At 39.5% G+C, this 72,089-nt stretch overlaps 3 protein-coding genes and 1 long non-coding RNA gene across 5 annotated transcripts in view; 2 read left to right on the forward strand and 2 right to left on the reverse strand.

Annotated features, from left to right (window-relative positions):
* The window catches only part of LOC123961240 (amine sulfotransferase-like), a 2,738-nt gene extending 1,238 nt beyond the window's left edge, over window positions 1-1,500 (forward strand). The window contains exons 3-6 of the mRNA XM_046036438.1: window positions 143-269; window positions 866-960; window positions 1,124-1,300; window positions 1,379-1,500. Coding sequence (XP_045892394.1) covers window positions 143-269; window positions 866-960; window positions 1,124-1,300; window positions 1,379-1,483 — 504 coding nt within the window. The 3' untranslated portion in view covers window positions 1,484-1,500. The remainder of the gene's footprint in view (window positions 1-142; window positions 270-865; window positions 961-1,123; window positions 1,301-1,378) is intronic.
* A 9,636-nt stretch (window positions 1,501-11,136) lies between these two features.
* eif3d (eukaryotic translation initiation factor 3, subunit D) lies at window positions 11,137-18,058 on the reverse strand. 2 transcript variants are annotated; one of them, XM_046042934.1, is made up of 16 exons: window positions 17,934-18,058; window positions 16,885-17,010; window positions 16,753-16,798; window positions 16,382-16,518; window positions 16,178-16,263; window positions 15,949-16,021; window positions 15,591-15,706; window positions 15,347-15,479; window positions 15,105-15,252; window positions 14,011-14,141; window positions 13,765-13,850; window positions 13,381-13,510; window positions 12,660-12,802; window positions 12,336-12,528; window positions 12,159-12,252; window positions 11,137-11,240 (listed from the first exon to the last, which is right to left on the reverse strand). In XM_046042934.1, the coding sequence occupies exons 2-16, from the start codon at window positions 17,005-17,007 to the stop codon at window positions 11,227-11,229; spliced, it is 1,653 nt and encodes a 550-aa protein (XP_045898890.1). In that variant the 5' UTR covers window positions 17,008-17,010; window positions 17,934-18,058; the 3' UTR covers window positions 11,137-11,226. The 2 variants fall into 2 exon arrangements, with proteins under 2 accessions (XP_045898890.1, XP_045898884.1); XM_046042928.1 differs by having other exon boundaries at window positions 15,591-15,712.
* Window positions 18,059-22,659: 4,601 nt separating this feature from the next.
* Window positions 22,660-27,130, forward strand: LOC123967455. Its single transcript, XR_006824241.1, has 4 exons — window positions 22,660-22,825; window positions 25,183-25,318; window positions 25,965-26,011; window positions 26,928-27,130. It is a non-coding gene; the product is annotated as an uncharacterized LOC123967455 (long non-coding RNA).
* A 1,091-nt stretch (window positions 27,131-28,221) lies between these two features.
* On the reverse strand, window positions 28,222-54,768 carry sstr3 (somatostatin receptor 3). The gene is made up of 2 exons (XM_046036720.1): window positions 54,353-54,768; window positions 28,222-30,624 (listed from the first exon to the last, which is right to left on the reverse strand). Exon 2 carries the CDS (start codon window positions 30,565-30,567, stop codon window positions 29,110-29,112), a length of 1,458 nt encoding a protein of 485 aa, XP_045892676.1. The 5' UTR covers window positions 30,568-30,624; window positions 54,353-54,768; the 3' UTR covers window positions 28,222-29,109.
* Window positions 54,769-72,089: the final 17,321 nt, after the last annotated feature.

Consider the following 72,089-nt stretch of genomic DNA (forward strand, 5'->3'; position numbering starts at 1 on the left):
GGGAGGATTGGCCTTCCGTAATTTTTATGTGCCTACAAAGTAAGGTATCATAGTGAATTGTTTGAATTGAGTTTGGCATGGAGGAGATAACAGTATGTAGTGGTTTTATCTCTGGGCTGATTGTTGTTTGTTTTTATGTCAGATTATCTATGTGATGCGCAACCCAAAGGACAACATCGTCTCCTTTTACCACTTCACTGAAGTCTTCAGCAGCATGGAGACTCCCAAGAACTTTGACCACTTTTTTGAGGAGTATTTGATGGGCAACGGTGAGGTGTCTCAGAGTCTGGATGATGGCGACCAGATAAGAGTGCAGTGCTGCGTATACGTTTTAAATGATAACCATCTGATCTTGAAGAATTTACAGAAATATTAGAAAAAATTTTGAATGTTATGTTAAAAAGTCTGGATTGTGCGTTTGTGTTGACAGAACCTGCAGACACATAATTTGATCATTAACATTTTCATGTATAATTTAATATTGACAATATTAGCAGCACTTTAGATATGCAGTTCATTTGACACCTCTCAGCCTCCATACATGAGCTAAATGCTAATATGCTAAGGTTTAGCAGGTGTAATGTTCAAGACATTCAACAAAATCATTAGGATAAATCACCTGGGCACCATGGACATCTGAATCAAATTCTGTGTCAGTCCATCTGGTAGATAAGTTTAATTAATTAAATAATTGTCTTTTTCTTCAATTTCTTGGCACTTATCCAATCACATCTCACATCCAATAGATGTTGAGATCTTTCAGTCCAGACCATGTATTTGCATGCTACTGGGATACATATATTCAAAAGATGCTTGATTTTTAAATAAATTGTTAAATTAAGGGATACATTATACCTTTATACAGTTTTAGGATCATCCTGGTTCGACCACATCAGGGTGTGGCATTCAAAGAGAGACGAGTACAACATCCTCTTTCTGACCTACGAAGACATGGTTTTGGTAAGATGGGTTTTTGGTGTGAGGAAGGGACATTTTTTACATCCATTTCATACCATGAATTTAAAATGCCACTTTCATTTGAAAATAAAACTAATAATAATAATAATAAATTCTTTGTCAGAGCTTAAACTTGTTCTCTTTTGGGTTTCTGTTTCTCTTTTAGGACTTGAAGGCGGCAGTTACTAAGATCTGCATTTTCTTAGGGAAGAACCTGAGTGAAGCAGCCATTGAGCAAGTTGTAGAGAAATCTACATTCAAGAACATGAAGAAAGACTCAAAAGCAAACTACGATTTTCTGTTAAAAGAGATGCTGAAGGGAGACTTCATGCGCAAAGGTAATGTAACATAACTGCAGCTCGTGTGCAGAAACATCTAAACAGATATCAGCTCTAGTTCTTGTTTTGTCATTACAGGTAAGATCGGTGACTGGAAGAACACCTTTACGGTCGCTCAGAGTGAAAGAGTGGATCAACTCCTTCAGGAGAGACTTGGTGACCTGTCTCTGAAGTTCATCTGGGAATAAGCAGAGCAGCCGCACCAACAGGCAGTAACAGATCTAAAATTATCTGTTTGTCTAATACCATTGATGTTAAGTTTTATTGTCATAATTTCTGGTTTGTAACACAGCCTCCATCACAGGCTTTCGACATATAGTAACATATTTAGTGCTCTGGCTTTTTAACTCTTCAGCCACTAAATGCTTTTAGTCATTTATCCATTTGCTGTATTATCTTTTTGCTTTACAACTTTACTTTTATCATTCTTTAAAACTTAAGTCATTCATTTTTTATATTTTTCCTTCCAGTTTCTACTCTTGGTGAATTGACTACAGATAATTTCTTTGCCTCTGCTGTGAGTTTTCCAAATCTCAAAAACTTTAGGTACACATAATTATTTTTATCTCACTATTTATCCTCAAACTATGTGTATTACATTAGTGTATATGTCCTGTCTCGGTCCTCATCTTGTGGGTCTTCGGATCCACCTTCTACATCTCCCCCTCCCAAGAGTGTATTTGACCATATAACACTTCAGAGATGTTTTATAGAAGAGACACAGCACTCAATCACATCCTCAGTACAACTCTATGGGGAAAACCCTTACCGCCAAAGATGGTGGTTTACCCGCCTTTTCCGCTAGCAAGCCAATCGTCTGCTTTTAATAGCCAAAGTGGGAAACACATTTCAGCCAATCGTGTAGTTCCACTGATGTAAGGGTCTGTTATACTTGTACATGCGTAGTACAAGTATAACAGACCACCATGCAGACCACCATGTACTACCACGATTGCATACCACTATGCATAGAAGAAGGATAACCGGTCGGGAAAAACGCTGTTTAACCCTTATTTTGCAAGTATATCCAGCTGCAGCTCGCAGACGTGACGGAAGTTGAACTTCCAAATATGGTTTGTCCCAGAAGACACCGCACACAAAACATTATGAAATTACAGTCGAATGCAAAAGTTTAGACAGCGACACCCCTGACAATTTCCATGATTTTCATTTATAAATAACTGGGTGTTTGGATCAGCAATTTAATTTTGAGCTATCAAATAACTGAAAGACAGTAATGGAGCATTCCTCCTAGCAAAACATCTCCAGTTCAGTTAGGTTTGATTGTTGCCGAGCATGCCTGCTTCAAATCACCCCACAGATTTTCAATGATATTCAGGTCTGGGGACTCGGGTGGTCACTCCAGAACATTGTACTTGTTCCTCTGCATAAATGTCCAAATTTTGGCTAGCTTGTCCAAATGTGCATTTGCATACCTCAAGCGAATCTGTTTGTGGCGTGGGTGCGCTGAATTGTTGAACGATGCACAGTGACACCATCTGCAGCAAGATGATGTTGTAGGTCTTTGGAGGTGGTCTGTTGGCTGTTTGGCCTATCCAATATTTTACTTGGTCTGCAACTTCTGGCCTTAACAAGAACTGTGCCTGTGGTCTTCCATTTCCTCATTATGTTCCTCACAGTGGACACTGACAGCTTAAATCTCTGCGATAGTTTTTTAGCCTTCCCCTAGACCGTAATCTTGAACAATCTTTGTTTTCAGGTCATTTGACAGTTGTTTTGAGGCCCCCATGCTGCAACTCTTCAGAGGAGATTCAAAGAGAACAAAAACTTGCAATTGGCCACCTTAAATACCTTTTCTCATGATTGGATGCACCTGTCTATGAAGTTCAAGGCTTAATGAGCTCACCAAACCAATTTTGTGTTCCAATTAATCAGTGCTAGTAGTTACAGGAATTCAAATCAACAAAATGGCAAGGGTGCCCAAATTTATGCACCTGTCTAATTTCGTTTTGATACATATTACACATTTTCTGTTCATCTAATGAACCTCATTTCACTACCGAAATATTACTGTCTCCTTCAGTTATCTGATAGATCAAAATGAAATTGTTGATCCAAACACCCAATTATTTATAAAGGAAAATCATAGAAAGGGGTGCCTAAACTTTTTCATACGACTGTAATCTTGGCCCACGTACAAAGCGCTTTCTTGAGAGACCAAAAACAGAACTTTAATTATAATTCTGAGAAGTTTGAGGCGAGAAATCAACTGTAGATATTGTATATTCTTGTTTTACGAAAATTGATAGCAAATGGAAAAATCTGCTCAAACGTTTTCGGAGTTGAGAAGCTCCGCAAGTTCCGACGGGTGTCAATATTATATAGCTGCAGTACCGAAGGCTGCACAGCAACACAACGAAGGTTAACCCTGTCTGCTAGCACAGCCGATGTGCGCAGCTGTAGGATTAACCAGTCAACATGCATACAATCAATAACTTTATGGTTTAGACACACACACGTGATGGTTAGGGTAAGAGTAATAGGCTTCGGGGGGTGTCATTTAAGAGCACTTTGGAACAAATAAAAACAAACAGTAGTATGAAAGGGGACTCTCATTGCAGGAATTATAGTATTTGTATACTATACTATATAAACTATAGTACAGTAAATATGAACACATAAAGCGTTGACACTACGTTTTGTGCGCGGTGGCTTCTGGGATGAACCATATATGGAAGTTCAACTAATGTCACGTTTGTCTGTGGGCTGCAGCTGGACCCTTCTCTTATTTTGGCGCAAAGTCGTCTCTGAAGTTAGTCTGACAACAAACAGCCGCACCAACAATTCATTGGCACTGCGTCTGTATGTTTTACTCCTACAACGGTATCTGCTAATGTGTAAAATGATATGCATCTCAAAATGCTTTCTGACCCATGCTTGAACTGAACATACATGAGCAGAGAACAAAAATAAATAAATTAAGACTAGAATAAATAGCAACTAAAATACAAACCTTAAAATAACATAAGAACAGGCAGCTCAGATAAAATCAGGATATGCTTTCTGATAAAAGTGTGTTTTAAAAAGAGATTTAAAAGAAGACACTGACTCTGAGAGCCTTACTTACTCGGGCAGGTCTTGTTTTCTCGCTTTCCTATATGTAAGATGAAGGCTTGCTGCGTCCCTGAAGTCCACTCCACACTTCAGTTCTTTTCATCACTTTTCAGTTTTCTATAAGTAAATAAAACAGGATCAATACGGAGGCTGTTCAAACATGTTCTCTAAGTTAAAAGAAAACTGTGCAAACACCAGAAAATCACTTTTTACATCCGTTCATTTGATGTTCGGAGAGTTATGTTTCCTGATAACGTGCAGGGACATTTTAATTTTGAAGTTTTTAATGAAAGTGAATTAGGGCTAGGTGATAAGGCCAAAATAAATAAATCTTGATTTTTGTTTCAGTTGATTCACTATTTCTACAAAATGCAACAAGACTAAAACATGATTGAAATATAATATTTTAAATAGTTGAGCATTAATAATAAAATATCTGCACAACCTGCAAGGCTGTCATCATTATACACATTTGAAAAATACAAGCTAACCCATACAGCTATGCTAGAACAGACATCCACTCTCATAAATCAGTTTCATCTAAAATTGAGCAGAAAAGTCAACACACCATTTAATCTCCTACTGTTTGTGTTTCTTGTTATCAGCCTGATATCAGTTTCTATTATGTTTTAAAGCCCCTTTCTTGGCAGTCTTTGGTTATTGAGTTTCTTGATAGCCATTGTGGTGGCTTCTTCCCTCGTGAAAATGCAAGATCAAGATGCAAGAAATAAACATCACTTAGACTAATGTTACGACCCCCCTGTTGGTCTAGGGGTGTGGGGGCCATAAACATATAGGCACAACTGGTAGATCTTAAACAAGGTAACGTTTATTGGTAACATGAGATGTAGACAGGTAACAAAAAGAACAAAAGGAGGGTGGACGAGGGTGCTGCGAAAATAACAAACCAAGTTAAAATAAAAAGGAGGCCTACACCTATCTACCGTTTTAAACAGGGTTGAATCTTACTACAAAAAAAAAAAACACAAAGAGCACAGCACCCACTCCATCTGGTGAAACTAACAAAATAGCAAACAGAACAATAAGTGAACTTCTCCACTGCACTCAAATGTGGAGCTAACATTCAAAGGTATGCAAATGTTTACCTAAACACAATGTACAGCTAATAGGCACTGAAGGTGGATAGTTCCACTACACACAAAGTACAACAGACAGGCTATGCAGTCAATACCAGCGGCACACAAGTCAACAGGCGGTGACAAGCTGCCTGGAGCAACAGCTGGACTCTCCTTATGAGCCGGAGGTAATTAACGTGGTGATGAGCCATTGGTTGAGTGGAAAACAGAGGAACCAATGGGCGGTACAGATGTCAGCACCCCAGAAACCAGGAAGTAGGCGGGTCTTCATTCCCCAGGGACACAGCCTACTTGGTAGAGGTGAGACAGGGAAAAGAGGAAACACAAGGGTGACAGCGACAGCCGTGACACTAATTAAAGGTTATATATTAAATTATTCACAAAATATTTAAAATTATATGAGTTACAAGGCTTAAAAACAATAAAATGCCATGACAATAAAGTTTGTTAGAAATTAATGAATCCAAATCATAAAAGATATTAGACTAATATTCTGTCTAGAAGTATTGAGCTTTTTGGAGAAAAGGTCAAATTATAATATTACCAGATGGACCGACGGCGTCATCTACTCCCCTGCAGGTAGAGAGAAAGTCTGACTCCCTGTTCTCAGCCATCAGTAATATACTTTGGTAAAACTCATGGACTGCGCGCACACACAAACAGCTCAGTGTCAATTTTTGGCTCAAATTTGAGTTTTTATCAGTGGTTTTCAAAACATAGTACTTTCTATTCATTCTGGGTTCTGGCTTTTTCCTTATCTCCAAGGTATTATATAAACTGTTTGGACTGGCTGGACGCCTGGATTTTTATGGACTTTCATGGAAATATCCTTCTTTTGTTAAACATTTGTTTCTCAGCCAACCTCACTCAGGTCAGAACAGCATGTGTAATCTGTAAATTTCACATTTCATAATTCCCACTCAAACTGAATTTTTTCATTGAAAATCCATGTTTGCCTGTCTATAACTAAAAATAAAATAAAAAACACTGATGATCGACATTAAGGAAATAATGTGAAGGCCTCACATCAGTATTTTTAACTGGTTTTCTCAGTGTCTCTACATGATATTTCATGAAGTACTTACACAACATGCTCAGACTCCAGAGGGTTTTCAGAATAAACAAAAAAACACTTTGCTATATTCCAAGCTTCCTGTTGGTGTCAGTGTGCATCGGCATCACCATGTCATTTTTTTCTGGGGCTTTAGAACAGAGGCTACTCGCAATAATGTTACTACATATTGTTTGAAGTTCACGTAACATGACCACCTCATCGGGATGTTTCCATATGAAGTGGCTCTGAGCTGCATTTTATCAGAGATGCTAAAGTTAACATTTGTGTGTTGTGATATGTGGGGAGGTTTCCTTCTGATCAGAAGTGTTTTCAGTTTTGGGTTTCCACCTCTGATGAAGAGCAGCGCGCTCGTCTCATCCATATAGTCCCAGACGGGCTCTGTGTCTGTCAGATGGTCTAAAGAGGGTAGCCTGCTACCATGTCAGCAGAGCAATAACGCAGGGTAATGCACAGCAGGTAGATTTTGTTAAAATATTTTGACTTCATTCTCATCAGATTGCAATTTTATTCTCATAATATTATGACTTATCTCAAAATATTATTCTTCAAATGTCAGAGAAAATGTGGGAGAGATTCTAAGTGTGCAGTTTTAAACATGAGCAGAAAAGCTGTTGAAACACAGGAGCTATTAAAATCCCCCCCCCCAAAATTAATATTATCAGTGTTAATTATTATTAGTAATTGTAATTATGTAATGAACATGTATTTATATGGCCTATGATATTCAATAATTAAAATGTAGCTCAATGATTTATAGGTAAAGTAGGTGAAGTATGAGGGGTAAAAACATGAGATTTCTGGGCTGGGCTAAGCCCCCTGTCAGGATGTGTGGTTGAGGTTGGTGGACCCAAATGCAGGACACAGAGCGGAGCAGGTACAGTTCAAAGGGTTTAATTCCAACAAAAAGAGTGAGCACACTTACAGACAGTGGCCAAAACAAATCCAAATGAAGGTATGGGGAAACACAGATCCAAACTACAGGCAGGCAAGTTTACAGGCAGATATCCAGGACAGAACGAAAAAAAAAAAAGAAAAAAAAAAATCACAAAACAGAGCATTAAGCTACAAACTACATAAGACAGAGCAACAGCATATCACCCATTGTATGAACCCACCCATTTTTCGCCTGCCTGGAATAGCTTCACAAATGAAGAATGCAAAAGTTTGGTGATGTCGATGGGTCGCAGGCTTGAGGCAGTTATTGCAAGCTAGGGTTATGCCACCAAATATTAAATGTTACTTACTTTAAGATTATTTGTTTGTTATTTGTCTGGGTTGTTGCCCCTCTACGACCTCCTCCACGTCTCCTGATGTACTGGCCTGTCCCCTGGTAGCGCCTCCGTGCTCTGGACACTACGCTGACAGACACAGCAAACTTTCTTGCCACAGCTCGCATTGATGTGCCGTCCTGGATGAGCTGCACTACCTGAGCTACTTGTGTGGGTTGTAGACTCCGTCTCGTGCTACCACTAGAGTGAAAGCACCGCCTGCATTCAAAAGTGACCAAAACATCAGCCAGGAAGCATAGGAACTGAGAAGTGGTCTGTGGTCACTACCTGCAGAACCACTCCTTTATTGGGGGGGGTCTTGCTAATCGCCTATAATTTCCACCTGTTGTCTATTCCATTTGCACAACAGCATGTGAAATTGATTGTCAGTCAGAGTTGCTTCCTAAGTGGACAGTTTGATTTCACAGGAGTGTGATTGATTTGGAGTTACATTGTGTTGTTTAAGTGTTCCCTTCATTTTTCTGAGCAGTGTATTTAGTTATAACGTTACACTGGTTTGTGAGTCTGCAGGGTGTGTTGACTTACAGTAGTTTAAGCTGTCATTGATTGCATTGTACATTATGGTTGTGCTCTGTACTTTAAAAACAGGTTACGGCTTTATTGTTGACCATGTAACTTTACAGTATTATTTAGTTAACTTTACACTGAGTTTGAAACTCAACAGGGTTTGTTGACTTACAGTAGTTTATAAGCTGTCATTAATTGTAGACGCATTGTACATTAAGCTACATGGTTGTACAGACAGATTTATTGCTGATTATGCAACGTCACAGTTTTATTGACTTACAGTATTTAATAAGCTGTCATTAATTGCATTGCACATTACATGGTTGTGCTCTGTAAATGAAAAACAGGTTAACAGTATTCCTTATAGCTATGAAGTTTCATTAGCAACCTGGATTGAACGCAGCAGGTGATACAACATTCGTAATAACCACGAGACACTTGAGACTTGACTTGGACTTGTGAGCATCTCTGGCAAAACATTGTATGTGCAATAAACAATCACACAGTTGGATAACATAACGCATAATCCATGCATTCCAAGTTCGTGTGCTGTGTGACATGTTGACGGGCATGCAATTAATTATTTTTAATTTCCTTTGCCAGAGCCTCTCATACGGCCTGCTAGCAACACTGTTCGACTGGCCGATTGTGTTTTTGCAAAATATATAGTGTGTGTTCTTGAAAGGTCTGTGTTCTTGTGAACTGTGAAATGTGAAGGCCGCAGCCTGAGAGCAACAAGATTGCACCCTAAAGTTCACTGTATCTTTCAATAAACATCTTAAACTTTTGCTCTGGTTAATTGACATGTCACATATCTGTCCACTAGTGTGAGAGATTTGTAATACCAGATGCAACCATTAAGAATAATTATTTTTTGATAAAATTTTGTTGTTGTTTGCAAGCTAGATTAAATCAGTTTGAACTCAAACTGAGCAGAAAGGTCCACACACCAATTAATCTCCTACCGTTTGTGTTTCTTGATATCAGCCTGATTTCTGCAGACAGTTTCTATAATGTTTTAAAGCTGGACTGGATTGAGTGCTTCCTACATTAAAAGTAAAACAAAGACAACAGTATTAAGTTTAACTTTAACCTATTCTGTCAAACTTTGACCAACCCTTAACCGCACACAAAGCTTGTTTTTCTGTTCTTTGTTTATCTTTCTGGGGTCACAATGTTCCCATTCTAAAGTTCCTGGCACTAGACAAATGCACACACAACTTTTGTCTGTTAGCTAACATCCATGCATGTTCCCATAAATGGAAATGTTGTGCAAAAACCATAAACTATTTTTAAAGCTATTAAGTAGTACACTAAATGTCCAGTTTCCTAAACATTTAGCTGGCTTAAATTTCATCACCATCAACAAGCATTCATGGGGGGTATTGTCGCAGCCAAAATATATAGGCCTACCTATATACACCATTCGAATTCATCCTCTGTGAACCATGAATGTCTGTGCCAATCCATCCAGTAAATGTTGATATATTTCACAGAATAAGTGAAACCTTTGACCTGCTGGTGGTGCGACAATAACAGTCTACAGTTTATATTCTGGGAACCCTAAATATCTGTACAAAATCAAAAACACTGATGATCGACATTAAGGAAATAATGTGAAGGCCTTCAGCATTTTTAACTGGTTTTCTCAGTGTCTCTACATGATCTTTCATGAAGTACTTAAAACAACATGCTCAGACTCCAGAGGGTTTTCAGAATAAACAAAACACCAACACTTTGCTATATTCCAAGCTTCCTGTTAGTGTCAGTGTGCATCAGCGTCACCAGGTCATTTTTCTGGGGCTTTAGCCCCAAATGTTTTGACTGTAGCCCCGAATGTAACTCAACAACAAAAATATTCTCCATATTAACATGCAATAATCTTCATAACGCAGGTCTTCAAAGAACAGAGGCTACTCGCAATAATATTGCTACAAATTGTACTGAAGTTCACATAACGTGACCTCCCCACTGATTCTGCCCATCTGCAGTGGTTTTGGATCTGGACCTGGTCTAATGTGGTCTACATACGAAAAAAACCCCAGTGAAATTGCCCCTTTTTTCATTTTCACAAATAAAATAAAAGTTTTTTCAAATCTCAAAAGGTGTTTCAGACAGTGTTAAGACTTTGCCTAAAATGCATAACAGCTTCCACAACAGTAAGAGGTGCAACAAACAAAGAATCAGTCGCTCAGCAACGTAAGTCAACTTTCCCCTTAACTGCCGAATCGGAAGCTAACTTCAGCGTCGTCTCCAGTACAGTACATTAGTTTGTATGACCAATATTGCCTTGGCTAAATTTCAGCTAACTTATTACATTAGCTCAGCTCATGAGTCACGCATGCAGCTGTGTGCAATCAGGAATAAATATACTGTATATTAATTTATGTTTAAGAAAAGCACCCCAGAAAAAAGGCACTTTTTATGCCTGTCTGCAGAGAGTTTCTTTTAAGTTTTAAGTTCAGCTGGGAATAAGCAGAGCAGCCGCACCAACCATTCATTGGCCGGGAAAAACTGCAAATATGTGAGCAGAAAATTAATAAATGCAGTTGGCCAATCTGCTGTCTTTACTGAATGTGAAGAATAGTGGAAACTTTGACCTGCTGGTGGGGCGACAGGAAAAATAAGAGGATCACCTAAGTCAGCAGGCTCCGTCCTCAGGGGACCATAAATATCTGTTCAAAATGTTTTACAAAGTACATAACTACAGTTCAAAGTTGCTTTCTGACCCATCTTTGGACTTCTGTTCTGGGAAAACCTGAAAATATGTGAGCAGAAAACACTAATAAAAGCAGTTGGTCATTCTATTGTCTTTATTGAATGTCAAAAGAAATTCATTTGTGTTTCTATACGTAAGGTGAAGGCTTGCTGGGTCACTGGAGTCGGCTTCAGTTCTCTTCATCTAGAATGAGAAGAGGAGAAAAGAACAGTTTCCTATCAGTAAATAAAACAGCATCACTATGGAGGTGTTTCTAAAACACAAAGGTTGTAAGTTAATAGAAAACTGATAAACCTGTTTCTTGGAACAGATGCTTAAATTTATGCTCATACCAGGAAGAATACTTTCAAGAGTGCAGGGAAATTTTCATTTCCAAGCTTTTAATTGAAGTGAATTAGGACTGGGTGACACGGCCCAAAAATATATTTTGATTCCGTTCAAGTTGATTCACGATTTCTACAAAATGACTAAAAATAATATATTTCAATCATGTTTTATGTGCAAGATAGTTGAGCATTAAAAATAAAAATACCTGCACCACCTGCAATTAACAAATACAAGCTAATTAATACAACTATATACAGTTATTGCTAAAACAGACATCCACGTGTTAAAAGTATAAATAAATCACGTGCAATCAATCATCAATGTTTTTTGAGCCTGATAGCTTCAGACTGCTGTTAGCTAAGCAGAGATGATATGCACCAACGACAAACAGCTCAGATGCGAGTGTTGGCCAGAGCGCCACCTGGAGTCCTGACAAACTGCGGCAGGTGTGCTTTTAGTGCAACACAGTCGTGACTCAAGACAGCTAATATAGGCAGCTATCATTACTTGTAGACTGAAAATAAACTTTGTTGTGTACGTTGTATTAACAGTTTTTACGATGTATACATTTTACAAATTGAATCAATTCATTATCTTGCGCGGCCCAAAAGTGAAAAATAGCGATTTCCCAGCCATCAACGGCCATCTTTAAAAACAGCAGCATTGTGTTTGGTGTTACTGAAACTCTACAGAATCACAAACCATCAGGCTGCAGCCAACGCTCACACTGTAAATGTACATTATATTAAAGTAGCAGTAACAACTGAATCTCACCTTCTTCCTCTTCGTCCTCTTCATCTTCCTCCTCTTCCTCCTCTTCATCAGAGCTGAAGGTCCCATCGGGCAGGCTGTACACCCGAATCACTTGCTGTTGACAGAAAACACAGAATATCAGCGCCTCCACCTTTAAAACAAGGAGTATTTATGAATCAAAGGTTATCGACGGCTCACCTTGTTGGGGTCCTTGAGGATGAGGTACTTGCCCTCGTCCAGCTTGCGGCAGATATCGATGACACAGCGGAGGATGCCCCAGGCGTTCTCCATACTCAGGTTGATCTGGCTGGCGAACTCGTTGGGTTTGAACTGCTGGGTGCCCAGGATGACGTGACGAGCAGAGTCCTTTGCGTGGTATCGAGACACATACCTGAAAAACACAGTGATGTCCAAGCTTCTTAAACACATGCTGCTAAAGCTAAATGCTACGATAATGATCTTGCTTCCATCTTCTGTAATCTTCCACATACTCTCATAAGATCACTTGTGTGCGTTCCTCACCCCAGTTTCAGGTACTCTGATCCAGCCAGCATGGCGCAGCAGGTCCAGCGGGCCAGTTTGTAGCTGTTGTTCTTCAGCTCAGTGGCCAAGACGGCTCCTCTCTGAGAGTCCAGCTTCTGACGCCAGTCCACCCCGTTACAATGCTGATCGTGATAAAACGAAGCAACAAAAGCGGTTTAATGTAATAGTAACAACTCAAGTGACACTAAAAAGGTAAAGGGTCCGTAGTTTTGGAAATAAAATTCACTTTCCTGACAGACATGACTCTTAAAGAGTGTATAAACTTGAAATATATATTTGTACAGGCCAAATACATGGCATGATAACCGTGGATTATCTACCATGGGGTATACTGTGAAACAGCTGCAACCCTAGGCCTAAATATCTTTTTTGGACTGCCACATTATAATAGGAACTGAAATTCAGTACCAGTCTTCTGTTTGTGAAAAGACAAACATAGTCTGGCACAGGTTGCTGCTACCATGTTTGTGTTTTTAAGGGCCATAAAAATCAAGATTACTTGCTGAGGTCTTGACTCCCTCTTGTGGAAGCAAACAGAACAACAGAAGCATTTGGGCCACTGGATATTTAGCTTTAGAAACAGACTTGTTGTTAAGTTCAGTCAATATAACTATTTAATAAAAGACAGCAAGAAATAAAAAAAAACATTTGAACGCTGAAGATGAAACCACTAAACCAGTTTCCTCATGCTGGCTCTTACCCTGGAGTCCCACTCGTTGAGGGTCTTGATGTTAATGAAGGACACTTCTCCGTTGGCACCGGTCATCACTCCATCGTGCTCACAGCGGACAATCAGATCAATGTCTTCCCCGAGCTTCCAGTGACGGTATCTAAAATAAAAAACACAAGCAATCAGCCTGAGAGGAACCAGCTTGTACATCCAGTGACAGCAGCGTGTAGCAGAGTTTCATTAACGCTACAACAGCTCATCTGATAATAACTAAATATTCCACAAACAAGTAGCTGCAGTCTCTTACTAAAGTACTTTATGCTTTGCACAGGATTACAGATACAAGTTTGATTTAAGTTACTGGATCTGACTATGAGGTGGCAGTAAACAAACCAGCAGGGTTCAGTGCCTCACCTGTAGGCTACAGATGCCACCTCGTTCTTGTCAATATCCTCCTCCACAAATGGGTTGGGGGCAGGAAACTTGTGACGCTCGCCACCCTGAATAAAAGAAAGATGTCTGTTAGATGTCTGTCAGTTAAACATGATGCAACAGCCACTAGCTGGTTAGCTTAGCAGAAAGACTGGGAATAGAGGGGAACAGCTAGCCTGGCTAGAGGTAGGGGGTGTAGGGGTTTATATTTTGTGCGTGTGTTCTCACCATGCGTAAACACTGCTGGCTGAAGTTGTGGTTGATGTATGTGGCCTCCATCGCCAGGTTACGAGGAGAGTTGAAGGAGTTGCCCTCATCCTGCGGTGGCTCGTTGGCGGTCTCGCTCACGGTAAGCAAATCTGAGAGGAGCAGGAACAGATGCTACAGCGTTCGGTGTTGAAGCAGCACAACAGTGAGGTAAAATGTGATGAGACATTATAATCAGGGGCCATTTTCACAAAAATGTGTCGATCTAATAAGTCGCACTTCAGAGATACCCAGATCTCGATCGAGATGTTGTGGCTTCACTTTTGGGGAGCTGTCACGTCGTCCATTTTTACTTACACTCTATGCTTCAGACCGATGTCTAAACTCATAAGAAAATATGAAACAGCCCAGTTCTTGATAGGGTTGGGTACCGAGAGCCGCTTCTATGTTGGACTACGCGGACCTATCGTCACGTCATTTGTTTCGCAGCAAGTCCAACAAAGCATGAAGAAGAGAGTCGTTCTGTTTCCATTCTTGGAGCATGGCGGACGGCAGCCAACGCTCCAAAGTTTGGCTTACGGGAAACGAATGATGTCTACAAATGATTCCAATATATATTTTTCTTACATGCGAGTCCCCGGAGTCGCCCCTTTAGTACAGAGACTCCTTTCACTTTAACCATGAAGGGGAAGATAAACAAAGAGGAAGAAGGTCACCGAGCGCTCACAAGATTCGAAGTGAAGGTGTTTGAAACAGAACCGAAATAGGACGATAACCGGATTCGATAAAGAGAACCAGAATCAACAAAACTGAAACGATAACCCTAGTTCTTGACCATCTTAAGTAGGACTAAATTTCTTGTGAATTCTGGGTAAACTAAATAACAAAGCTGAACTGAGCAACCATGTCAAAATGTTTGAGCTCTGGATTCATCAGCTACAAGAACATTTTACAGGGAAAGTTCAGCAAAGAGCGTTAAACACAAATTATAAGCCATGTATTCTTCTTTTCTTTTTTGTCATTTGGTGAAGCGGGCTTCACTGATTGTTACCCTGCAGAACAAGATCTATCTGTGAAAGCAGCCGCTGGTGTCAGCAGTTCTGTCAAAGCCTCACCAAAGTCAGAGTTGTCTCTCTTGTCAAAGAACAGCTTGTTGCCGACTCTCTGCACGATGATGTCCCAGGAGTTGACTGAGCGCGTGCAGCACATCAAAGTGGCCAAGATGGCATCGGTGGCAAACACGTTACCCTGAGTCTTAGCCAGCTGGAAAGACAGCAGAAAAACCATGGCATTAAAACCACAAACTTCAGATTGTTTATGTTAAGTGGAAGAGCTGATTATGTAAATGACGGCGTACCTTGCGGATGACAGGATCGTCAGTGGTGGTGACCGTGTGGAAGATCCTCTTGATGCTTTTAAGCTGCTTCTCATTGCGGGTGGTGATCCGGTCAAAAGCCTTATCATAGTACTCCAAAGCGCCGCAGCACTCACTGGAGGAGAAACAGGAAGTGAGGGTGGAAAAAGTGCATCACCTTCTCCATCCCCCCGCCAACGAAACAAGTTTAACGACTGCTGGAAAAGAGCAGGTCGGTTCCACTTACATGTCAACGGGGTCAGCCACCTCCATGTATCTCATCTTCATCAGTCTGGGGAAGTCCATCTCCTCCTTCACCTCCCAGTCGCTCCTCACCTCCACCGAGGAATCTCTGGGCTTCAGCTGGGCCTTAAAGAAAATGGACAGGGGGAGAGGGCGGGAGAGGGGGAGGGAAGGGGAGGGCGTATGAGTGGAAGAAAGGAAAAACATCCAAGTTAACAAAAAAACTCAATATAAGAGTCGACCACACAGAGACTTTCTTCACTCACAGAATACATTCCTTCTGATAACGGTTAAATCGATCGATTAATCTACTAATCATCGCAGCTGTAATCCAGTAATTAAGTCGGTTAAGCGACGAGTACCTGAGATTTCTGATCCCACTTCTGACGGACACCAAACTGCTTTTGGAACTTCTTCTGCAGGCGCATACGATCCCTGAAAAGACAAAAAACCTGAGGTTGAACTAGAGTCTTTACGACCACAAAATGTGCAGATGGGATCTCGTGCTGGGATCCTTCAAGAAGAAAAACTAGACAGACAATCAGCTGAAACAGGACGTTTCCTTAAGGCAGCGCTGTGACAGAATCTCACCTCTCCTTTTGCTTGGCGCTCTTAGGTAGCGTCTGCATGTTGAACTGAGTCATGTTCCTGCGGTCCTTGTCCCGGCGCAGATTCCTCTGTTAAAACAAGCATCATCGTGTTATGGGACAAGCTGAAATATAATACGCAAAACTCACATTTTGAGGGACACATCTGAGGCGCAGGGTGACATTCAGGGGCTTTTGTCTGTCGTACCTGAGCAAACCTCATGCGGTTCCTCTGGTAGGCCGTCTTCTGCGTCTTGGCGGTGTCGACCAGCTGGAAGCTCGTCTCGTCCTCCTCATGGAAGTAGGCGTACTGACTACCACCTCCGAACTGAGAGGAATACTTATCTGAAGATAAAATAAATACATTATTTCATAAGAAATGATTCTGAAACAATCAGTCTCTTTAATTTTACCAACTAATCGTGATTAAAATATTAACACTTACATTGAATCACCACACACACTTTAACAAGTAAAAAAATAAATACTACATAATATTTTAGGTTAGAGATAAATCTGAGTGGGCAGCCTCAATAAAATGTACACATGAGGAATATTTTGTATAAATATATTACTCACTTGTGTATCTCTTGTCTTGATAAGTCGCTCCAGTCCAGTCAGCAACCTGACAAGAGAGAAAACGCACAACGTGAAGGTTACGTGAATGCCTCAGGAGATAACTTTATAAACATGTAATGTCAGAAAACAAACCTTTCCAAGACGATCTCCTTTGCTGAAAGGCTGGTAGGGCATGTCTTTAAACTTCTCTGGGACCGCACACGGACCCCATCCGGACGGATTGTCCTGGATCACGGGGGCGTTGAACTTGGCCATGGCCTGAAGTCAAGAGGGGGAAAGACAGACTTCTGTGACCAAACAAGTCGTCTGAAAGAACGTCCATACAACCAGATAACCACCGTAAAAGCAAGGTATTTTCTTTAACTGCGGAGGTTGCACCTGTCCCAGACATGCACAGGGTCTCAGCCAATGAGCAGCACAGATTTCTCCAGCAATGCACTAAAATAAATAGGCACTGGTCAGCTTGCGCAGTGGGCTAGTCATCATTGACCCCTGAGCATGCAACAACAAGTTGGTACAAACTTTTAGAAATGGGAGAATTAGAGTAACTTTGTGGATTTATTAGATGCCCAATTGGCCCTTATTGATCCGTGAGAGTAAAGGAGCAGATGGGTATGTATCGATTAAAAGGGAAGTCAAAGAATCAAATCTCACGAATAAGAAAATAAGTTTTGTTTTACTCCTTATTGATGAGCTTTTTAAACATACTGGCAGGCGTGACATCGACCCTTCATGATCACCTTTATTACGCCCTAAGAAGACTTTGTTATAGTTGTACATTTTCAAACAGCATCTTTCATCGAGCATCAGCTGACATCTGGCACCACTGGCTAACATTAGCTTAGAGTTAGCGTCACATGCTAACAGACGTTGCTGAAGAGTCTCGACTGCGTCATAAAATGGATTTACAAGAACCAATAAATGTTATATCAAGGAAGAAGAACCAGACATTCATCTGGATCAAGGTCTGGATCGGGGATTTTGTGCGGGTCTGGCTCAGTTAGCTAACGGTGGCTAACTAGCTAAAGCTAGTCATCTTGCCAGGTGGCCGCGCTAGCAATGCTAAGCTAACTGGGAGGCAGGCTACGTACAGTTAAACAAGACCCGCTGCGGTTTATCTCAACACACGACTGAAAGCTGTAACTTTTTATACATCTGTAAACGTTTCACTGGAGACTTACCGTAAATGATTTGACACCTTATCGGTCCTTCTAATCGAGCCGGTCCTCCAACGGTGCAGATCCCCGACTGACCGCCGGCGTGAAAGGAAGTGGCGAGTTGCCGTAAAGCGGAAAACGGAAAGCGGTTTTTTTATTATAAGTGCAGCTGTCAAAATGCTGATGGTGCAGTCCACGTGTGGTTGTATTACGGGGGCAATAAGGCTTTAAAGAGCTGTGTTTGTTATAAATATATATATTTATGAACATATGTAGTATGTTTTATCTAATGTGTTTTCACGGATAAACTCACAACAGTCCTACAAGTTTGAAAGTTTTATTTTGAAACGATTCGCCGGATGTGTTAGTATGCTATTATGTCTTGCTTTACACTTTCTAGAGTCGCGCTGCATTCATGTGGCTTCGGAAAAATCGGAAAAATTGGTTCCCTTCACCAACACATCAACAATAGTCTGTATAAAATAAATCAACACAGTGTTGGTGTAATGATTCAGTTATTAACAGTACTCATGTTACTGTTGCTGTTTGTAATAACCACACTAGTAATAATTAACACATAATAATTCACACTGTTAACCACGGTGAGCAGCGACGTTTATATATTCATATTTACCTTGCATCAAGACAGACACAATATCAACTGACATTTCCGAGTAAATCCTTCAAAATAAAACAGTCAAGCGTGACAACCGCATTTAACCTTTCAGAGAAAACCACCAAATAAACCAGCCGCAGGTGACAGGAGTATTTTCTGGTCACTAGCAACAATGAAAATAGAAGTTAACAAAGCATTTACAAAGGAAGTATATTATTAATACAGTTACCACTAATACTAGTACTAACAAGAAACTGAGGACCCTTATTTATCTCTGTCTAAATATATAGATTACATTAAATTACATTTACATTTATTCATTTAGCTGATTCTTTTATCCAAAGCGACTTACAATTGCTAAGCACGTCAGAGGTCAGACACCTGTGGAGCAGCTAGGGGTTAAGTGTCTTGCTCAGGGACACAATGGTGGATGTGTCACAGTCATAGCCTGTATATAAAAAGGTCACAGTGGCGAGTTGAACCCGGGTCTCTCATACCATAGGCATGTGTGTTAGCCACTGCACCATCCCTACCACCAGATTAGAATTTTATTATAAATATTAATATTATCATTGTTCTTATAATCAGAACAAACCGTTTTTTTAGATTGCTCAATTACAGTTTTTAACAGTGACCACTAGAGAACAGAGAGAGACAATTAAAATGATAATACCATGATAATACCATGATCGTTAAGCACCTCAAGTTAACAACACCTGCACATAATACTTATTTATTCCAGCATCCTTTGCACTATACTCCATTGCACTGTGTACATGTGTACTTAGATAGATAGATAAACTTCTTTGTCATTTCACCTGGTATTTCAATACGCAGAGAAATGAAAAGTTGTATCTCATCAGCTACAAAAGTAGCTGATGAGATACAATGCATTTTGCATTTAAAGGACAATAAGAATAAATAACCCAGTTAAAATATGACCTAAAAACACATTCCTAATAAAAACACATTCCTAAAAATAGAGAGATAAAAAAAAAACAAAAACAACACAAACAACAATCAGTACAATTCAATACACACTAAGCAGCCAAACTCACAACAATGTTTCATACTGTAGTCCTTTTGTTGAATTTTAAAGTTTCACCTGTACTGTCTAGGTGACGTGTGTGTATGTGTGTGTGTGTGTGTGCGTGTGTGCGTGCGTGCATTGAGGGGGATATGTGATCGGGATGTGGCAACAGTCCATTTGTGATTCTCAGGGCTTGTGGGAAAAAACTGTTCAGCATCCTGCTTGATCTGCAGCTTCTGTACCTCCTCCCAGATGGCAGGAGGGAGAAGATGTGATGAGATGGGTGGTTTAAGTCCTTAATGATGGAGATGGCTCTGTAAATGCAGCGTTGCTGGTAGATCTCACTTAGGTAGGGGAGTGGAGAAACAGTGATCTTGCTGGTTGTCTTCACGACCCTGTTTAGTTGTTCTTTTTCATGGTCCATACAGCTTCCAAGCCAGGAAGTGAGACCATAGGTCAAGATTTTCTCAAGGGAGAAACCTGTTATTGAAACAACTCTTAAGTGACCGATATTGATGTCACTTATTAATGACAGTTATACCTATTTTCACATGTTGGTGTTGTTTTATTTTATACTGACATTAAAGCTGTTAACCGCTGATTTAAATGTAGTGGTGCAGTTCCTCATTGCGACCACTGGAGGGCGGTGAACACTCACGAGTCTAAAACACACTCAACTCCCGCAACATCAAGATCATAATATCACTTCCGGTGAACACTTTCAAAATAAAACAATCAAATAACAAAGTTTATTTGACAAGCAGTTACCAAAATTCAATTACAAAGTGCTTTAGAAAGAGCAGGCAAGAGGGAGTACAACAACTAAAGTGAAAAGAGTGAAACTTACTTATAACAATGGAATAAAATATCATATAACAAGGGCAGTAGTTGTCATTTGTCATGAAATCAAGTCATGTCACGTGGCATGCAAAAGAAAATGAATTGTTTGTACAAGTAAAAAAAACTACAGGAACACCTTTGACCTGTGTACACTTTACATTTATATACAATATACACTTTAATCACTTTAATCTAATATACACTTTAGTATTTTAAGACTTTCATAATACTTTATTTATACATTTTTATCATTTATTCTTATTTTCACTCGTTTTTTTATTATTATTATTATTATTATTATTATTATTATTATTATTATTATTGTTATTGATTGCATACTAATTGGTTCCTTAAGAGTACACAGAGCATACATATTGCCGGTATAAAATTGAACACGTACAAAAACTAACAGCACATTGTTATTTTGCTGCACACATTAGACGTGACCATGATGACTTGCTACAGATGGATGTAGATTTATTTCAGAACATGTTACTCAAATTAGAGAAAGCAGGATGGATTGTGGGATTTTGCACATTGAGGATGGCAACATGTGCAGCCTTTGCTTTCTGAGTGTAGCCTATTGTGAATTCAGTGTTTGCACATACATTCTACTTGTTTTACACATTCACATCTTCAGAAGTGTAAATGAGAAAAATGACACGTTGGGCCTCCTGTGTGTTTTGTTAACATCAGGAAATCTTATTTATAAACATGATTATTGTGTGATGGATGTCAGCTACACATAGTTCAGATATTTCACTCAGGTGATGAATCATCTACACATCATGTAATCAACTTCCCATGTACTGCACTACATCTCAGAGGCAAATACTGCACTTTTTACTCCACTACATGTGTCTGACTTCTACTTGAGTATTTTCACAGTGTGGTATTAGTTGAAGTACTTTAGTAAAGTACAGATGTAATGGTTAAAATCTCACAACAACACCAGAGAGCGAGTTTCCCATGTTGCATCACCACCTGGCAGCAGAGCTCATCCTTCAGGGATCTTTGGAGCAGCGCTGACAGCAGATGGTTAACACAGTGAGTCATATTCATTATGCATCTTGATGAGAATGTGAAACAGAAATAATTAGCCACAGTGATTATTTCTGCAGGCTAGATGTTTCTTTTCCCTCTTCACATCGACTTAAAGGTGTATAGGTGGACCGTAACTACTACTGGAGTACACAACAAGTCCTTAATACTACTAGTGTAGTAGTGTGAGATTTTTTAGACGTGCCACTTCGTTCCAGACTGAAACATCTCAAAAACTATTGGATGGACTCTCATTACATTTTGTAAAGGGATTCAGTTTTCAGTACTAATTAGCTAATGTTGGCATGCTAATATGCTAAAGTAAGATGGTGAACATGTTTATCAGCATATTAGCATGTTAGCACGCTAGCATTTTGATGACAACACTTATTTACAATATATGTTGTGGTTACACCGATCAGCCATAACATTATGACCACTGACAGGTAAAGTGAATTACACTGATTATCACGCTAACGTGGCACCTGTCAGTGGGTGAGATATATTACGCAGCAAGTGAAAATTGTGTCCTCATAGTTGATGTGTTAGAAGCAGGAAATATGGGCAAGTGTAAAGATTTGAGTGACTTTGATAAGGGTCAAACCTATAAGAAGTGGTCCAAGAAAGGAAAAGCGGTGACAGGCTCACTGGTGCATGTAGGGAGCGAAGGCTGGCCTGTGTAGTCTGATCCAACAGACGAGCTACTGTAGGTCAAACTGCTGAAAAGGTTAATGCTGATTCTGATAGAAAGGTGTCCGAACACACACAGTGGAGTCCAGGCCTTGACGGGTCTGGGCTGTTTTAGTGGCAAAAGGGAGACCTACATTATGACCAGCAGGTGGTCATAATGTTATGGCTGATCAGTGTATGTTTTTTTTATCGTATTTATATGACAGCTAGTTACTTGTTAATTTGTAGTTTATGATTTTACATGTAAAACATATTATATGAAATCATTAATATCTGTAGTTTAAATATTATGTATGTTATAGTCAACAGTGCCACCTCTCTGGCTGCCCTGTCTGTCTCCTCAGTGTGTGTGTGTGTGTGTGTGTGTGTTGTCTGGGCGTGACGCTGTGGTCCACCTCTCTGGATGTCCACTCACCTGCACACCTGTGACTCACCTGTGCACCTGAGACTCATTCCAGCAATCAAAGCCCTGCAGTATTTAAACCCCAGAATGTCTGTTCATGTGGTGCTTGTGCTTTGTTTAAACCTTGGAATTGCGTTGATGTTCTTCCTCTTGTTGCCTGACCTTTGCCTAATCCAGTTTTCCCTTCAGGTTCACAGGTGTCCTGTGGGAGATTTCCTCAGTCAGTGCCTCACCTGTTTATTTTCCAGACCGCCTGGCCAGCTCACACTTGTCTTCTGAAAGACTTCAAGCAAGAGGTCACTATTGCACATTTCTGGAGTTATGAAATTAACTTGTGTGTGTTTCCACCTTATTCCTCATTTGGGTTCTGCTGTTGGGTTCAAGGAGTTTTAAACATAAAACAAAAAAACCCTACAGTCAGTTTATCAGACTCTTCATGACGGTTTGCAGTTGTAGAAAAAAACAGTTTGCCATGCTGGAGAAGTTCACTTGTTTCCTTTAAAACTAATTGTATAGTTGCGTCATCAGTTGCATAAGTGTGTTCAGCTCTGCCTGACTGTATATTTGGTATTTTGTTTATTTTTAATGACATTTGCACTGTTTACTATTTAAGTCGAGCCTGTCGGTGTGCCGTCACTAATTAATACCCACACTGTCGTTTTCATTAATCCACTGGCCCAGAGCAGCTTTTCATGAGCCTGAAGAAGCACTGATCTTTTAATAAAAGATCCATAATTGTATTTTGAGTGTCACCAAAACAAACTCACTTCTTCCTGACCACGTTTATCTTGTCAACACCTCCAGCTCTGAAGCTTGTTTCTCTTTCTCAGTCATTTTTTCCGTCCTTGTATTTGAATTTAAGAGGTTACATTTATCCAGTCATTCCCAAAAACAGGAATGGAAATGTTAGAGGATCGACTGGAAAAAAAAAGTGATTTTTCTGTTGCAGAATATGTAGTTTTCTACTTTTAATCCTTTAACTCATCTGCGACCTCTTGTAGGGATCTTGAGCCCCGGCTTGGGCACCAATGAGCTGCAAACTTTCTGTGTGCCAGTTTATGCAGAAATGTTCAAATACATTTAATATACATTTGTTGCATGTGTTTGCTGCAACACGTTCTCATACCTAAACAACAAAATAAGTTGATTGTGTAGTTACACTTTGAGGGCACATGTCAGTCTACAGCTTAGGGTACTGAGTAGGGTATGCGGCTACACAGAGGCTACGGTGTAGATTCAACACAACATGTATGAACTGGCCTTTAACAAAACCACTTGGTTAGGTTTAGTCGTCGCTAGGGTGAAAATATGTAGATTACGTAAGTCCAAATTGTCCTAATAATTGTCCTCATCAAAACATTGTCAAACAAAATATGTCACCTCCTAACGCAGACTTTGTCGCTCTTTATACTACGTCACCTGACTTCTTCTGCCTCTAGAGGTCACGGCCTCACAAAACAGGCCAATATGGGTTGTAAGCTGCTGCATAATCGACAGGCTGGCTTTCTCATGGTTTCTGTCTCTTCTGAGAGTTAAATAAGGATCCGCACCTGAGTTTAATCAGAGACCTCTGTTAATACCTGGAGACGTTCTTTATGCTTCGAGAGGCTTGGTACAGTTTTCTGTAGCTTTATTGTCCATGATGGTGAAAGTTTTTTAACGTGATGAAGGCCAGAAATAATCAGACATGTTGGGAAATAAGCTTCACTCAACACACCTTTTATTTTTTCATCCATTAAGTCTAAATGATTTATTCAGTGACAGATTTGACATTATGGCACAAAATATTTAATCTGCAGCAGCAAAAACAAAACAACAACAAGAAAAAACAATCCAGCCAATGTAATACACAAAATGTACAATAACCTGCAACCAGAAGAATTATGTTGCACACTTAATTTATCTCAGAAGAGAGCATGTTTTACACTGTAGTATCTGCTGCAGACACTTAAATGAGGGTTTATTTCCCACTGGGAAACAGTTCCTGCACTTAAATAAAAACCAACACTTCAGCTTAAGTGATTTAAAAAAAAAAAACCCACATCGTAACAAAGAATCCCACGCAGGTAGCTTCACCAGCAGGATAATTGTAGCCTACAACTCGTGTTATTCTGCATGTGATAATTGTGCAGCACAAGATATTTAATCCGAAGCATTCATGTTCATTAGGATCATGTGTGGACCTTGTTGTGTTCATCCTCTTCAGCTGATGACAGTGTTTGCACAGGTAGTTGCTCCTGCCAAAAAGTGAATAATAGCCCATTAGAGTTAACTTGAGCATTGTCCGTATTGCGCGTGGGCGAGAGCCTGTAGGCAGAGACTCGCACTGAGTCATAGCGAGGCCACCCGCAGCCCCATCAACTGACTATCACCTCTCCTTGTACAGTAAGCACAGGTGGGTTAACACCGAAGGGAGTCTGGGAGCACACAGGCAGGAGGCCGAACCCGAGGGTATTTATAGCCCGAACACACACATGGGCAAACATTAGTAAACATCTTACTCACAGAGGGAGAGCAAACACACACAACTCTACTCGCCCCCAACAAATCTCCACTCTCATCAGACTGCAGCCCCCAGGGGCCTGGCAAATAAAGCATCAGCCAGGCAAATCCCTTTTTAATGCACCGTTAATGATGGTTTTATGCTCCTCAGAGGATCTTTGCAGAAGCGTGTGCGTGGGCTGAAGACCGGCCGAGAGGAGCAGCGACAGTAGCGCCGAGCAGAAGTACTCTGCATTTACAGCCAGCTACATATGGTGCGCTCGCGCTCATGAATGAACGGCGGGGAGGTGAGTTTCTGATGAATGACAAAAGAGTTAGAATGAGTTTATTTTTTTTTACCTGCAGAAACATCGGGGGTGGGAAGTATCCACTCGAGTACTGAAGTTATTAAAACATAGTAGAACGTGCCAGATGTTGGGTGGTATTCATATGAAAGAGTAAATTCACATCAAATCAACTTTAGTAAAGTAAATAAACAGTCACCTTATTATTAGTCTACATCTCCTAATCCTGGTCCCATTTTATACCTAGTGTTTATTGCAACAGAAGTCATTTATTTTTTTAATTTATTTTTAAGTATAGTTTAATAGTGATTGATTGTTTGCAGTAGTGTTTTTTATCAACTAGGTCTCATATGAGTTTTTCTTTTTTTACATAGAATTGTGGTGGATGTACTTTTAGTGTTGTTATATTGTTTTCTGCTTTATGTGCTCAAGTGCAACTGAATATAATAATTCATTGGTTTATATAACTCAGGTCTCTGATACTTGAGCAATGTAATGTAAATGTATGGTGCGGACTGTATGATGTATGTCAGTGGAAAGTCCACATGTGTTACTGTTGCTCACTGCAGCCTCATGCAGGCACTGATGCCCAAGACAAATTTCCCTTCGGGGACAATAAAGTTGATCTTATCTTATTTCCACAAACTAGAGAAAAATCTATGATGGACCCCAGGACACTCACCCCCCGACATATCAGTAAGTCAACCATCAGCAGAGTGGACAGTATGGATTATGAAAGATTGAGAGCATGCAACTGAGTGTAAGTTAGTAGTTTACAGTGTTGATCAGAGTTAAATATTCCTTATTCTGTTACCCTCCACGTCCTCTGATGAAGGGGACCACAGCTGTACAGAATTATAAAGTGTGTTATTTCTCAGTGCTCTTAATTAACCTTAAAAGAGTACTCCATTAGTATTACACTCCTGTACCACTGTCGGACTCACAATGTACATTAAACAAACAAAAAAACATGAATCGTTGCATCAGAACATTTTCATTGCTTCTTTGTCGAAACCTGCCGCCTGCATTACCCACAATGCAATTCAACCACCAACAGTTCAGTTGGAAAACAGGGAGCATTATGCTAATGGAAGTGCTGCTACAGAGGTCTGGTGAGATCGTGTCTTTTTAACGCCACACACCATATCAGACTTCACACAGCTCCCTCTGGAGCCACTAAAGCCACTTACACTACTTCGTTTACATACACATTAGTACTACCCAAGATTATGTGTAACACTGATGGAGTTTAGGACTGAAACTAATGTTTATTTTCATTGTTGATTAATCTGCCAATTAATCAATTAGTCTATAAAATGTCGAACATTTTTGAAAAATGCACATCAAAACTTCGCAAAGCCCCAAGTGACGTCTTCAAAGTGCTTCTTTTGTCCGACAAACAGTCCAAAATCTCTTGGCTGGAACCAGAAAATGTAAAAAAAAAACAAAACGATTAATCCATTATCAAAAGTGGTGGCAATTAATTTTCTTTCAATTGACTAATTAATTAATTGACAATTTGTTGCAGATCTCGTGGAGTTCCACTTTAAGTATTTGTTTTTTAATATCAATGCACTAGTTTAATAAATGCTTTTCTCTGTGCACTCGCCAGACCGAGCCGAGTTTGGGGATGGATACGACGCAGGCGGTCGCTTGATCTAGACCTGCATAATTACTCTGCATCAATCAGATGTCGGATCATATGGGCTGATCTGAAGAGGATTCATCTGTCGGTTTTTTGTGGAGTCATCCAGTATGTCTGATAAAGAATCTACTGGATGTGGTACAACATCAGTATTATGTGTCAGCTTCAGTCTGTACAACAATAAACACACACATACTTTATTTGCACACCACCCTATAGAGCCTGTGTGATTTGAAACGTGTAAGTCATATTTGTATTTACATGATAACTGCCATTCCTATCATAATACACATGTTACGTTTACCACCAAAAAGTCTTTCCAGATAACAAAATGGCAAATTATTAACTTTTAATTTTTGACAGTGTCATGATTGTACAGGATGTAAAAATGAACTCAACATAAGACTTTAAGAATTACCTGTTTTAATCTATAACGTACTGGACAGAGTACACTGACACAAAATTATAATACTACACAGGAAAGTATGAGGTTTTTTTAGTGCTGGGCAACGATTAATCGAGATTAATCACATGATTTTCTTGCAATTAATCACATAGTTATGCATAAAATTGAATAATTAATTCTAAAGCAGTGTATTGTGCACTTTTATAATTTAAATGTACTGCTATTTACACAAAAGTGCAACAACATGTGGTTTGCAAACAATTTAAGGTACAAATAAGGTGCTTTTTACCAGCAGTATTCCCTTTACACAGTAGCAATAAAATATTTCTTGTAAATCTCAACTTAAACATTAATGTAATCAAATCAATATTAAACCAAAGCTATTTGCCTGGACACTCAGGCATCACCTTTTATCTAGCTTGTTAAAAACAAATCACCATCAGAGTCCAGAGCCACGATCATAACATCATAACAGGCACCTTCTGAGCAACAGGTTAACATATATAAATCTGTTTTCTTGTTTTTATTTTCTGAACAGGTATGTATAATTTCATCCAGTTAAATAGGCTACAGCTGTGTAGTGCACAGAAGCCGTTGCCATGGTTACTATCCATAGAGCGCCTGCCGTTTACTTGTGGAGCGCTGTCTGCTTCTCCCACACGCTGCATCCTGCGTAGTCTGCTGAAGCCTCCCTCTGCTGCTTGTCTGGGTGGGTGATTTGCAGACTGATCAACATCCCGCCCCTCCTGTGACCTCATGGTTTGAGTGCATGTGTATTCAGAGCCAGTGAGCAACGGACTTTCAAAATAATAACAATTATTTTTAAAACAATAACGCGTTAACTTGCCCAGCCCTAGTTTTTTTGTTTCTAATCAACAGAAATTATTACAGTAATATTATTGTTTCCATTCAAAGTGTGTTTTTCAATCCATCTTGATCTGCAAGCAGCAGCCAGCACATGCTGTTTTATTGTCTAACCTCATCGAGGGAGAGGTCTGATCTTCCGTCCAGCGTGAAATGTTATCAAACACAACTTTTATGCTTTCAGGAAATAGTGCATTTTTCCAACTATTATGTAAGAGACAAAGTAAATCCTTCACCACAGTCACAATTTCAGCTACAACATAGCTTAGATTAAATTCAGGGCCTGAATATAAGCCACGTGCATCAAAGCTAATATCCACATAGAATATTTGGATATACTGAATGAGAACAAACACTTACATTTGCCTTAAAGTGTAACCTGCAAGACGTATTACAACATAATGAAATATGAGATGGGGCTACATACACGGGATTCCTACTTAAATTAAAACAATAGACATGTCATTAATGTAGTATTTTAGCTAACGTGTAGGTGGTTGCAGTGAATGTTGACTGAAGCTTAAATACGGTTGTCACATGGAATAAAAAGGCTACAAGTACAACAATCAACAAGATACATGTGATAAAAGTCAGGAAAGGCACAACTTTGTATAATCAGTCATGCATATGTACATTATATACACTCTCTATGTTGGTAAACTTTAGCAACTCCTTCAAATGCTAAAGAAACTTTGAGTCCATTGATCAAAAATAGCAAATCTAAGGCCCATCTGAGTTTTTCTAAAGTGTTCATGATGTATTTTGTTAATGGGCATTTTTTGCTCCATTACAAACAGCTCAATGTTGTGGATTCGAGGCAGGCTGCCCTGTGTTGTAATACTGAGTTCACTTCACGTAACATACAGTCCATCTTTTACACTATAAGTAACTTATCTCTAACGAGGTGCTCTGTTCCAAGTTTTCCTCTGGCAGAGTTTTAATGCTCCCATTCTTGGTTCCATTGAGAAGCAACGGTACAGTCAGTGTGGACCCGTTGACTGGATCTTTCCCTTTCGTGTCCCCAGCTTTGTCCCTCTTGTCTGGGCACGACGGCTCCGTTGCTCCCGGAGTCACTCCTTTCTCCGAGAACAGTGGCTCCGAGCTCTGCTGCTGGAAGCTGCTGTTGCCATTTTGGGCGATTCTGTATATCTCAGTCATTTCTGTCACGTCTTCCTCGTAATCGTCCTCTTCGTCCTTGATTGCCCGTCTCAGGCTCTCCCTGGGCATGAGCGCCGTCCTCCCCTCCTCCTCCTGCTGATTGTGGTGCTCCATGGGCTCGTGGTTCTCCACCTTCCTCGTGGAGCGGCAGAGGGCTTTCCGGAAACCTCTCTTGAAGTTGTCTGACAAGAAGCCGTAGATGATGGGGTTGGCGCAGCTGTTGGCGTAGCCGAGCACTACGACAAAATAGTAAAGACCCTGGTACTCTGAGGGCAGGGACACCAGCAGGTTGATGATGTTGAGGGCGTAGAAAGGCAGCCAGCAGAAGACAAACACGGCAACAATGATTACAACCATGTGTGTCACTTTTCTCTCTGACTTCCTTCGCTTGGTTGAGGTGGCGTGGACTTTTTTACCCGAGCTGCGGATCTTGAAGACGATGAGTAGGTAGCAGAGGCAGATGATAAGAAGAGGGCAGAAGAATCCGACTGTGGAGGTGTAAATGATGAAAGCTGCCTGCCAGATCTTAGCCGGGTGTGGCCATGCAATGTTACAAGTACCTCGTGCCTTCTGGTTGGCAAAGACGACCACAGGCAGAACAACAAGGAACGACAGAGCCCAGACAGTGCAATTCACCATTTTGGCTACCTGAGGACGGCGCCACTTTGAAGACCGGATGGGGTGAACTACAGCGAGGTAGCGATCGATGCTCATCACGGTCAGGCAGAAGATGCTGGTGAACTGGTTGATGGAGTCGACAGTCATGACCAGACGGCACATGAAGGGGCCAAACGGCCACGACTGGAGGGTGTTCTGGACCGCCAGGAAAGGCAACCCGAGCATGAACAGCTCATCGGCGATGGCTAAGTTTAGGATGTAGATGTTGGTCACTGACTCTGTCTTCGAGTAGTGCAGCACAATGTGAATCACTAAAGTGTTTCCACCCAGGCCGATGATGCAGACAATTATGTATATGAGTGAGATGAGGACCCCTGCCGCACCGGAGCCTGAGGAGACATCTGGGTTGGTGGAGTTGGTTGAGTTCAACAGCGTCTCGTTCAGATCGCTGCCGTTGAACATGAGCAGAAACAGGGGGAGTCCAGGCGAGGGGCTGGCAAAGCTGCCGTTCTCCCCCATCTCATCCGTCATCTCCAGCCCGGGAAGCGAGACGACACCCATAGATGTGCTCTTAATGTCGCTTTGTCCTTCTGCCGTCTCAGCTCCCGCCCATCTGTTCTGTTGGAGGAAACAAATCAATCCGTTATGTGACAGAATCGTTGACATTTCCTACATTTGTTTTACCTTTAAAGAGACTGAAATGAAAAACAGACACATATTTGACGTGAGAAAAAGTGCACTTCCAATGCTGCTGACCTCCAAAGCAAGTTTCTCTCTTTATTGGAAAAACTGCATGTTTCACATTTCAACTTTAAAAACCATCAGCGTCAACATTGTCGATTTGTAAATTATATAAAATCTGCCAAAACACACACACAAACTAAAAGACAAAAACAGTTTAATAAAATATTCATAAGCAGGGTATTCATTTATAATTACAGGGTCGTTGCTCCGAGTGCCTGTTTCAGTATTTGGCAATTAATTTGGCTCAACAGAATTTTTCTCTAAACACAGCACTCAAAATGAAAACATTTCTATTAAATACATCATGCTGCAAGTTTAGCAGAGCATCACCACATTTCATGTTTACCACTGGATTTGCACATGCAAAAAACATGCAATTTACAGAATTCAGTATTTTAAGTGTATTTTAATGATTTTAATTTTACTTATGGAATGTGATGTTTTACTGTAAATATAGATAATATGACCTAGAGTCTGACTTTACGCTGTAAACAAAAGGAGGATGTGACTGTACATCACTGCTTGTATGCTGTCTGGACCACAAAGACACTAAATCTTATTTCAATCATTTGTTTCAACATCCAAAAAATACAGCAAGCTGACCTCAATACATATTGACAGTAATCAGAAGGCAAGAAATTAAATTTCTTCTTCCATTTCTTCTCATGCATTCCCCATTTCCCTTATATTTCAGATGTATGGCAGTGATGGTGAAGTAATTAGCCATTATGTTACAACAGTCCTCATGATGGTATTGATGTTGCAAACACACGCGCCGATTCAGTAATGTGTACTCTTTGTAATTAGCACTGGTGGTAATATGTGGTGGGCAGAGTATGTAAGCTCTCTGCACACCACATTTAGCGGTTTGTTTCCTTGCACTTTGAAACGCCAAAGCCAAAGCAATCAGTAATTACTGTAATACCTGATTCCCGGTGACCATCAACGTGTTTACGATGAAAAACACAGGAAGCAGGCAAAGATAACACTCAGAGGATGAGTGACAGATTAAAGGTGCAGATAAAATAATGAAAAGCAGATGGGATAGAGGTGGATTTGAGATGATGAGTCAGACAGGAAACAATTAAAGCCGGTGATGATGGATGTTTGCTGGTAGATTGATTTGACCACAGCAGCTATATTTGGTTATATTGATACGACAGGCAAATTAAACAGAGTGTTCCCACACACGCTGATAATTGACATTTCATAGTAAACTCAGCAGCACTCTGGTTAGCATGAACTGGGAACCTGATATAAAACGGCTCCTTGGTCATTTAACTAACCACAAAACAATTTAAGAATTCAGATTAATGACATAAATACTCTGCACAGTGTGTAAGTTAAAACATTATTGCAGATATAAAGTTTCTTGCAGTTTAAGCAGCTAATTTGATGTGTGTTTGAGTCATTTATCTATTTGATTGTTTCAAACTGGCACAATGGCTCTTTTTTAATTACATGTTATACACTACAGTAGCTTTGTAAGAAAGCATTCAAACGTTTGAGGAAACCACAATATTCAAACATCAAACACCTTTTCATTTTATTTTTACAGCACTTTAACAAAGCGTTTGTCATGAAGAAACCTTATATGCATATATACAAAGTTCTTTCTCTTCATCCCACTCTTACAGGCTTGCCCATTTAACTCTCCAACATACTTGTTGAGGGTATTTCACTCGCATTTGCCGCTGAAACATTGTTATGGAACAGGAAAAAAGTTTTACGAGGACAGTGTGCAAGTAACGACCAACCACCCATAAAAATAAAACTGCTGTAACTGAAATTAATATTATACTAGTGGTGAGCTATGTCTACTATTATAAGATATTATAATGAATATAGTAACATTATATAATTAAAATATTAATAATATACAAACAGTGCCTCCTTCAGCTCTTTCTCTCTGTGGGTTAGACAACTATGTGTTTAGATTGTTTCATGTGATAACATTATATCAAGCAAACTTGACAAGCTGCGCATTGTTCTGGAGATTTTTATTCATAGTGCATCTCTTCGGTTACTCAATTCGTTTATCATTTCCACAACTTCAAAAGACTCACCGAAAGCCCTCACACAACGTCAACAATACAAAGTACAAAAGATACTATAGTCTCACATAACAAGGGGCATGGAGCATCACTTTTATTATGGCTCTGGGCCCATCTGTGTCCAACAAGTAATAAAAGCTTTGATGATATCGCAATTTAAATTAGTCTTTAGCAATTTATGGGTGATTCACATTTATGCAACCACAACAACAAAAAAAAATTGTCCTCCAGAGGGGCAGTTCAGCCATCCAACTTTAGGCCGGCCTAGTGCACGGCTTTGCTTGGAACACTCAGGGAGAGGAGAGTTGGCTGTAGATGTAGTGGGGGTGAGTCTTTGTGGTTTCAGGAGATTTATGATCGGTAAACATCTTCTACACTGACAACTACTGAAGCAAAATAACAGCTGGTACACTCACCCACGCATTCACACAGTAGACTTTATTTAGGTTAATACTGTTAATGTACCATAATGTGGCACTATGACTAGTAATGTAGCTCTGTTTTTGGGCCAGTGCACTACTTTGGTCCAAACTGAAATATCTCAAGAACTATTTTTCATGACATTCGTGTTCTCGGGAAGATGAATCCTACAGACTTTACCTGAAAGTCTAAAACATTCCCATCAGTCCCAGCTCTACTTTGTGTTTAGCGTTAATTAGGAAATGTCAGCATGCTAAAATGCTACACTAAGATGGTGAACACCTCTTTAACATCATTGTCACTGTTAGCATGTTAGCATGCTAATTTTATAATTTAGCTTAAAGCACTGTTGTGCCCACGCTAGCAGTTAGTAGTCCCTTGTACTTAATCTTGCTAGTTTGAGTACAAAAGTGCATAAACTATATAAATTTAAGTTATGTGGGTTTATTTTTCTGGTATCGGGGATATGCCATAAGTATGTTTTAACTTTATTGTGTTAATTTGGTGGTTATGTTCTGTCCGGTTGCAATTTGCCGAAGAAGAAGAAGAAAAGGCGGTCAAATGTTGCGATCTGCATTTCCGGTCAACAGCTTTGTTCGATTTGATACATAGCATTTGTTTTGTGGATGTGTCTATGTTCAGTCTGAGGCCCCAACCACACTACTGCGTTTTCATTATAAAACCTTTTGCTATGTTCGCACCTCCCGTCCAGACTAAAAGTTTGAAAACGATGCCGACGCCGTTTTTTGTTTTAAAACTTTGAGTAGCGTTTTAGTGGGGACGGACAAAAAACGGGAGACTTTAGAAACGATGATGCAGATGCTCACATTTGGCTCTCTGATGGGGTCTCATAAGTCATGGAAAGTAGAGGCACGATGCTACTGACAGAGATTTTGATTTGGTGTTTTTATTGAAATATTTTGTACCGTGCAAATAACACTTACAGCCTACACTTGCTTTGCGACAATTCCCAGACTTTTTTCCACCGCCACAGCCTTTTAACTCCCGTGTTACATTCAATAAGAGTCCCAGCTCATTTTTGATTCATGCAAACAAAAATCTGGTCTGATTCTTTGTTTGCATTACTTCTTTTGCCAAATCTTCTCTAACTACGGAATAGACCATCTGCTTCATGTTTATACTGGCATGCGCATGCCCAGTGTATGTGAGCGGCTACTAGCTGTGCGTTTTCAGTCATTCTAATACAGACGGAGATCAACTCTAAAAGGCTGGTGTGGACGGAGATCATATTCGTTTTAAAACTCCGTTTTTAAACAAAAATGTAGTAGTGTGGATGGGGCCTTTAAGAGCTGCTAGCATTAGATGCTCTGTATAACCTTCCTATGTGATTAAAAGAACAGCTTTGAATAAATTATGCTAAATCGTTTCCTGACGAGAAGTAGATGAAAAGCTCAACACTACTCTAATATCGGTAAGCCTTCTGTAAATACAAAACTAAGCCACGGTAGCTGTTTCCCTCGGTCTTTATGCTAAGCAAAGCTGATTTGACTGCTGGAAGTAGCTAGCAGACATAAGAGAGGTCTATTTCCCTAAATGTCAAACTGTATGTTTACATTTTTTCACTGGTGATGGAGATCGAGTTATTTCCCCAAACATTTCCAGGGCAAACATTACAACTTCTGTAGGGAAATATCTATGAAACATATAGTAACACCCATAAAGTCATATAAAGGTCATTTAATTTCACTCACTTCATTAACTACATAGCTGTACCATTGATTAGTAAAGGTCATATCATAATAAAACCATCATGCGCACCATTTTTAAAGTCATATGGAATGTTTTTGTCCATTTTCTTTTTTTCCCAAAATGTCTGATGTTGTTTTCAGAAAATGAGTGGTGAGAAAAACACATATGTGCCCAGAGCTCACTGATAGTTCATCAAACAAACCAACTGAAAGGTTATTGTCACCGCAATGGCGACAGCTGCAGAGTCTATAAAAAAAGCCATTCAATCTCTCTGCCTTCCTGGAGTTCAATTTAAACCCTGAAATAGCAAAGCAAGAAAAGTCAACAAATGTACTGTGCGTCTTTTTATGAGACCGGAGTAGTGTCTTTGATTTCAGGCCATTAATCATTTTCCAATATCTCCAATATTCCTTGTGATTACGGACATTTCACATTAAATTTGAAACCAGAGAAAGAGACAACCCTGAGATCAGTGTCGTAAATCAAACACAACCAAATAAACGGCACACGCGTGACAGGAAAACCAGAATAGATCTTTACTTCTCTTCTTCTCGAGTGAAAATGTTTCAAAAAGGAAAAGAGAAAATACACACTGGTCCTTGGTGATGCAATAAAGTAACAGCTCAGGTCGAGCCCGAGTGTAGTGCTTCGATGAAGGACTATCTCATAGTAACCAGGATTAGATCTATATGTTGGCTTCGTAGTACACTAAGCTGATATTGTGCTCTAAGTGAATATCAGATGTTGACCAGATTCTCTTTCTCTTTTATTACAACAATCTGTAAAACTGCAATTAAATGTTATTTGTGATGCTCCTTTGCATTTATTAATGGTTTAAATACAATTTTCTGATTAGGAGCTGTGTGTCATCCTGCCTTACAGGTTGATACAGATTTTTCCCAATCTGTCCCTCTTGTCTCTTTAGCTGTCGGGATGTTTGCCACAACAGCTCTGTGCATGCGGATATTAAATTTGGTTAGATTGTAGCCAGTAATCATCATTCATGTATGAAGATAAACCTTTTTAATATTTGCTAAACTGTTCTTGTTTTTGCCTGCATATTTATAACAAGTCCAGAAAGACTTTTTGCCATACAGATCCTCAACAGAAGGTATGAAACTATAAAGAAACCTGACAGAATTGGCACAGAAGGAGTTTGCCTGCTGAATGATCTGCGCATGTGAAAGAGCAGCGTGAATGAGAGTATGAAGATGTAATTGTTCCTCGTTCATAGTTCATTAATGCGACAGTTGTTAGCTGGATAGTTGTTACTGCTAAACTAAACTGCTATAGGCCGACCATGATTTGCACGTAGTCTAGAAAACCATAACAGATTGCAATCAGATCTGTGATGTGGCTAACAGAGATGCATATGTGACGGAAGCCAGCGAGTCTGTGCAGTTAGTAAACCTCACTCCCCGACACGTTAACAGACTTGTAGGCGAACGACGCTGTTGTCCTTGGGTTTTAAACTCCTCGTCAGCGTGTCTGCCTCCCGTACCCGTATTCACTGGTTCGAATCAGGACCGTGCAGTACAATTCGTGCAGCTGGTGTACAATTCGTGTAAATGGGGCCAGAGAAACTTTTTCACAGCTTACACTAAAATAAATGGACATCCGTGTTTGGATACATCATCCAATGTTCATTTCATCAACATTCACATTCGAAAGAGCTGCTAAATCAGCCAGTAGCTGCGTTTCTATCCACCTCCTTCTAATGGAAACACCAAAAATTCAAGAGTTTTACGCTTGTCTGAGGTGGAAAAGTCGGTGTGCAGATAATTTATTATTATTATTTACAGACAGCAGATGAACTGATTAAAATAATCCATAGTTGCAAAACTAAATGAGAAATAACAACGTAGAGATTCGTAACCCCATTTTAAGATAAATATCTTTTAAACCTTAACTGTAGTGCAGCTGTATAATTCACATTTCTTACAAACGTGACGCCTCAGAGAATCAATTTATCAGCCTCCGTGTCTCTCATCTCAAACAGCCTGTCTAATATCTCCATTGTATTTGTCATATTTCATTTCCGCCTTATTAATCTTCATGCCCGGGACCTTTCAGGCCTTTCAAACCCCTCTGAAAAGTGAAATCATTCAGTTTGTAGATTGAGGTCCTGAACTGCTGCCGGCGTCACACGAGACAGCCCCTTTGATCCAAATGTTTCCTCATCTGTCTTTCTTTATATATATCCGCAGTGATCAATAGCTTTCTGCAGTGCTTTGACTATAAAACCAGATGCAGCAACTGTCTGAAGATAAGGAATACTGTGTCAACAACATCTGAGAAAAGAGGACACACAGGCTAAAATTACATATGATCTATATTTGACTCTTCTGATGTCCGCTGCTTTTGATTGGTTGACAGTCTGTGCTCATCTTTGGTGGTCATGCTGTTATCCGTGACACATTTTTTTCCATTTTGTTTATCCATTGATTCACTCGGGATGGAATTAATTTATTTTTATGCCTTGCTTGAGCTGTTGTAACAAAGACTGAAAGATTCAGACAGCTCAAAGTTTTAAAGGTGCCACAGAATACTCATATGTGTATTCAGTGTTTCTACTAGAAAATTATATTTCTCATACTGTCCACTGCTTCAGTACCTCTTTTTGAACACAGTTTAAGCTCCAGTCTCTTTAAGGCCCCCCTCCCTTAAAGCCCACTTGTATGGAAAGCCGTTTGAGCATTTATTCCATATCCTGAATATCGAACTTTATTTGCATCTACTAGTTCGGTCTTTGCCAGAACTAGTTCGCCATTTTGACGAACTAGTAGACCAAAAGTCTCAACTAGTTGGCTTTTTGACGAACTAGTGGCCATCTGGACCGAACTAGTAAAGCACAAAGACGTACTAGTTAACTAGTGACTAGCAAAAGCTTTAACATGTTAACTAGTTGAACGTAAATTCAGCTTACTAGTTAACTAGTGGCTGACAAATTTCTGCAGTAGTTAACTAGTGGGAGCTAAAATGCTTACAAGTAAAGGCCAAAAAGTCCACTAGTAACACTAGTTGCGGCATTTTAGCTCTTACTAGTTAACTAGTGAGGCGAAAATTGTTGTACTTGTTAACTACTACGAGCTAAAATGTCCACTAGTTGACAATGTTTTACTAGTTATACCAGTGAAAGCCAGAATGCCCACTAGTTAACTAGTCAACACACTTTTGTTCTTACTAGTTAACTAGTTGAAATTTCTTTGCCTTACTAGTTAACTAGTAAGTGCCAAAATGCCCACTAGTTAACTAGTAAAAGCCCATTTTGATCGGACTAGTTAACTAGTGGGTGTAAAAATGCCCACTAGTTAACTAGTGGAGCAAAATGCTAATAAGGGGGAGGGAAAAAGTGGAAGTCTTCCTATTGGCTCTCCAGTTCAAAATTATAAATTCCAACCAACCAGGACTCAGGATTTTGTCATAATCCTGCCCAATTCATTTGCATGTTGCGCACTAGTTAACATGTTGACCTGAGGAACTGCAACTAGTACTACTAGTGGCTTCTCTTTGCCGCCTACATTCTAACTAGTCAATGCAAAAATGTCTACTAGTTAACTACTTTTGTTCGATTTAGACCTTACTAGTTAACTAGTCAGACTTAAAATGTTTTACTAGTTAACTAGTGAAGGCCAAAATGTCTACTAGTGAATTAGCTGATGCATCTTAGACCTTACAAGTTAACTAGTAAGGCGAATTTATGGTCGACTAGTTAACATGTTAAAGCTTTTGGTACTAGTTAACTAGTATGTATTTGTGCTAGTTCACACTAGTACTAGTTCGGTCCAGATGGCCACTAGTTCGTCAAAAAGCCAACTAGTTGAGACTTTTGGTCTACTAGTTTGACAAAATGGCTTACTAGTATGAACAAAAGTCTTACTAGTAAGATCAAATAAATGCGTACTAGTAGGATATGGAATAAATGCTCAAATGGCTTTCCATACACTTGCTTCTGGCTAGCCAACTTACACATGCACAGAAGAGGGGCGGGGCTTAACGGCGCTGCACTGAAACAAGTCCTGCGAGACTAGGCCTCACTGATTACTGTACAAAAACACAACTTTATTCATTGGTTTTTACTGAAACTGGATCAGAGCTGATGGAGAAATATTGCTAATTAACGTATCTGGCAAGTCACAAAAATGTTGATACTGAACATATCAGCAAAAATATTCACTGACAAAGTGTTTAATTTGTTTATGTACAATATAATATAAAACTGTAGCAACAATGGCATTATTCAACTTTTTATGGTTATGTTTCGGCAGCACTTTGTTAAGGCTAAGGAAAGATTGTGGTCTGGTTAAGTACAAGAAAAGTCTGCAGTGACTTGAGACAACACAACGTGTTTATTAATATTGAAGCAAAACCGCAATCTTTGTACACCTAAAATCCCTCGAGCACCTCCCGGTGACTCTGGTGCGGTAGAAAAAGTAGCGCTTTTACATTTGTCACCACAACATCATTGGGAAAATCATTTAAATATCTAGAGGTACAGTTTCAATGCAGCATGTAATGCAGCCTAATTTGATCTCACTGAGAAGAGTCTCACTGTTCACTCTTTACACCTCATTAGAGCTGTGCCAAGTTACTACTAATACTAACCCGACATTTCATGCTGCTTCACATTCAAAACTAACACTGGCTGGCTTTTATTGTGTCACAGGAAATGTTACGTATTTGTCCCAGAGGTTAGCATGGATTGCCTTTTTAAAGACGTGTGTCGAACGTGAATTAGTTTGGCTGTGCTGTGAACAGATACACCAGCTTCTCACCAAACGTTTTTGTGTGTGTTTGTATTTAAATCACAATGGAGAAGTTTGTGAGAGTGGGTGTCACGTTCATTTAAACATTCTTGGCCAAATCAAACAAACTGTAGGCAGCAGCAGATTTTAGTTTTTACCAGAAGTGCTGTCATGTGGTTAAACAAACCTGCAGCTATCAGAGCTGCTGAAGGTGAAAGCTGCCTTATCCGGCCGGCTATTTTTGGTTTCTTGAAAGTGACCGAGAAACAAAAAACAACAACTACTACTAACGGGAGGTACATTTTATCACAATTATGTTTTACTTTCTAAACAAAAATTATTTACCACTTATAGGCGCTATAGGTAGAAATTATTAGAAGAAAAAAACACAATTATCCAGAATTTAAATTCCCCCTACAAATCTCAACATCTAATTTACACAATGATAACTTGTTCTTATATCTTTTTATATCTTATTAAATTTTGTACAATGTGAAGAAGAAAGAATAATTATTAAAGATGAAAAATTTCGGATAAATTGTTGTCTAAGACATAACCTGTTTAACTTTTTTAAATATAGTAATGTATAGATAGTCTTATATAAATAAAAAATACTTCTTAAACATTGTATTACTTTTTTTAATCACGTAAATGCTTTTCTTGTGCACAAATGTGCGAATCAAGTCCAAAAATAGGTTTCTCAGTACCTTACAAAAACATGTCTTTGACATGTTTTTTTCATCATAACAATGTTTTATTAAAAAGTACATCCACCCCCCCGTCCCTCAAAAAATAAACAAAAGAAATTGACTCTATGACAAAATAGCTTCCAAAAGACCCAACTGAACTGAACTCACCCTGCCTATATTTGGGACAGGTCTTCAATTCCTTTCGCACAAAACTCTTGCTCAGCAAATCTTGGAAATAGCCTTTTATGAAATTGTTTATTTAAACCAGTATGAATGTTACTTGTATAAAAATTTGTCTTTTTTTTTGTTTACGATACTGGTGAATCTGAATTGCTTCCCTACAATCAACTGAACGATTGAATTTTGGAGAATCTAACCAGTGTTACGACTTGTAGCATAGCCATATTGACAATATTTTCAAAATTTATATTTGTATGTGAGATATAAGCTGCTTAGAAGTAACTCAAGAGGGCAACCCTGTGGGCTTTAAGAGGTTTTTTTTAAGTCCAGAGAACTTCTATAAAAACCAGAGCAGGCGTCTAAGTGAAACCTGCGTAACGTGTAGCCAGTTAACGGAAGAGGTCTAAGTGGGACTAGGCTTTTAAGTTTTACAGTACTTTGTAAACATAAGTTAAAAGAAACCAACCCACGACTGTTATTAGGAGAGAAGTGAATTCACCCTGTTGCTGTTGAGCCACATAAACATCAAACCACATTTTAAAATACTGTGAAAGTCTGTTGAAGAAACTGTGTTTGTATTGCAGGTTATCAGGTTTGTAAACTTTTGATACTGAATCAATGGAATTCAAATATCAGCCCATTAACAAACAATGAGTCTATTCTAACGTATTTCCACTTCTATCAATCTTACACTAATGTATTTATATTCTGTCCGCAGTTGGATTTGAACTTAGTGGCTCATTGTATTTCCAAGTATTAATGTGTTGTAGAAAAGAGTCTCTGCAGTCTTAATCTTGAACCCTTGAACTGCACCATAATGAGAAAGCACAACAACAGAGAGTAAGTCATTAGTTTGAAGCAATCTAATCTTTCAATTAAAGCACCCAGCAACATCTCCAAGCTGTATAAACACAGTCTCTACACCGTTTTCACTTACTAAAATGAAAACTGATGAGTAAAGTAATGAACAGGTATAAAACAATTAAAAATGTGTCACGCTTCATAGTTACTTGCTAATTTGCTCTGTAAAGGCATCACGCAGCTGCAGCGTACAGACAAGGTTGTTCCTGTACCTTTATTTCTTTCCATAATGCCTGGTGCACACTAGAGGATTTTAAAAACGTTGGGTACCACAGACGTAACAACAGAATTAACTGATTGTAAACTGATGCTTCCTGATCAGCTCGCTCTCATTGGCTGTTGTGGGAGTCTGATCGGAGGCCCCCCAAATTCAAATTTGAAATTGTGGTGCCTACGATCCAGTCGGTGAATATTATGTCTGTAAAACCCTCACACTACAGGATCATTAGGGCCATACATATAATATTCATATAGCTGATAAATCTAGTCATGCAAACGCCCTCCTGTTAATTTCCCGATAAATGTTCAGTGAACACTTCAATATTTCAGTGAAGTCACAGATGGCGAGGATCAGTCTCTCATCTCTCCCTCCCTTTCCACACGCTCGCCTCTCATCAAAATTGAATTACAAGGCGTGTAAATCGCTTCTCGTGTGAAAAGGTCTTAAAATTATTAAATTTCGTTTACAAAGGTCTTAAATCTTTTGTTGTCCTTCCGTAGGATTAAATGAATGCTGTAACATCATAAGTAAATATTTTATGTGTGTGTCACTTTAATTGACTCCGTTTGGTGTGTCTTGGATGTTTTACGGCAGTAGAGGTACCGTTACTGTTTACGTCTCTGGACCGTGGAGTGTTCACGGTGCACGAGCTCTGCCATCCAAGCTCTGGTCAGCTTGGATGGCAGTTAACATTACAACAGCAACGGAAAGACAGTTGTGTATAAGATGTCTGTGTGTTGGCGTTGCACCACTGTTGTAGAGTAACCGTTATGTGAAAGGAAACATCCAACATGCTAACGCACATTAAATTACTACACCCAGATGTGCAGGTCACTGGGACGAGGACAAAACAAACCGAAGCCCAACTCCTTATTCCCGCTGCTTTCAAGCTAATACTATATAATACTTTATTTCAAGCAGCCTTTAGATGCAAAAACAGAACAGGATGAATAATCACTGAAACAACTGGCATTTACATCGGCATATTATGTTACATTACCTTATCTAGCCAAAGTGTAACTTACTGTAACAACTCATTCTGCACTATTTATTTTGTATTTTTGGTTTCACATTGCAAGAGTTCTTGGTGCGACAAATATTGTATTAATTTTATTATCAGAGTACGAACACACCCCAAAGGGTCATTGTGTATTAAATATGAATGTGAGTATTATATATAAAATGTTTTATTAAATTCAGGTAACTTCATAAATAATTTCCTCGTGCTTAAAATTCATACAGATTTTCCATTATATGGCAGTGAAGTTTGCATTAAATTTCATCCTAGGTGGTATTAAAAAGGTCTTAAAAGGTCTTACATTTAACTTTCTGGGGGTACCCTGTAAGTGCTGTGTAAATAATGTGGTAACACTTTACTTTAAGCCCCCTATACACTCAATATTCAGTAACTGGTTTTTAACACACTAAAATGTGGTTTTAAGCAGATTTAAGTGTATATTATAAACACTTTCCTATCAGACAAAACAAACTTATGGAACTCTTAGTCTTATTTGGTTAAAATTTCCAACAAATGATGTTCAAAAAGGCTTTAATCTTTTTCCCCCCCTCATCATATCATATACATTTTCAGCTTTTTTTAATCACTAGGCTCAGTGGGGCTTATTCCTCTTCTTGCACATTCATTTGCATTGTAATTTATGTCATTTGTTTGATTTTAACTTGTGCAAATAAAGAATGTCACATTCAAACAAACTCAAACAGATAACGAATGACAAGTATGTAATAATATAAAATAATATTTAAAAAAATGCTTACTATAGGGGGGTGGAAGTTAAGGTTGTCAGTCAGCACACAATTTAAATATATCCACATAATATAACATCAGTCAGCAACAAAATGATGTTGCTGATAAGCTGAAGGTGAATACAGGTGAGGAGATGTTTGTATCTCACACAGGTTTGACTGCAGCTCTCTGCAGGAGCGGAAATGCCAACATCTTTAGCTGTCATGCTACTGCACCGCCGAACCGAGCATCCATCACAAAGGTCAGAGTCTCTGACAGGTTGAAAGGTTCAGAGTATTTCAGGGAGGAGCAGCGTCATCCTGACAGCCATGTAGCCACAGATCAACACATGCACTCAGGTACACAGAGTACATTTAAATTGGAGGTACTTGTGCTTTACTTGTCTTTTCTTTTCATGTCACTTTATACATCTGCTCCGCTATGATTCAGAGGGAAATACTGTACTTTTTCCTTCACTACATTTATCTGACAGCTTTACAAAGTAAGATTTTAGCATGCAACACATATGAAGAGCTAATAAAACATGATGCTTTGTTGACACTACTTTCTGAACTTAAACTCGGATAAAACTGAAATCCTTATAATTGGTCCTGACAATCTGCATCTTAGTTTCCAGTCCTCTCTTGGTCCCCTATCAATTAATATCAAGCCAAATGTCAGGAACCTGACTCTGCTCTTTGAAACTAATCACACTTCAAAAACACATTAACAAGTGCATCCAGTCATGCTACTGTCATCTGACAAATATTGCTTGGACATGTTTAATGGTGGGTTTTGACGGCACTCAAACTATCAATCATGCTTTTTATTTCCTCACAGTTGGGACTATTTTAATGGTAGAAATCAGAAATCAATTAATAGGCTCCAAATTGTGCAGAATGTGGCTTCTAACAAAAACACATTTGAATGATTTTACTTCAACCTAAATGACTAACCAGGTTGTTTGTCAATGCCTCCCAAAACGATACACATGAACGCTTCCTGTACCAGTCCAGCGACAGGTGACTGGACATTAACTATGTTACTTAGGTCACGTGACATTCAAAGCTCGCAGTTTGGTTAGGTTCAGGAAAGCATTAAGTCTTGCACTTTTACGAGAGGTCAAAGACTAAAGTCAAATTGACTCTCCTGCGTCACAAAGCTAATCATACTGGACTGATTGTGTGTCCAGTACTGACGAGACTGGAAGTGAGAAGGCAGGGCAGGGACCAGGGTCATGGTTAAGGACATTGGCAGAGCTGTTTGAATACTGTATTTGCTCAGGTTTCTTTTGTATTTTCTCCTCTTGAAAGCAGAGAGTGAATGTTTATCGGTTTGCCAAGAGGTTAACCAAACACTCCTGAGCAGACGTGAATGGAGGAGAATGGAAAATTATTATTATGGTTTGCGACAAAGAGGGAAGGTTTTAAGCAGATGTAAATATATGCTGTAATAAATAAGCTTTTTACCACAGGTCAAATAAGCAGCTACATAAATTGTGGTAAAGGCCATGGAAAACTTATTTGTGTCCTTGTTATTGTATATAAGTACACTTAAACCATCATTTGTGTAAACAGGTTAATTAACAGTTTTAAACGATGATTAATCTAGTGGTTCCTTTTTCCTCCGTTTCTTAACATCTTGTTGTGTTTTATCACAGACATACTGGCCAGTTCCTCCCTGACTGCAGACAAATGATTTAAATCATTAAACACTCTACTTTCTGTCATCATGTGTGATACTGTATAGTTCCAGCCAGGACAGAGTGTTTCAAGAGTAAACCAAGCTAGCAAGAGATCTCACCATTGACTCTGTGTAGGAAGATGCGACCCTGCTCCGTGTTTGGTCAGCATGCCGATCCAAATGCGACTGAAACACGAGGATATGAGATGTATGAAAAGAAAATTGATTTCACGGTGCAGAGGCCTGTGGCTGTTACGATTTTCCCGAAGTCTCAGTTTGTTGTTGGAGCAGGAGATTACAACACAGAACAAAAAAGATCTCTATATTTCTGTAAAAAGGTTTTTTAGTTTATAACCTTTGATTTAATGGCATTTGACGTGTTTATTTTCAAAGATTTTACATAAGCTTTACAAGTGAGGCTGTTTCTGTCTACAACCCAAATCTGTCTACAGGGGAATATTAGTATTTACCTTTCGTCACTAGTGGTGCAGATGGAGTCACTTCTCCAACCATTTTATCTGTCTGATGCAAATGACACAACCATAAAGGCACACAGCCTTTCATTTCATCCTCGTTAACTGTACTATACAGTAGTAATCTCACTATAGAAGCATCACAAGCACAAGTGAGTCATGTCAGAAATATTTGTGAGTTTAGTTTTTTCAAAATGTCTGCTGTTGCTTTCAGAAAATCAGCAGTGAGAATGGCACAGATGTCCTCTGTCTTGTCCTGTCAATGTAAGAAAGCAAATGCATATTTCCCAAACTGTATGATCTTTTATCTGTCTTTATATTGTTTAAATGTTTTTGCTAGTTAATTATTCATGTAAAGCTAGTACAAAAATAGATTGTTCTTATATTAATCTAGATCATAAAACACATAAACTAACATATTTGCTGTAGCTGGTGACACTATCTGTACTCTTCCATGTTTCTGTATCCATCTGCACTTTAATTGGCACTAATTAGCAGAGTTTTAGGAGTGGGACCACACATCAATCTCGTCACTCCTGGCATTTCCATAAATACCCACACAACCCATCTCCTTGTCTTCGCCTTGCATTGTGCCCCCCCTCTGTGTCTGGTCTCCTCATCTCCTTCTTCCTCTCCATAGGGGGTCCATCGTGGCCGAATGCTTCGACGGATTTCTCTTCCCCACAACTCTTTCAAATGTCTATTTAGCAACTGCAAGCCAACTCAATAAATCATTTAATCGTATCTGTAGTGTGAAATCCTTTCACAATCTGTTTGTCTGGTTGCACTTCAGTCCCGGGTTGTTTAACGCTGCACCGCCGACACGTTTCACACCATGTGTCTTCTTTCACACATCAAAATGGACGTAAGCTCAAAAGTGTGGTGGATTCATACAAACAAACAGCACTTGACCCTCACTCTGCAGAGGATGAACAACACTTTAGTCACCTCTCATAACTAAAATGAGCGGCGTGGGTTCGGTTTCAGAATGCATACACTTGCTGCTGCTTGTTAAGCTCATTGCTTTGAGCACACGGTAATAGACTCAGATGTGTGTATAAACATTTCTATCAACTTAGATCTTATCTTTTCTGGAGGATGAGTGTTCAGGGAGATGAGGAAAGAAATAATGAGAAAATCCTGAGGGTGTTGTATTTCTGACACATGGCGATATCCTCTCTCCAACTCTTTTTGTAATATTTGTGAATGACTCTACAGATTAAAGAAGCTACTTTAGACATTTGCTTAAAACCACAACATTTTCAGGTGTTCAGATGAGTAATAATTGGAAGGACTGTTTAATTTTGATGTGTTTAAGTTTACTAACTTTGTCTCAAAAGTCTCGAAGAGAAGCCAAGATGGACTTCTGTTTGGAAATCAATTTGCAGCTCTATAGTCCTGGCTTGTATGAATTTATAGCGTTTGTAGGCCCATGCAAACTGGACATACTTATATGCATGACTCAGTTTGATTCATTCATTCATTCTGAGGCTTCAGAGGAGACTTCTCTCCTGGGTTCAGTGAGTCAGAGGCACACCGCCTGGCATCCAATTCTGGCTTTAGTTTTAAGCTTTGCTTGCCTTGTGCAGGTCCTGTGTGTGAGGCAGATGCCAATCTCAAGGGCTAATGAAAAAAACATCAGAGCAGGATGGAAATATCCCGTGCACCTATCACTGCCCCCCCCCCCCCCCCCCCCCCCCCCCCCCCCCCTTTCCAGCTTCATTTTCAAAAGGAGATGAATAATAAGCCTCTTTCACACATGCACATCTCTACATAAGGGCAATTTAACGCGTCAATCTCACATCTGACAAAACTCCTGAGGTACTCTTACGTAAAACTGAATGCCTTCACATTGACTCAAAGGCTGCAGCAGCACAAGGTGACACATGAACAAGAGAGAGACTAAACACGTCTTATTCATGTGATTAAGAAAGATGTAATAAGTTATCTGCTAACTGTCATGCTCAAGGAAAATAAATCAGTTTAGTAAACTATGAAAGACTGTAAATGTAATTTAGGTTGATATTGTAGGAAGATTCTTCTGATGTCTAACATTTTCCTCCAACAGAGGTAGCCCATTCACACCAGCCGTCTCCCTCTTTGTATTCTCAACTTTCATTCATTCATGAATAAATTCATTTCCAGCAAATGCTTTGCATACAATTTGGGAGGAAATAGGACTTAAATGAGAGAGCTGTGAAGAAGGTGGTAGAAGCACAAAAATTACATCTTAAAAACAAGACATTAACGTGGGCAGGCTTCCAGTGGAAGTTCAGGACTGAACTAACCGCGTTGCACACGCCGCCGAGTCCAGGGTGACATATGACAGCCTGAGTCTGTCCCTCAGAATTCCTATGATGCATGGGAAGGGAGTTTTGTTAAAATTTGCTAATAAGTCTCCTATTTGTTTGAAATACAAAATTTACTTTGTGATTTATGTTTTTTTAATTGTATCTGCTTAGAATATAGTGTTTTTTGTTGGTAACTGTCATTTTTGTGGTGGTTTACTGTTGAAACCAGGAGTGAAGGGACTGTTTCAGTTGATAAGAAAGCCCACAGTGTTTTTATTACTAAGCTTTGATGTGCATGCAATTCTCTTGTGCGGCTGGCTGTGTAACTGACAGAACAGTCACCACCAACTAAGCGGGGCTCCCTACCAGGCTGGGACCCTGGGTTGGCCGCACCCATACACCCACACTACCTCCGCTTATGCTCTCTAATAACGTAAAACAAAAGTTTAGGTAATATGCTTGATTGTTTTTCAATATGTGATTAGATTGATATCACTGTCAAGTCTGTACGGTAAATAAAAGGATACAGCCAGAAGCCAGTGAGCATAGATTAGCACAAAGTCAGAAACAGGGAAACAGCTTGCTTGGCTGTGACAAAATCCCCCAGCACCTCTAAAGCTCACTAACTAACAAATATCTTGTTACAAAAACCAAGATGTAAAAACGACATGTTGTGTTTTTTTCTGGGGGACTATTCCTTAGTGGTGAGCAGTTTCTAGGTTCCAGTGGAGACTCCAGGAAGTTAACATTTCCAGACAGGAAATTATCAGGCTCATAACCTTTGTAAAACAGCTAATTGTTGTCTTTTAAATTTAACAAGATCGAACATGTAGTGTTGAACTACTCGAGACCGGTCTTCAGACCACTTTTTGATGGTCTTGGTCTCTTGTCTCAGTCTCGGACATTGAGGACTCTGGATTTTATTTCAAGACTAGTCAAGACCATAATTTTGGGAATATCAATAAACTTCTTTTGCATTGTCTGATTTATTTGTTAACATCCTAACTTTGATTGGATGTAAAATGTATTACTTCAAATGCAACCAATAACCCTAATTAAACATGTGTTGTTACCATTAACGCCACCCCTCCCTGCGATGGTAAGCATGGAAAAGGAGTGTTGAATAAAGATACTTATGTCGATTTCAGCTCTCAGTGTTTGTATGTGGGCGTTTTAATGGGAATATGGATCTTTCAGATAAATTTGAGAAGTACCTATGATCTCGTTCCACATTTTAGTGTGTGTCATATAATGTGGAGAACTGATCTTGGTCTTGACTCGGTCTCGCCCTCCATCGGTCTTGGTCTCGACTTGGTCTCAGCCCCTAAAAGTCTTGGTCTTGTCTCGGTCTCATTAAACTCTGGTCTTGGTCTTGACTTGGTCTCGGTTTGGGCGGTCTTGACTACAACACTACTAACATGTAACTGGATTTAGTGTTTAGACAGAGCCAGGCTAGCTGTTTCCCCTGTTGTCTCCAGCCTTTATGCTAAGCTAAGCTAACTAGCTGCTGACTGTAGCTTCGTATTTAACAAACAGACATGCGAGTGCTATCAATCTTCTTATCTAATGCCGTGTTTAACACCTGGCATTAACATGCATTGAGATTCCGGTGGCACCATATTCGGAGGTGGTCACTTATGGCCACATTTATTTAGAAGTGCGTAGCCTACGCGAATGTGTCTTGGGCTACAGTGAAGGACCGCCAACTCGTAACGTCCTCTGCTTAAGCGAAAGTCTGCACTCATTCTACCCTCATATTAAAGTGTGAAATACAGGACAAAGCTACAACAACATTGCAAAATGGATTCTAATGAATGGAGTACATACATAACATCCCGTCTGTCCTTTCAGCTGCTCTGCCTCAACTCTTGTTGAGGTTTGTTGTTAAGGCTGTTTCTAGCCTATGAGGAAAGCGTCATAAGCTGCTTTCACACAGAGATCCCACAATAAACACGGAAAGACTGCCCACCAATATGCCGCATTCACTCATTCATACTGAACAAAACATTGAGGCATAATCCCCCAACCGTGTTTGGGGAAACTTTTCAACTCACCGCTGATTTCCAGCAGTGAAGCTGCTTCGTCTCTTTCACCAGGTGCCAAATGACACACAAGCACTTGTCCTGTCAAGACTAAGTAAAGCTGTAAGAAACATTTCCATAAAATACACAAAAAGCCATCGCTCTAACAGCTTGATGACGCCAGTAATTTTAAACATTTTATATCTGAAAAGGGCTAAAGAGGAAAGAACACTAAACCATTTTAAGAGTAGCTGGAAATATTGCCATTCCTACATGCTGCTTTTCCTTTGACAAGGCACAAGATGGTTAGATTTACTGGACCTCTTAAAAGGCCATGTTGCCTGAATTTATGTTGTGGGTTGTGGTGATTAACTTCCCACCTGTGTCGACTGTGTGTGTGTGTGTGTGTGTGTGTGTGTGTGTGTGTAATTTGTGACTGATTCACTCTGTGGATGGACAGATGACAGCATAATTTTGCTATTAGTGTGTGAATTCATTATAATATCAACGCGCTAAATAACATTCTGCTTTCATATCATATTTCTTTTGACAATTTTAAATGTACGAAAACAAACAATCAAATGCAGGATAGAGATGCAGTTTACTACATACATAGCTTCACATGGAGGAGATGTGGGGTTGTTTTGCTCCACTGAACAGAGAGAACAGAATCCTGTCAGCTGGTAATCAATCACACTGTCATAAACACAGTGGGGAACATTTTTTTCCGGGAGAAAGAAAAACGTGTTTTCTCCCACAAGCTGAACTGATCATGGTACAATTCTCAGAACAAGATACAGAGGTTCACAGTCCTGTGTCTTGTGTATAGGCCTAATTATTTGTAAATTGACAAATACATTTTAACAAAGCTGTTTGCAGCTTTTGAGCAAAACAAAAACATGACTAAATATACATTTTTGACATCTCAGAGGTTGCAAACCTACTGCTGTACGATAAATTATTACACAGACTGATGGTGACGCTAACACAAGCAACTTTTAGATCTGTTTCACCATAAGGTAATAATAGTAATAATAGGAAGAAGAAGAATACATTAGTGAATGGGCTTCTACGATCTTTGGCATCCTGCTCTTTATTTCCTATTTTTTTCTCTTTAATTGTTTTCTGACGTTATGTTTTTGGTGAATTGTGTTTGCAAAGTGCAACCCTATAGAGTTAAAAGTCATTGCCATCATTTGGTTATTATATTATAATTTCTCACAGTACATTTATTCATTTAGCTGACGCTTTATATGTCAGAGGTCGCACACCTCTGGAGCAACTAGGAGTTAAGTGTCTTGCTCAGGGACACATTAGTGGATGTCTCACAGTGGGAACCCAGGTCTCCCACACCAAAGGCAAGCATCTTATCTATGCGCCATCACCACCCCCAGTAAAATAAGATCAAACTTTATTGATCCAAGGAGGTAAATTTAGTATCACTGCAGTACAAGAAGAAGACCAGAAACGTAGACAGGAACAGGATGCAGATTAAAATATACTGACGCTAAACCATCTTCTCACTTGAAATCTTTAACATGGCGTAATAAGTAGATACCGATTTAATTTCTTTATTATTATTTTGTAGTAATATAGGTAACACTATATTTTAACTCTCCCTATTCAGCATTTCTAAACAGTACAATAACATTTAAAAATTGTTTACAACATTACAGTGCAGTTGTGAAAGTGATTATTAATATATTTAATTTATATTTAACAACTCCTGTGGTTATCCTTCCTGATGTATAAACAAATAATTAATGTATATATAATATAGTAAAACACAGTTGTAGTAATATAAAATATGTACATTATTATTCTGTGTTCAATTTGTTTGTATTTGTAAATGTTAATATGCTGCTTTTAAATGCTCAGTGGGGGACTAGTAAAGTGTTGATGTGATATATGATATAGCCTACACATGCCTTCACACATGCTCAGTGTCGCTCCCTTTTCACAAACACACAGATTACGTAACTATGCCAATAATAATTAATTATGTTTGACAGTGAGGTGAATTTGACTCATACGGAAATCTCCATTAGTCTGTCTATCTTAAAGCATAAAACATATTCATTTAGATGTGTGCTTTATTGAGAGAGACAGGCTACAAACCAAATATTTTAATTAATTTATCTTTATATGATTACAACCCCCCTTTACAATACATTAAGGTGCTAATTAAGGGAAACTACATTAGGTCCTAACACGACTGTACTGTATTCATCTCTGTTTTTGACAGCTTACTTTATAAAAAAGATCAGGGCAACAGAAACCTTCCACTTTGTCATTCAAGTAAAGATGAAAAAAAAATTAAAAGAGATGGAAAACAACAGGAATGGAAAATAACCACTATGGAAAATAACCACAGACCAATGCAAAATGACTACAAAGAGACACAAAACAACCAGAAAGAGACAGAAAACAACCACAGAGATGCACCATAAACAAAAATGACTATAAAGACATGCAAAACAACCACAAAGAGACTCAGCCTGACTACAAAGACACAAAATGACTATACAGAAACTTAAAGATACAAAACAACTACAAAGAGACATAAAACAACCACAGAAAAGCAAATGCAAATCACATGAATCAATCACATGAAAGAACCACAGAGGGACACAGGCCGACTACAAAGACAGGCAAAACAACTATAGCCCCTTTTCCACTGCACAGTACCAGCTCCACTCGCCTCCACTCGACTCACCTTTGTTTGGTTTTCCATTGTGGAAAATTTGTACCTGCTTCCAGGTACTTTTTTTCGTATCACCTCCATTGAGGTTCCAAGCAAGCTGAGGAAAACTCGGCTGGGCGGCTGTGGCTCAGGAGGTAGAGCGGGTTGGCCGTTAATCGGAAGGTAGTTGGTTCAATCCTGTTTGCATGTCAAAGTGTCCTTGGGCAAGATGCTGAACCTCAAATTGCCCCGGGCGGATGTTCCGCCAGTGTATGGATGTGTGTGAATGTTAGTTTCTGTCTGAGCACTTAAGCTCAGTGTATGAAGGTGTATGACTGGTGGATGTAGTGTAAAAGCGCTTTGAGTGGTCGACAAGACTAGAAAGGCGCTATACAAATACGGAACATTTACATTTAAAATGTAACGTGAAAACATGACAGACTGCTGATTGGTCACTATTCACTGCATCATCATCGCCTGCGCCAGACAGAGGCCAGCAAAAGAAAGTTTTATATTTTACAGTTTTCATATGGAATTTCATCACTAAATCCACTTCTGGGAAGTTTTGAGGTGAGAAATCAGCTGTGTAGATTTCGAATATTGACAGTTTTACGAGAAGTGATGGTGGAACAAAAATGCTTGAATATTTTTGGAGTTGAGGAGCTCCGCAAGTGGCTGCGGGGGAAGCCTGTGCCAACCCGCGGGATGAGCGTGTGAGGCCGGCCAGCCGCCCGCTCACAGAGCCCTCTGCTCCCGCCGTCACACAGACCGCTGCATCAACAACGGCAGAGGAAAACACAGCTGGAAGGTTTTCATACCGCTTATCTGTCTTTACATTCTGAGTAATGTTGAAACGTTTAAACTTAAAAAAGAGAAAGCTGTTTGTGGATCGCTGGTGTGTGTGTCGCATTGAACATTACTTCGTGGCAGTTGTGTGTGGCGTCACTATGACGACCAGCTACATTGAGGGGTAGGCTACTATCTGCAATGGAAAAAAGTGATGCAAAATGACAACAAAGACCTTCAAATCAACTAAAAAGACACACAAACAACTATAAAGAAACACTATATAACCACAAAATGACCACAAAGTGACGCAAAATCACAACAAAGAGCCTCAAATCAACTATAAAAAGACACAAAACAACTATAAGAAACACAAAATGACCACAAAGTGATGCAAAATGACATCAAAGAGCCTCAAATCAACTATAGACACACAAAATTACTATAAAGAAACACAAGATTACCACAGTGATGCAAAATGACAACAAAGACCTTCAAATCAACTACAAAGACACACAAAACAACTATAAAGAAACACAAAGTAACGCAAAACGACTACAAAGAGCCTCAAATCAACTACAAAGACACACAAAAGACTGTAAAGACCCACAAAATGACTTTAAGGACACAGCCTAATAATGCAAAACAACCACCAAACAACCTAAAAGAAAGGCAAAATGAAGAAAAATGACCTCAAAGAGGAAGTGGCTGAATAATTTGTATTTCTTTCAGTCTGGGGGGTCTCTGTAGGAGCTGTGTTTGTGTGGCAGGGTCTCATTGTCTCACAATCTGTCTATGGCTGTAAACTATTTGGAGCAATTAGGCTACTTGATATTAGAGTATTTAAAGTTGTTCATTAAATTACTGTAATAACTCATTAGCCTATTCTTTTAAAAAGCATTTTGGGGTGGTTGTTAAAAACAATCACAAGCCGAGATGACACACACAGAGGCAGGGACATCAGTCTACGGCAGCCACTCACTGCAGTTTCACAGTCATTTTCGGCAAACGTCCTACATATTGGACAGAAAAACAAACTTACCTTTAGCTGAGACTTTTCAAACCGCGATTTCCTCGAGTCTCCTCTAGTGAATCAGGATTTATTGATGAAACAACACAAAAAAAGCAGCTGCACTTCGTTTATTCCCTGTCAGGACGTGTTTTCTTTGCATCCCCCTCCGCGAAACGGTCCGCTCCGGTGCTCCGGTGTGTTTCTCGGTGAGTTGAGTCCTCCGTCTGCTCCCGGACCGATGGATGCACTGAAAGTCACCAGCGCGACATTATAACTGTGCTGCAGGTTGCACCGTCTCTTGCTTGTAACTAGGTAACAGCCTGCTGCACAGAGTCAAGTAGGAGGTGTTAAAATCCTATAGTGTGTGTGCGTGAGAGAGAGAGGCTCATTCCCTGTGTGTGCACAGTCTGTGTGTGTTCTGAAACCAGCCTGAAGAACCATTAAACGCTGAAGAGGTTCCACTTAGAACATGCATGCTACTATAAAGAGAATAAGAAATGTGTGAAGCACTTTACCTCTAATTATTTTGGGTTATTAAACTATGCACAAAAACTATGGAAATTTGTGTTTGGTAAATTATTTCATTGTTTTAACGATGCTTCTTGGCAATAAATCTTATACTATTGGAAAGCCTGTCAATGTTCCTTTTAAAATGGTGTCATATTTGTAAAAACATGCGTTTGGACTCGTTCTCACTTCCAAGTCGTCATATATGGAGGCATGGCGAAGACCCTTCCCCTAAGTTCTCCATAGCGTCATTGGTCAACGCAGTGGGGGAAGCCCTGCAGTGTCACATTTGGATGGTAAACGTTACAATTAAAGACCAAGGCCCCATCCACACTACTCCGTATTAGTTTACAAATGGAGAATTAAAACGAACACGATCTCCGTCCAAACCAGCGTTTAAACTGCGTTTTGGAGTTGATCTCATCTACATTAAAACGACTGAAAACGCACAGCAAGGGCCCGTTCAGGTCTCGGCAGCAACTTCTCCGTTTTAGGTATTCGTTTATGTCTGGACGGGAGGTGCAAACGTAGCAGAAGGTCTCCGTTTTAATTCAAAAACGCAGTAGTGTGGATTGGGCCCAAGTAAGGAGGTGGTTGGGGGGCCAGAAATCGGACTTTCAACAAGGAGACCGGTGTTCGTCTCCCTTGTAAAATAAAGTCAATATTAAATATTTATTTATATTTAAGTTCCAAACCGTGATCTTTTCCTAACCCTAACCAAGTAGCCCACTTTTGTTGCCTAAATCTAAACCTAGTATCTCCCTAAATCTCATTAGGTTTTATTGTTAGTGGCGGAGCCCGCCATCCCCGTCCGTCCCAGTCCGATGCTGAATTCACAGGGAAAGAGGCAGCATGTTATCTTGCATTAATGTTTTTAATTAATAGAGGTACTGATCCAAGTGTACCCCATTTATATAATTGAGAACTGAGTTATTTAAGCTATAGGTGTTCTTAATAAACTGTCAACTGATGCATCTAAGAATTCTGTTAATTGCTAATGAACTTTCAACATGTATAGTTTGCAGTAGTTGATGAACTAGCCTACCCAGATTTATTATTTATGAAAAATGAAGTAATACAACATTGTAGTAATACGCTGTTACAAATTAAAGTCCCTTTATTTAAAATCTTACTTAAAGGGGTATATGTAGTTTTTAAATTAAGTGAATCTCCTTTTAATTGCCTGTGCATGAAGGGGTTGTTTCATCACATAAAACGACCCAGTTGCCTGCACAACACAGACTCCAACACAAACTTGGAATAATAAAATCCATCAACAAAGGTTTATGGGCTGGAGCCCCTCTGGACCAACGAGAATCAGATCAATTTTGGGTGAAAACACTGTCAACATTGGAAATGCTTGAATCAAGGAGAGGCTGCAGCTTTGTTTTGAAATGGACAAAACCGAGTTGGCTTTCATCCTATTGGACAGGTAAACTAACGTGACTGCAAAGTATGTGAATATATACCAGAAATCTTATTTGATTATAATTATTAATGCATTAATGTGTAAGCGTCACTAATTTTGCAGTTGATACACATGGGGCTAATTTCAGCTACTTTATGTAGGGTTTCATGGGGTAAGATCCCCCCCCCGAGTAATCTAACAAAAAACACGATGTCACAATTTGTTTTTCTCAACATTTCTTCTGGCTGCCCCTCCTCTCACTGAAATAAAAATGTCATCACAATTTTTTAAGTTATTATATAAAAGCCATTTTTACCTAATTTGATCTAAGCTGTAAATTTTTTTATTGTGTTCAATTTATATATATATATATATTTTACATTAAGGGGAGCCATAAGCTCAGTTATGCTGACCAACTTTATGGAGATGCAGATTTCATTTTCACCTGCACACAGTGCCAAAGCTACCAGTACCTGGTTTAAGGACCATGGTATCCCTGTTCTTAATTGGCCAGCAAACTCGCCTGACCTTAACCCTATAGAAAATCTATGGGGTATTGTGAAGAAGATGCGATACGCCAGACCCGGCAATGCAGAAGAGCTGAAGGCCACTATCAGAGCAACCTGGGCTCTCATAACACCTGAGCAGTGCCACAGACTGATCGACTCCATGCCACGCCACATTGCTGCAGTAATTCAGGCAAAAGGAGCCCCAACTAAGTATTGAGTGCTGTACATGCTCATACTTTATGTTCATACTTTTCAGTTGGCCAACATTTCTAAAAATTATTTTTTTTGTTTTTTGTCATTTTCGGGGATTTTGAATTTGGGATTTTCATTAGTTGTCAGTTTTAATCATCACAATTAAATGAAATAAACATTTGAAATATCATATATATATCATATGTCTGTGTGCAATGAATGAATATAATATCCAAGTTTCACTTTTTGAATGGAATTACTGAAATAAATCAACTTTTTGATGATATTCTAATTATATGACCAGCACCTGTATAGTGGAAATACTCAAGTAAAGTACAAGTACCTGAAAATTGTACAATTGTACTTAAGCTTAACGTTTCACCACTGGTAGTTTGTGTTGCTGTTGTACTAGGTGTTTGTTATTTATTCTACCCTCACTGATATAAATGGGGTGGAAAAAATATTAGAAACACCTGCCAGTATAACAATTCAACAACACCACAAACTGCAGCCTCAAAAATGGCCATATAGTTGGAGGATTGTGTATTAGACTGATGTATTTTAGCAAGATGTACCCGATAAACTGGCAACTGAGTGTATATCCTTTACTTGGATCCCCATTAGCTTCCATAAAGTTGCTACTAGTGTTCCTGGGGTCTACATGAAAACAACATTGCAACTAGCAAACAAACAAGAAAAAGCCTAAACAAGCTAAAAAATAAAATGAACTCTGCTATTGAATAAAGAGAGAATTGTAGCTTACAGTGAAAACAAAAACATATCTGTCACTGACGTCTCATTTATATCAGCCTCTCTGTTCCCTTTCGTCACAGCTGTAGAGAGTTTCTGCCACTGCTAAACCAAACAATTCCTACTGCTGCTGCTCCACATCAAAAACATTCAACTCATGAAGCTATTTTTTTGTGAAGCAGTAACGGGTCACTGCTGTTAGCGCTAACCACGAGTTAATCAGAATCAGTTGTCTGCTTTTGATTGAATTAAATTGAAGTATATTATATTGAATACAAAGCCATCCAGAAAGACCAAGGCTAGTTTTCCTTAGACACCTAAAATGACCCATTTTTCTTTCTCATTCTGGCTCATATGCAGCTAGATGAACATGTTTTCAACAACCAATGTTTCAAAAGGCAGATTTCTCAGCTTATTTCTTTTCAAATCACACAAGAGAAAAGAAAATCTGTGAAGAGTCAACAAACGGAGCAACGAGAGTCACGATGGTTCCACATTTGAGTGAAAAAAAGAGCACTCCACTTCCTCTCTCCATTTCTATATTATAATTTACACAGAAACAAGTTTTAGGATGCTGTCTGTTTTGCATTTGTGTAGTCTGTTTACATTAAACACCCATATCTGTGTCTTTAGTGGACAAATAGATTACAATTACATTAAGTGTATTTACCCAAAATTTTAGGTTGTCCCTTTAAGCTGATGTACCTTTTTTTTATTTGTGTTAAGTCTTTTGAGTTATTATATTTCCATGTGCAACAGCTAACCAAATACGTTTCCCATGTAAATCTGTAATCTGTGAATTTGTGGTGCCTGCTTGCATTTTTTATTCTTTTACTGATTTTATCAGTTAAAGACAGGCTCATGTGTCTTGCCCACCATCCCCAGAATTCACCCCAGCAGCGGAGCTGGACCTCGATATAAACCAAGGAAGGCCTGTGTTAGAAGGGATCCAGGGGGAAACAGCCTATGGTACATTATTCTAGCAGCCTACTACTGCATATGCAACATATGACTGACATCATCTTGCAGTATCTGGCAACACACTTACTCTTGTGGAGCTCCCCGACGATAACATTAATTCAGACAGTATTATTCATAAGAGGCATACAGGCTTGGCACCTGTCAACACTGGGTTAATAGAAGTTCTATTAAATGTGGCATGGTGAAGGCACTTCTGCAGCAGACGATGAGGACACACTGTTGGCTGGAAGAATCATGTCACTCTTGTGGAAATACTTTAATCAATAACGGATAAGAAGTCGGTGATGTGATGCTCATAGAAAATATATTTATTACAGGACCCAGACACTGTACTGCCTGAGAGCCAGTCTATTACCTGAACATTTACATTACATTAACAGATGCTTTTATCCAAAGTGACTTACATTTGAGGAACAACATACAAGCAACAGTAAAGTTAGAGAGATACAATTAACAACATACGAGCAGCAATAAATACTTGTAATATATAAACCTTTTATTTAAACAGGAAATGTCCCATTGAGACCCAGTCTCTTTTACAAGGGAGTCCTGTATAGCACAAATAAAACACAATTTTACAAAAACACAAAGTTCACAAAATATTTACATAGACAAAAATGCATATTATTTTAAAGCAGCTAAGGAAATTAGCGCACCAATCTTAAGCCTAGACTGGAGTTCATTCCAGAATGAAGGGCCATAGTAAGACAGACTCCTCTTTCCTGCTTCTGTCCTCATTCTTGGTACCTTACAAAGTAGTCCGTCACTAGATCTTAAATAATATGTACTTTGCATATGAACAAATTTTAAACAGATAAGTAGGCAAAAGACCTAAAATAGCTTTATAAATAAAAATGTACCAGTGTAGCATCCTGCGCAGTTTGAGTGATGCCACCAAGGCAATTCAAAGTGCTCTACATGAAACATAAAAGCAACATAGGGAAATTGAACAAATATACATTAAAATATAATTTTGTGAAATAGAAAATAAAAATAGGATTAAAATAATAATAATAAACAGGACAGTAAAAGTTACAGTGCAGTGTACAATCAGGGTTAAAAGAATGCCAGAGTAAATTTAAGTTTTGTAGCAAGAGCTTCAATATGTTTTTAAAGGTAAAACCTTTGTCCAGCCAGATACACAAGTATTTATAATTATCAACAATTGCTTCATCTTGCAATGTGTTAATAGCAAGAGCTGGGACTTTAGTATTTATAGGTGCAAATACCATCGCCTGTGTCTTTTTTGCATTTAAAAGTAGCTTCAAATCAAACAGGGCAGATTGTAATGAGGTGTAGGGGCACAAGAATACATAATTGCATCATCCGCATACAAATGATACTGTGATTGTTTAGACTTACTGCAGACATTGTTTATATAGATGATAAAAAGCAAAGGACCCAGAACTGGTCCTTGTGGGAGACCCTTTTTTAGGACAGCCGGGTCAGATGTTACATTCCCATGCCTTACAATTAGCGTCCGTTCAGAGAGATAGCTGTGAAACCAATTTACAGCTCTATGCCCAACACCAATATTCAACAGGGTTTTGATTAACATGAAATGGTCTACTGTATCAAATGCCTTTGTAAAGTCAATGAATAAAGCCATACAGAAAAACTTTTTTATGTCATCAATAACTTTTAAAGAAGAAGAAACTGCACTGTGGCCAGATCTAAAACCAGATTGCATGTTGTTATGGAAATTTGTGAAACTAGAAAGGTTTTTAATTGATCAGACACTAAAATCTCCAAAACCTTTGCTAAAACCAAGAGATTTGAGATAGGTTTATAATTATTGTGTCAAATGGATCCCCAGCTTTCAGTAATGGCGTGACGTAAGCCTGTTTCCATGAAATAGGCACTGTATCTGTGTAAATAGAAAGGTTAAAGATGTAAGTGAGTGGCTTCACTATAAATTCTGGCCCTGCTGCCTTCTTGGAGTCAATGCTCTGCAAAACATCTGACTCAAAGAATGGTGCAAGCTCAAAGAAGAAACAGAAGAACAAACCACTCCCCTTGTAGTGACTGGAATCTAGGTTCAGGCTGGAATAAATCATTCTAAGCTTCCTGTGAGTTGGGTTTGTCATGGGGAATTTCACCTATTGCTACCTGGGAACTATGTTGAGCAAGAGGGGTTTCACCAAATGTATCCTCAAAGATGTGTCCTGCCTTTTCAAAATGATCATTAAAAGCATTTAGCATGTCCCTCTTCTCTGTTGTAACAGCATTTCCTATTTTCAACTGGTGAGGGAAGCTGTTAACTTTCTTATTCTGTAGTGCTCTGAACCAATTGACGTTTGTGCCAAATAGTATTCAGCTTTGAGAGCTGTACACTGATTTCTAAGAGTTCTAAAAAGACGCCAATCGTTAGCACTCTGTGTTTTTCTAGCTATAGACCATTGATTTTTTCTGGCATGGATTAGGTCTGCTATGTCTTTAGAAAACCAAGGGTTGTCTCTGTTTTTATTTTTTGTAAGACCTACTAACGCAATAGGGCGTCAATGGGATAAATACCTAATGGTAGCAGTAAGAGTTAACAAACGCAATCAAGCAAGAGGACAGCTTGCCATGCACAATTCTAATTAATTCATATGTGTTTTGCAGAGTTCAAAAACTGTCAGAAGTCTGTATAGCACCCACCTAAAAAACATGTCGAGTTGGCAGATATAAAAATAACAAAAGAAAACTGACTTGGACCTAGAAATTCAACTCAAAATAAAGACACAAAATAAACGGAACTTGGAGATCCATAAACTACAGAAAGAATTCGTCATATTTCAATGCACGCTGTAAGCATGAAAGCAAAACTTGTTATTTCTTCTCTCCCAGGCTCTCACCAGACAAGTTACCTCATTAAAATCAAAACATTGTGGCATCCTCTCTCTTGTTAAATACATGAAAAAGCAATAAATCAACTAAAATAATTAACAGTGTGTTGGTCTCTGACCAGTCTGCAATTGACGTTATCTGGAAATATTGCAGCATTGTCTCAGTCCATCTCCAAAGCCACTCTGGGAGCCCCTTCCTTCTTGAGACAAGGAATATTGTGAAGGACAGCGCAGGCAACAATGATTTCACAGGCCCTGTCTGGGGTGACCCTCAGGTGGCAAAGGCACTGGAAACTGGACTTAAAAAGTCTGAATGCCATTTCCATTCGGCCCCTTGTTCTTGCAGGGGTATAATTGATGACCATAAGTCACTCTTTCCTGATTACCATTGATACTATAAAAGGATTTTCTGTTCACCATATCACCTTCATGTGACCCAGTGGGGCGTTTTATGGTTTTATCCTAATGTGTGTGCAGTCCAGTGCAGCAATAACATTAGGGAATCCTGTAACAAAAAATAGAGTGATCCACCTGTTCTAAAGTATACCCATCAGTTTTTATCTGAAATGTGTAATTTACGTTACCTGCAATGTGGTAGAATTTCCTCTTTGTTGCAGCTCATTCTTCTTTGGCCGGGGAGGGTTATGAAGACCTGCGTATATCCTTTGATGCCAAACACACACTTCTGATGCGGCAAATTGTGGCTTTGCTGAGATTTTCAGCATCTCCCATTACATGTAGGAACATACCACTAGTGAAGGATCTGAGCCCAATACAGACCATCTGTGAGACGGTCAATGCCTGATGGCTCGATGCTGTGCAGTGCTGAATTTTGGGACCCAGCAGTCTGCACAGGTAGCATATGCCTTCCCCAGAAAAGCAGTAACGCTCATGCAGATAGTTGTCGGGAAAAGCCAACCTCTCCCGAAACTCTTTCCCATCAGAAAGCCCTTCTCAATGTTAGTGCTTCATCATCTTTAATGTCTTCCAAAAATGTGTTTGAATCAAAAATGAATTTTTTGCTACACATAGACAAAAATACAGTTGACGTAGATAAATGTATAAATATATAAATATGGAATAGACAATGCAAGTTATATAAGAATATTAAAGGGAGTAGAGAAAAATAATACAACTATTTACAGAACATGAGCATTATTCTGGGTTTGTGTAGTGCAGACGAAATATATAAATTGACAATATAAAAATATACAACAAGGATTTAACAATTAACAAAAAATGTGTGCAATATGCCAGGTTTGTGCATGATATGAAATGAAATAGTGTTTACATGTGCAGAGACATATGTATCATTTGCAAGGGGGGAGTGTCAGTTGGGGACCCGGGCCTTGTTAATGAGGCCAGCTGCAGATGCCAAGAAGCTGCTTTTGTGGTGAGAGGTTTTGGTCCTGATGGACCGTAGCCCCTTGCCAGAAGGGAGAGTCTGAAACAGTTTGTGTCCGGGGTGGGAGGGGTCAGCTGCAATCCTGCCTGCTCGTCTCAGAGTCCTGGAGGCGTACAGGTCCAGAAGAGAAGGAAGATTGCAGCCAATCTTCTCTGCGGAGCGAATGATACGCTGCAGCCTGCCCTTATCCCCGGCAGTGGCAGCAGCGTACCAGATGGTGATGGAGGAGGTAAGGATGGACTCAATGATGGCGGTGTAGAAGTGCACCATCATTGTCTTTGGCAGGCTGAACTTCTTCAGCTGCCGCGGGAAGTACATCTTCTGCTGGGCCTTTTTGGTGATGGAGGTGATGTTCAGTTCCCACTTGAGGTCCTAGGAGATGATGGTGCCCAGGAAGCGGAAGGAGTCCACAGTGGCGACAGGGGAGTCACTCAAGATGATGGGGGAGGATGGGGCTGGGCTCTTCCTGAAGTCCACGACCATCTCAACTGTCTTCAGAGCGTTGAGCTCCAGACTGTTCTGGCTGCACCAGGTCACCAGATGGTCGATCTCACCACCTGTAGGAGGTCTCATCCCCACCAGAGATGAGCCCAGTGAGGGTGGAGGATCCTGGCGTAGGTTCCTTGGGAGTCCAGGTGCTGGAGAATGTAGTGAAGGGCCATGCTTACGGCATCATCTACAGACCTGTTGGCTCTGTAGGTGAACTGCAGGGGGTCCAGGCGTGGGTCCAGGAGTGGGTCTGTGATGGATTTAAGGTGGGACAACACAAGGCGTTCAAAGGACTTCATAACCACAGAGGTCAGGGCGACGGGTCTGAAGTTGTTTAGTCCAGTGGTCCTTGGTTTTTTGGGGACAGGGATGATGGTGGAAGCAGGCTGGTACATGGCGTGTCTCCAGTGAGGTGTTAAAAATGTTCCCAATCGCTTCCACTTTGTTATAATACCACCTACATTTGACCTTGGAATATTTACTAGTGAGGAAGTTTCACAAATGGACTTGGTGGCAACCCATCACGGTACCACGCTTGAATTCATTGACCTCCTTCTTTCACAAATGTTTGTAGAAGCAGTCTGCGTGCCTAGGTGTTTGATTTTAGACACCTGTGGCCATGGAAGTGATTGGAACACCTGAATTCAATGTTTCAATGGAGTGTCCCAATACATTTGCTAATATAGTGTATGAGTACTTTTTTTTCATCATGACCATAATCTTTCCCTAACTGCACCCTGCTTTGTATTCTTGACATTACTCTTGATTATATTCATTGTGCATACTGTATATACTAATCTATACACACACACGTGCACACACACACACTAAAATTCGAGATTTACTGTATCTAATATGCAACTTGTCTCTGGATTATCAGAAAAACTGCATATGCATGTATGCACACTGGTCAGGGTAACATCCTGTATATAGCTTTTAAAACCTGTTGAAAACAGGCACCTTTTTCCAGACAAACAGGCACCTTTTCCCAGAAAAAACACCTAAAATAACTAAATAAATAAAATGAATCAGTAATAGCTTCTTAACCATTTGGCCTAGATGCATAATTCCAATACCTTTGTATATTAATATTTATTTTACTATTACAGACTACATGGAGATGTAATAAAGAAAAGATCTGATATTTTCATCCTCGCCTGGTAAAAAAAGCTATATTTTAATGCAAGAAAACATCAAAACCATCATAAGGAAGCTTTTAATGCAACTGAATATCTTCTAATACACCTAGAATGAAATTGTAACTGTAAATCTGATGAAAATAAACTAAAATACAACAGTTATTATACAACATTTTCAAAATATACCAGGCAAATGTCCATATTTTGGCAATATTTACTGTTAAAATGTTGAGTATGCTTTTTGAATGAATGCTTTTATTGGTAGATATCTTTAAAACACTTTCTGTCCATACAACCACATTCCAAATAACATAACATTGAAATATTGATAAAAACAGTGAGTATTCATCAACATTCCTGTCACCAAAAGCACACCCATTCTTTACAGGCCAGTAGATTGAGAACCCACATCTACTGGCCTGGCCTCCCACAGTGTTTGGGGAGGGGGGCATCAATCGATCCGGCTTGAGCAGACCTTTCATTTGAATGTGAGTCTATGTATCGGGTCGGCCACCAAATGGCGAAAAACAGTGTGTTCTCAAGCGGCATGTTTCCTCTCTGCAGAAATGTCGAAAGCAGGCAGGCAGCTCGCAGGTATTGCGCAACAATCAACATGGTGCCCGCTTACACTTGGAGCAACAACATCGGCCTTCTGGGTTTGGAAAATCCCAGAAGCCTAAAATTGATAACAGGCAGTGTTTTTATTTAGTTAAAATTTTCCAGACACTTTTATAATTCTAACATTCTTCTCTTCTATCCAGATTGATATAGTATGTCAGCGTTTATGTCTTACTTTAAATCTTTAAGAGGAACCAAATGAAATCTTTACAAGCTACCTTGAAAAATCACACAATGCAGTCCAATGCATTATTTTCTGTGTATTTTGTCCACTGTCATGGCAGATTTTTTTTATCATTTTGTTTTTGGTAAAGCAATAAAAAAGCAATAAAGATGTCACCTGCACATCAAATGTTCATAAGATTCCTCGCAATCAGTGTGAAAATAGTTTTTAGTGCTGAAGATAAATAATAGAAGACATTTTTTATTACGGGTTTTTTTCCCTGTATATATGAGTGTACTTTACAGCCTGTCGTCTGCAGTTGCTCCACATCTGGGTAATTGGTGCCATGGGTCTCGTAAATCAGATGTGTCTTCACCATTTTCCTTCAGATGTACGGATTGAGCAGATCAATACATCGTCATGTGTCGATGTCGCCCTCACACACTATTATCACGTCTCCCACGCTTTCACAAACGGACTGCTATAAAAATGGACGTCTTCCCTCAAGGCTACAAAGGAGCTGTCGTTAAAATGGCCATGACAACAAGGATGATCATCCCATCTGTTCCTGCAACAGTGTCTTCATGTATGTGTGCGTGGTCTGCCAAATGACGATTCATTTCACATAATATTCCCATTACATATATGCCATCCTCTCTAGTGAACACAGTTATAGAAAGCGTATCCTGCATGATAAGATGGGTGGACATCACTTGTGAACAAACTGCCTTTTTGTGTTTCATCAGTTTAGAAATATTTGATTAGTGGGATTTCCACGTGTTGATGCTCAGCATAGATTTAATGGTGGAAAAACAATAACAGACTTTTCCTTAACTTCAACTGAGTGACTGTTTTGTACAGTTTTTGGCACCACAGTGCCATTCATTCCCTGCCAGACCATCGTAGATGTGGTCTACGTCATGCGCTTTCAAGCCAAAATTGGAACCTGTACCTTCCTGTAAACCATCTATTTTCAAAAAATCACTAACATTAGGGTCCTATTTTATTGCCACCTCACTCTCACCAACTGAGATACCTGTGGTTACCATGGTAACACACACTCCTTGAGCAGCTTTTTTTTTTAACACAACAAAAGAGCCATCAATTTACAGTGCAGCCAAGCAGACTTGCATTGTTTTAATAAGGCAGTCCGTCAATACTCAGCCTTTTTCCATCAGGGCCCTGTTTCAGAAAGGGATTAGTGAAAACTTTGAGTATGTTAAACCTGAGATGAGGGGAGACTCTGGGTTTTCTGTTTCAGAGACCGAGATCACATTTAATCAGAGTTTCTCTCCACTCCTACCGAGCCTGAAGCGGCTGCCTGACAGTTTCATTACCTCATTCGTACTGTGTCTAATCAAAGCACATACGGATTGCATATCATTTGCAGAAGTAAAAAAAAACAAACTAGATACTGATCAATCTGTCACATTGCGATTCATCCTCAGAATAAAATCTATACTGTCCTCCAACACTGACTCTGTAGACATTAAGGCAGCTGTCAGGTTGGCAACGGTTGCACTGTAACATTTACTGTGAGCTTTATTACTGCAGTAACCACTGTTGAAATCAGACTAATCTAAGCTGTAACTGATCAATGAACTGACTGGAACATTCCTGTCATCATGCTGGAGATATTAATATTTCTAAGTGAGTATGACTGTGGTGCAGCTAAAAAACAAACATGTAGCCTTTTTTAAAAGTCTATTTTTGAACATTAGCTGCTTATAGTCTGTGGACAGCATTTTGATTCATTTGAAATGAGCAAGAATGTTTATGTAAAATAGAAGTTTAACAGGCATATTTTCCACTGCAACCCCCCCGCCGCCTACTGGGTTGGACCATAACTTTACAAGCAAAGGGCCATGAGTAAATTATGTCTTATCTGTTTGATCCATATTTTCATCTTCACTTATTGCCAGTAAGATTAAAGCTGAATAAATATAGCCTTCCTATTTTAAATCAAATGTAGTTTATTATAGAACACCAGCACTTTATCATTCATTAGGGAAATTCCACTCTGGTAAATGATTGAGCTACGTTAGATAAAACTGAACAAAATGACTGCACAATAAAATGGAGCTGTAGCCCACACTCACTCACTCACTCACTCACTCTAACAGAAATGAGAGAGACAGTCAAGCATATACACCAATATGTACAATATCTGCATAATAAGTACCTTGCTGAGGAGTTGGGAGGCGTGCAGCCTATTCTCTGCATCACTTCATCTAACAGACGTCTGCTACTGACGTTTACATTACTCTCTATAGGGTGACCAGATGAAAATGGGTGAAATTTGGGACGGGGGGGCGTGGCTACCAGTTCATTGAGTGTCAATGAACATTAACACACACGAAAATCAAAACGACGCTAAAATTTATTTTTGTTCATGAAGTCACCTGTCATTAGGAAAAACACAACTGTGGATATGTAGGTAAGTCACGATCATCTACCTAATTTTTATATTCATGTCATCAGTGAAGCATCACATCTGTCTGTGCAACGCATGTGCCAGATCTCTCCACCGTGGCTGCCTGAAGCTACACCGTCCCTGTCCTCGCGACTGTAAATTCCACTAAACACAAGAAAAGAGAGCAACGAGTGCTACTTTGTGGCTATAACAACGCTGACACAATGTACAGATAGCCTGCAACCCCTGCTGGAGCAAGAGAACTGTACAACGATCAGTATTTAATGTTTAATTAGGCTATAATCAAAACTCATGTTGGGTCTAACTTTCGGGACAAACCGGAAAGGGGTCAGGACAATTACAGTTGAGTTTCCTGTGACTGCATAACATTAAAAACCACCCTTTATTTTGCCAGTGCAAGTCTTTATAGAGATTCAAAAACAGACTGACTTCATAAAAATCTTAAGTATTGTAACTTTAAACTCACCACAAAATTTATCCCATATTAAAGTCAGTCTAAAGATAAAACTGCATCAACATACAACATGTGACAAGTTAATGCAGACTTTATGTTTGTTGGGATGGACATGAACAGTCTGCTGCTTGATTTTTCCTTCTGTATGGAAATCAATGGCAGGACCAGGAAGACAAACACACCCAGAAATCCAAAATCTTACATGAAAATGATCAATTAAATATAACTTTATCACTTTTGTCCCCTTGTATTGCTGTTTTTAACCACATCTGTTATTGTAAAGTCTCTGTACATATTATGGGGCTGCTTTAAGCCCCCCCCGGGTGCAGTATTCAAGACTCCCATATTCCAAAAACTCACAGCAACAGTCAGCTGTCAACTGGCACTGCCAGGTAAAATCACGGTTATCAAATTAAGTTATTCAATCTGCAGCCAGCAGAAGATATAGCTTTATGTATCACACCACCCTTATGTGGTGTACAACACCTCAGGGAATGGCCTCCTACAGCGCCAGAAAGGTCGTGAACAGTGCCTACATCCATCCTGCCTGCCTCCTTCCTTACAGATAACGTCACTGGCAAACAGGTTCCCTAAGGGGGGGGGGAATTAATCAATGAAACTGTCAAATTATAACATCCTGTGAATGCCTTTTCAGCCTGCTAATAGGGATGTCAGATTCTTTTGTTTCCACCTTTGGTTCATCGCCAGATGTAATGTTTATATAATTAAATTGGCATCCTCAAAAGAGAGAGTGGTGTGCCGAGTGTGCGTTAGAGATGATTAAATTTAATGCCAGGCAGTTGAGGAGTCATCCGATATCCGCAAGCATCCCCGCAACATAAAGCATCATGTCTCAGAGTGGGAGAGGCTCTTTGACTTTTCACTATTTAGCCATTTGTTATAGTTCTGCATAAACTTTGAGTCAGACGTGAAGGATGAAGTGTGGGCGAACGCTGAGCCAAAACAAAGAGGATCCTCTTAATGAGATCTCTGCTTTCTCCCTTTTTTAGCGGTCTAATGGCTTTCAAGGCCTTGCCAATCCAAGTTTTTAGTCTTTCGGTTGAACAGTTTACTGTTTCACAGGGGTGGAAAAACAACGTGCATTTAGTACTTTACTTAAAGTATAAAATGGTTCTCAAGATCTCAATTGTATCTTTTTGAAATCACCTCAACCTGAATTGTTGCTCCAACTTCTCAGACTGAGATTTTAAATTAAGTTTTCTTATAAAATACAATGCAGTGTCCAGTAGGGGCCTCCTTGACATGTCTTTTTTTTTTTTTGGTGTCTAGTATTTCCTTTCAGACATGAACCCTTTTTAGTCTAGTTTTTATCTAACATGTCAGACATCTGAATAGACCCCTGTCACTCTTACGTGGTAGGAGTTAAGGTTAATCCTGCCCCGCCCACCTCCTCACCTGCATCTCATTACCTCACCAGCCTCTCAGTTTATATACCGGCTCAGTTCCACTGATTACCTGCTGTAGAAAAAAAATTTATTGTTTGTATAGTTAATTTGTTTTGACAACGTTGTATGCAGTCATGCTAATAAAGTTACTTCCATTGCAATTGTGCAAAACACTCGAGGTGGGTTAAAGTTAAGAGTTTTATTCACAAAGAGCTGAGTAACAAGTACAACTGTGTGTGAGGGAAAAGGGCAAGGTGTGTGAGCAGGCAATCCTGGGCAGTGGGAAAACAGCGATCCAGAAGATCCTCAGGGCAACACAATGTTAGTCCTTTTATCCAGACAGAAAAATCACTCAAACAAAATTAAATACTGAAGAGACTAAACTGGCCTGAAGTACTGAACCATGAGAAGGTTAGGAATAATCTGGGGACAAGCTCCACATCTTAAGGCCAGGCGCTGATGACGATTGCCAGCAGGTGGGTAACTCCACCAGGTGACCAGCCTCCTGCAAACCATAACACACACGCCCACAGAACACCACGGGGGGGGCACACCCCTCAAACTACGGTACCAAGTTGATACCAAAATTATGAAAACATGACTGTACTCATGTTCTAAGTACTGGAGATCCAAAACCATGGAAGATGTAGACAAGTGCAGCTGCAGTGACATCTCCGCTGTCGGGTAAGGAAACAGTCAATTTGTGGCTGTTACCTTTTTAAATAGCTCTGCGTCAAAGCCTCGATTTTTCTCCCAGTTTGGGATACGTTGGAAAGCTAATTTATCAACTCAATATATAAATTACAGATTGCTTATAGAACTGAGTGTCTGTCCACTACACCTGATGCTATAGGCGTCGTTAGGGACTGTCTTAAGTGTAATACGACCCATTTCAATCTTCACTAATTTGTTTTTTCAACAGAAATCTCAAACCACTGCTAATAGTGACCACCCTTAAACAACAAAATAATTAAGGACAAGGTTGTAATTTCAATAGCTTGCTTATTTATGAATTTGACAGCAAACCACCTCATCTGTCCTGGACATCCACTCATTTTCACAGCTGTTAGTTCAAATGTTTATATTAAAATGTTTATATTAAAGAAGTGTGGGTTTTTTTGTTTTGTTGTTTTTAAAATATGGTATTGAATCTTGTAATTTAACTAGTATTGACTACTAAATATCTGGTATCGTGCATCTCTGATATAAAGTAATTAAACTAGCTCCACTGCGTGTAGCTACAGCACTAAAATGCTGCTCTAACATTGTTGCGTCAATATTAACAATCTAATAATGTCTGACGTTTAACTTCCACACAGCTGGTGCAACAGGCTGCTGAATACTTCAGCAACGCTGAGAGCGGTAAACTAAAGTATGATGGAAAGTTCTTCAGTTTAAAGGTCAACCTGCTGAGTGTGCTTCAACAAGACATTGAGTCCCTGTGAGCGCCGTGATGGTGTACCCTGACCTCTAACCTTTTTTTTTATGAAGGGGATTGGAAGACGAGATGAGGTCTGCTTTGACAATCCAAACTAGCAGGTTGTCTGCTCTATGTGTGCTGCTATCAGTGAGCCTTACAGTGATGAAACCTCTAACATTCAATAAGTAAATTATTCTGGCTCTCTGCAAGAGAGGAAAGACAAAACTAAAAATCTCTTATGGGAAAGGTATTACATAACCTCTCAGAAATTGCATAAAAACATTCTCAGATTATCTTAATGCTCATGATGAGAAGATTGACATCACTCATGTCTGTATATTAAATATAGGGCAACATCCAGCAGTCCTGTATCCTCAACACACAAGTAATTCCATGATTTGAATAACAACATGGAGCAACTAACATTCAGAGTCACGGATTAACTAATGGCCAGCGTCCTGTAGCTGGTTAACTGCGTGTGTCTCTCAAAGTGATACTACAAACCTTTTTTGGGCTAGTCCACAGAGATATTGCACAAATCAAATTACAGCACTGAATACAGTCAGATCCAAAAGTCTGCAGTCCCAGAGAAAGTTATAATCTTCAATAAAATGCACTGAATGGACAGTACATGGTGTTGAGAGCCACGTGTTCAAAGCCAACAATCTGCTGAATCTCTCAACTCCCCTTTGGATTGGTGGTAGAGGTCCTCTGAAACACCTCAGCATTCAGAGAGCTGACTGTGTTCAACAGATTATTAAAATCCTCTTTCAACACTTCAGACTGTTGCTTCACAACATCATTGCTCCTGATGTGCAGTATGATGATTTTTACAGTAGGATGTTCAGCCACGATATGCAGGATTCTTTCTGCCAAGTCAGACACCGTATCCTTTGGAAAGCAGAATATTTTGGTGTTCTTACTGCACAAGCTGCTTACATGATTTACAGCAGTCATCCACAATTGGCGTTTGAGGCCCAGTCGTTGGCTTTCCCTGTTGCCTTTTACTTTCTGATTTACTATCAGTCCTTACCCTTTGTGTGAGGACGGGATGTTATCCAGGT

Source organism: Micropterus dolomieu, linkage group LG02 (assembly GCF_021292245.1).
Source record: "Micropterus dolomieu isolate WLL.071019.BEF.003 ecotype Adirondacks linkage group LG02, ASM2129224v1, whole genome shotgun sequence".
NCBI classification, from domain to species: domain Eukaryota; kingdom Metazoa; phylum Chordata; class Actinopteri; order Centrarchiformes; family Centrarchidae; genus Micropterus; species Micropterus dolomieu.

Coding starts and splice junctions, on each gene's coding strand:
- eif3d (XM_046042928.1), bottom strand. CDS start 17,007: ATGGCCAAGTTCAACGCCCCCGTGATCCAGGACAATCCGTCCGGATGG. Junction 16,519..16,752: donor TCAAGACAAGAGATACACAA/GTGAGTAATATA, acceptor TTTTATCTTCAG/ATAAGTATTCCTCTCAGTTC. Junction 16,022..16,177: donor AGCGCCAAGCAAAAGGAGAG/GTGAGATTCTGT, acceptor TTGTCTTTTCAG/GGATCGTATGCGCCTGCAGA.
- sstr3 (XM_046036720.1), bottom strand. CDS start 30,567: ATGGGTGTCGTCTCGCTTCCCGGGCTGGAGATGACGGATGAGATGGGG.